Source organism: Nicotiana sylvestris, chromosome 2, assembly GCF_000393655.2.
Source record: "Nicotiana sylvestris chromosome 2, ASM39365v2, whole genome shotgun sequence".
Taxonomy (NCBI): domain Eukaryota; kingdom Viridiplantae; phylum Streptophyta; class Magnoliopsida; order Solanales; family Solanaceae; genus Nicotiana; species Nicotiana sylvestris.
Window position 1 is genome coordinate 122,948,190 of NC_091058.1, and position 72,089 is coordinate 123,020,278.

Genomic DNA, 72,089 nt, shown 5'->3' on the forward strand with positions numbered 1-72,089 from the left:
ACGACGTTGCAATTCTATAAAAATAAATGATAATAATAAAAGCGGTTTAAACTTAATAAAAGCACATAAGTCACAACATGTATTTAAATCAGATATTTAGCCATTATAACAATTTAAGCGACCGTGCTAGAACCACGGGATTCGAGGGTGCCTAACACCTTCCCTCGGGTCAACAGAATTCCTTACTTAGAATTTCTGGTTCGCAGACTTCATTTGGAAAAGTCGAAAATTTCCTCGATTTGGGATTCAAGATAAACCGGTGACTTGGGACACCAAAAGCCAAACCTTTCCCAAGTGGCGACTCTGAATTAAATAAATAATCCCATTTCGAATATTGTCACTTAAATTGGAAAAACTCCCCTCGCGCATTTAACCCTTCGGGGCGGGCGCGCAAAAAGGAGGTGTGACAAAGGCGCTATGCGTTAAAATGCAAACAACGGGTATAGCACGGTTATTTATCGCGCTATATTTTAACTGTCAAAACACCGTTAAGATATAGTGCGGTATAAAACCGCGTTATATATAAAACGGTCACTCTTTTTTTTTTATATACATATTTATGTCATATTTGTCCAAAAAGATCACAGTTGGATTCCGGACTCCCAGGTGTAATCTATGACTCGCATTAAAAAACATATATGTACTGATATGTGTCTCATCAAATCAAAATATCAGTACAAATTATTACTATAGAAAAACACCAAGTTTGTGTCACATCATGCCAAAACAGCAAAATTGTAGTAGCAAATCGTATAAAGCAAAAGAACATAACACTTTCCAATAGAAGTGGACTATTTTAGAGGGCGTGGAGAGAAAAATCTATAGAGAAGGGACAGCATATTTTATGTATAATATTAAGTGTAAATGCAGCATCATCATGCCTGAAGTTTTGAATTCATATTAGTATTAAGTTGTTTGTAATTTATTGCTAATTGTCATAAATATTGTTACTTGTTCAAGGAGGCAATGGGATTATTTTCTGATATGTCTTTCGAAAAATAGGAAATATAAGAAAAAATAGTTTTAGCAATTAGAAAATCTTTTAATCACTTTTCAAATGAAATAGGATACTAGTAGTTGTCACTTGGTATCTGTGCCGGTAGAAGGTAGCAAGTACCCAATAAAATTAGTCGAAATTCGTGCAGATTTGTTGGGATAATACTATTAAAAAAATAATTTATACTATATTAAACGCACGAAGGCTTTTAGCGAAATGTCGTTCGCCCTTTTTACTCTTAAAAAATAGATTTTACAATGGACAAAATAGTAATTTAAGTTAATTTCCTATATTTAGAATTTTATCATTAAATTTTGATTATTAAATCTTTCCTTATTCAATTAGGTGCTAATATTTAGGAGTTTGATTCAATTGAGATTTTACCTCATAGGAAAGGATCCCCTTTATTTTAAAATAATATACCTTTGCAATAAAAATAGCTTTCTTTTTCTTTTAGGCATGCAGTAGTATAGTCGTAATTATGATTTATCATTAATGCAATACAACTAAATTATCATCGGCACAGTACAAATACCTCTATATAATACAAATAAAATATATAAATATAATAGGGAAACGGTTTCGACTATATACACAAGAACATCATTTTTGTAGCTACCACCTATATATTGGGTAATAAAGCATAAAAATAGTATAATTTATCATATTACGACACATGTCTTTATATTTAATATTATTATTGAATTATAGTTAATTAATATATATTCTCACTTTATTATTTAATTATGATAAATTAGTATAGTTTAGCTTCGTATACTTACTAATGATTCTTTCTTTTTTAATATACTAGTCTTTGAGTACGCGTTTTGCGCGTGTAACCTGTCTCAATGAATTATATGCTTGTTATTGAGTTACAAAAATAAAATTTTACAAAAAAATAATTCTTGAGAATAATAATAATTTATCTAATTTAGCCAATTACTCAAGAAAAAAAAATTCTACCTCATAGAGATTCTCAATCATGCATCTCAATTACTATATTCAACTTAATATTTCTCCCAGTTTTATAATTTTATTAAAATAATATACCATAGTTTACCTAATACTGAAAATGATAATCTTATACCTCTTTATTGTTTGATTTTGAGCTGTTTTCCTTTCGACTTTGAATTTTTAGCACCCAAAAAGTATGTCTGTACAAACAATCTAGGCATGTATTCGGAGTTTCCATGGGGTTGGTAAGGCGAAATGAGGCTACCCTTTCGTCCATGGCTGTGCATTGGTCCTTTATGCCAGCTAGCATAATATATAAAAAATTCTATGTATTCTAATAATCGCTTATAGCTTCTTACACATTAAACAAAATAAGTATAAAAATATACAAAATCGGCTTATGGAAGTAGAAGATAATAAAACTTATTGTATATATTTATATCTGTATAAGGAATAACATAAGTAAAAGAATACAATAGAATAATACTATATTCTTTATTTTATTTTTAACTAAATAGTAAATAGAATAGAAACTATAGACCTTTTTTCTAGAATTTAAATATATTATGAAAATAATTTCATATTTAACGTTATACTTTTAAAAGGAGTTGATGAAAAATATATTATATGCAAGAATAATTTCGCCCAAAGTAAAAATAAGACGTAAGATATCAAAAATTTAAATTAAAAAAATTATATAAGGAAAAGATAGATTTAATGGTAGAATTTAAATGGAAATCAACCTTTATATAAATAAAACCTAAACTTTATATAGAACAAATATAGACGTAAGAAATCTAACGAAGACAAATTAATTATAAAGTAAATAAATTAATTATGAAGTAAATAAGGAAAGAATTTACTTAAGTAAAATCTTATTTGGTTTTAAATTCTTAAATGTTAGATCCTAAATATGAGGACTTTTTACCTAGTTCAATAAGAAAATATTTAATAATCAAAATTTTAGTTGATTTCAAAGTGCTAGATATTAGGAAAGTTAATTAAATTACAATTTTATCTAACGTGAAACCTATTTTTAAAGGGTAAAAAAGGCGAATGATATTTAACTAAGGGCTTTCGTACTTTTAATATAGTATAGATTCGCGCGATGCACGTGTACCTTGTACGATGCATATAAAATTATAAAAATATAAGCCCTTAAAAATATATATTTTTAATATAAGCTCTTGAAAATGACAACTATTGAGCCTATTTAGTAAAAAAAAAAACAAAATTAGAGGCTAAGCATGAAACAACGTAACCAAGATGATTTTGAAAGTTTAGTGTTCTTTTATATTAGTTTCGTATCAAAATAATCGTCTAGATACCATGTATTCTAGACAAGTCAACTATATAAAGAAATAAATTAGCGATAAAAAAATTATGTAGTTAAATAATAAAAAATTATCGCTAGTGATAGATCAATAAAAAAAGTGATCAGCTACAAGAAGAATTTCGTAACTAATTCCTATTTTTAAAGTTAAATTATGCAATAAAATTTCTTAATAATAATATTAGTTTCTTTTTTAACACGAATTTTTATTGAGGTACTTTAGGTATTTTCGTAAATTAGATTACGCTAATTAATATTTTATCACAAATTAGTTATTACTTTTTTCCAAAAATAATTACTCTTCCCTAAAACCTAATGTCGTAGAAAATTTGAGAAATAAACGAATTTAACAACCAAGCTTCTAAAAAAAATAATGAAAATTTAAAAATAATAAATAAATTATATGAAAGGGAAATAAAGAGGCAAAATTGGTCTTTATGATTAAACAAGGACAAAGAACAAAAATTTTACACAAAATCGTGAAGTTTCCTTGTTGGGAACTAACAAAAAAAAATTCCTCCTACCTTTTTGGATTCTTTTATTGTCTTAATATTTTGTATCCTTATTAGGAGAAGATATCAAATAGTAAATTATTTAGAAAAAACTTAGTCTATTTAGAACTCCTAAATATTTGGAAAGTTTTTTAATTTTACAATTTTACCGATGTAAAATATAGTTTTAAAGGGTAAAAAAGGCGAACGACATTTCGCTAAGGGCCTTCGTGCTTTTAATATAGTATAGATTAACCTTGATTGAGGACTTCTATGTGGCAGCTTTTCCTTAGCTATATAGAATCAATGTTCTTCATTTTTAGGACTAACACTTTTATTTTATAACTCAAATATAATTTTAAATAAAATTTATATAATCTTTTTAAAAACTTTTTACTCATGTAAATAAGGTACACGTGCAACGCACATACTATTTACTGGTGTGATAATAATGTGAGACTAAAATTAAAAACTACTAAATATATAGGAAAATAATGTTTCACCTTTTTTGTCTTCTTCGATCACTCTAGAATATTATAAAAGTACGAATTTTCAACGGAAAATTGATCGGCCTTTTTATTATTTAGAAATAAGTTTTACATTGGATAAAATTATCGTTTAATTTGTACTTTCTATATTTAGAAATTAACTAAAAATTTTACTATTAAATCTTTTCTATTTAAACTATATAGGAGATCCTAATATTTAGGAATGTAATCATAATAAGATTAATTATATAAGTCGAGTAAGTTAATTTTCACCAGAATTTATAACTTTAGAATTCTATATTTTACCCAGAATAAGAATAATCCTGGTGACACTAGAAGTCCTCCACTTCAAAATTCCAAGAGACGAAAACTGATATTTTCAGAAGTGTTGTCATAAAGTTCATAATTTCTTATAGTGTTGATAAATTTATCTAGCGGATAGATATTTCACATAATCGTGAACAAATATCAAATTAGAAATATGTGGCTAACTGATATTAACAATTACTATTGAGTTAAAGAAAGTAAGCATGTATTATCTCTTATCATGATAATGATCGAATTTACCTAAAAAGGATAGCGTGAAAACCTAAATCTATCCCTACCGAAAGTCCAAATAATTAGACATTATTAAAGAAGAGATCTTCTTTTATTAAGTAAGATAAATGTAATTAAAGTTCATGATTTTTTCCAGTAATTTATATTTTTTATTGATAATTATGTAATTCTTTAAAGTTTGTATTCACTGATATGAAATACACGCACAACGCGCGTACTCTAAGACTAGTTAAAAAGAAAAGATGCTAATACATCAACCGTTTTAAAAAGATTGGCATTATTTCTTTATTAGTTTGTTCCAAAAAGATTGACACATTTTAATATTTCTTTAATAGAAAACATTAATAGTCACACAAATGCTATGACAGGTTTCGGAGCACAAGTTTCAAAAGTTTACCGCCACACAAATGTTATGACTTATTTAAGACCACATATCTTAAAAGTCTTCCCTTCTTTGTTAAAATTTGTGCCAAATCAAATGAAAATAATCTATATCTATATATTATTGAAAGGAGAGGAAAAAGCCCTCTCCTTAAGCCAAGTGTCATAATCAGAATATGCCACATGGTACTTTAGGACAAGCCTCCAAAAAATTAGGAGCTATAAAATTATTTGAAAAAGAACTACTTCAAAATTAATAGAGTTAATTAATATACGTTTTCTCGATAGAATTTGTTAGTTTTGAATCTATATTTTTGAGTAATAATTTAGAAAGATGAATATTTTTTCTTTGAAACATGAAATGTTTACATCATTTTGTCTCCTGAATAGTTATTCCAACTTTTAAGTACGTATTAGGATATTTGGATTTTTTTATTTTTGATATATTTATATATTTTATATATTATTAAAAGGAAAAAATAGACATATAGTAGTTTTAAGGTAAAATCAGTTAGATAAATTAATAATTAGCTATATAATTATTTTTAAACTCAAATTCAAATTCAGTTGTTTGGTTATGAGTGCTCCGAAATGTTTGCACCATTTTTTCTCCTGTATAGTTATCCCAACTTTTGAAATGTTTAAAATCCAATAACATACGTTTTTACCTCCTTATTTTCAGGAAAAAGCAGGCTACATGAGTTGCACATTATTCAAACTTAACTGTTTTTAGAGAAATTGAAAAGTCATGCCTCCCCCTTACATATTCTCTTAATTAATAATAATAATAATAATAATAATAATAATAATAATAATAATTACATCTTATACTTTTTTTTAAAATTATTTAAAATAAATTCTTGCCCTTTTTTCCTGCTAACTTATATAGAGATTCTTTATAGATTAATATTAATTCAAGCGTATCAAGTGTCCTTATAAAAAGTTCTAAAATTGTTTTGAAATATGCAAAATTTGAACTTAAGATTAACTGTGCACCCGTAATCTAGGGCACATTTAGGTCTCTTTTTTTGAGAAGTTATCAATTTTTTATATTAATTTTTAAACTAATTTTTTTAATAAACTAACGTAGTTTGAAACTACCCCTTCTTTATAGAGAAAAAATTGCAGATTGTTTACATGAATTTTGTAAACTTAAAAATAACTTTTAATTATACTTTTGAATTTAAAGCGGTTACAATTTCTCAGATTTATCCTAAACACATCCGGTCATCCCTTACAATTTTTCTCTCTTCTTTTCAATCTATTTTCTTTTTTTCTCAGTAACCTTTTGATTTTTTTTCTCCTTCTCTTTTGCTTTCTTTATTCTCAGACTCTCAGTAATGATCGCAGCCTTGAGGAAATGACTTGATAAGATTCAAGATACATGTGAAGATGAAAGATAATATTGGTGATACCATTTTTTTATTTATTTATGAAGAAGCTGAAAGATTAATCGATTGCAAAAAGTTCAGTGGAGTGAATCATTATCAAGTAATGTTATTCTACAACTTACATTATTGTGCAGTCATGTAATATTTATTCCTGAACTATATGATCACAATAATATAATTTTTTTTAACTTTCTAAGAAACGTGGAACTATAATGGCTAATGATTGTAAGGAGGGGGACGGAATTGTTGTAGCAAAAGTGTATTTTCACATATATATATGTAATTTATATTTTTTACTTTTCAACAATTTAATTTTAAGGTTTTTTTTATTTGAATTTCACAGGAAAATGACACATCAATTAATACTAATGGGGATTTTATTTGAATCTATAGATAAGGATTTTAGATTGGACTGAAATATTAAAAAAATTATTTTGAATTAAATGACGTCTTTTTAAAAAACACTGACAAGAATGGTGAAATATATTATTTAAACGAAAAATTTTAATGAGTACATGCAGCATTTTCCATATGCTATAATGTTTTCGAATTTGGACTAAAATATAAAAATTTATTTTAAATGGAAAGATAAACAATTGTATGAAAAACATGTATAATAATGGTAAAGGATATTATTTAAACGAAAGATTTCAATTAATGAAGGTAATGTTCTTCTAAGACTATGAATATAGTACTACGATAACTTATAAGTAAAATGTTTAAGAATCTTATAAAGCAAGTAACTAAAATTTATTTGATTTCTCCAACAATAATATAATATCATTTTTTAACCAAAAAATTATAGTAGTATTATTTCGTCCACATCAAATTGAAAGCTATAAGATTTCATAAAATAACTAAATAAGTAAGACCTATAAATTGAGATACTGAATTAAGAATTTATCAGAAAATAAGTTGAATAAAAATCCCAATAATAATTATGACTCTATCTAAGTCAAAATACCTTCTAATCTAATCGAAGATAAATTTTCATATTATTTTTTTAATTATTAAAAGACATGAAATTATTTTTCTCATATGAGGCTATTCTAAATATACATTTCTTTACAAAAGAATAACTTTATGATCTTCATTAGAGTTACATGTAGGAAGAAATTGAAGATTTTAATGACGAAGATGACGATGACAATTATGATCAAATAACAAATGAAGTTAGAAAAATAGAAAATCAAGCATTTTTAGATTCATTTAATTATAATATATTCTTATCTGTGTTGAATCGTGTTATATCTTTAGATTGTGTGGAGCACAAACTACATAATTATTTCACCCATCTCAATTAATAAGGTACTTTTTTCCTTTTTAGTCAATCTAAAAAAGAATACAACCTTTCCTTATTTAAAATAATTTATCCGTAGAATTTATACTTTATCCCTTAATGAATCGATTTATAGGCACACAAATATTTATGATTTATTTTAGACCACAAATTTTAAAATTCTTTATTTAGTTTTTACTAACTCAAATAGTGGCAGATAAATTGAAAAGAAAGGAGTATGATATTTTAGTATCATCCAAGAGTTATTTGATGATTATATGATTTGTTTAATTTAGTTACATATATTTTTATTATAAGGGTACCTACATTGAGATAAGACGATAACTACGATTTTGTTAAAATGTATCCAAACAAATCAGATCATGAATAGTTGATATGATTAATACTCTTTAATAATGTCTGCGCATCTCGCAGGCAGTAATACTAATTTTATCGAAACGAATGGAGTAGGTTTTAGCTTTCAAAGAAGATTTCAATGTAAACACGAGTAGATAGATCAGAGTAATTTACCAAAAGGTCCATAGGAATCTCTGAACTTGTAGTGTCACCTTCAAGTAGAGTACATTTGTACCAAAGTCCTGCTATTGGCAGACATTTCTCAAGTTTCTGCTATTTTGCTTTCTAAGTTTTGGCTTTTATTTATACTATAAAACCAATGCCATATTTCCAATTTGTCCTGACATTTAATTTCATTTTTTTTGGTGATCAAGACATTTCATCATATAAACACAATCAATCAACAATCACACGAAGAAGACACTCGGTGAACGATTTACCTCTGCAATTTAATTATATACCGATCCATGTAGTACTTAAAATACTCCGTACATATTTTGAATAAATAATTATGGGACTATTACCCACTTGCAGAAAGTAATCTAAAGTTTGTCAATCAAAAAATTAACAATCACAAATTACAAAATAAAGATAAAACAGATTAATCATTGAGTAATATAAAATTATCTTGATGTCTGTGATAATTGAAACCCATCACAAAATCTTTATAGAGTCGAGTTTGATTTAGCTCTTTGGGCCAAACTCTTTATATTCAAGTCAACTTGGTCAAAACTCGAAAAATAGAAAGATGATCTAGACAGATGTTTGGTTGGCGAGAATCCTCATTTGCAATTAATTGAGATGGGACAAGAGGGGTTACTCTGATGGTAAGCAACCTCCACTTCCAACCAAGAGCTTGTGAGTTCGAGTCACCCCAAAAGCAAGGTGGAGAGTTCTTGAAGGGAAGGATGCCGATGGTCTATTTCGAAACAACCTCTTTATCCTAGGGTAGGGGTAAGGTTTGCGTAGACCTACTGTGTTGTCGTTGTTGTTGAGATGGGAAAAGAAATATTAATGGTCCGAATCAATGAGTTCGACAGGCCAAAGAATAAAGAACAAGTCACCGACGGAATGTCATCTTAAAGTATTATATTTGCTTCAGTGATAAATATCACCCAGACTCTGACCATATCTATATGATTGCTAAGAAATGTAGTAGTGAAATGATTAAGGCCTCCGCTAGCAATGTTGTCAAGATTTAGATGTTTGGTCTGTCTTTTGGATTGTGGCTAGAGTTGTCAATATGGGCCGGTCCACACGCGCCTTGCATTTGATGGTGAGCCTGGGCCCCGCCATTTTGACGGGCTTTAAAATGGCCATCTCAACCTTATGTGAGTTGTAGGCCCCGTAGGCTGGCCCACCAATTTATTAAATTAAGTTCTAATCTTATAAAAAAAAGAGAAACTTACACAAATATTCCAAATAAGTCTCAAATTACCAACCTCTAGCCATTAATCATAGACTTACCAAAACTAGTCATGCACATATAAAAATTGAAAAACCAAATATATAAGGTTCTTTCTCTCAAAGAATTACATGCAAAAATCTCCTTCCACATTTTTAAGCGTGATTAGCAACATTATATGCACGACGGAAAGGAATTTCATGGATTAGGTAGCAAATAAAGTGATGAAATACAAAAAAATGATACAATATTCAGAAAATCTAGGCAAAAAAGGAACTTTTTCAATGGGTATAGTTGAAATTCATTGAAAACATATAGATAAGCCAATATACAAAATTTGAGGAAGATTGGAGGTGATTTGGACTGGTTTTGTATCAAAATTCGTAACTAAATCGAGTTCAAAAAATTCTTCTGCGACACTTGTATCAAACATGTATCACGCATGTATCACACACACAGATATACATGAATATACATGTGATACACAATTGATACAACTATGATACATATGTGATACACTAATGATACACATATCATTTTTTTCATGTTCAGTTTTTACTTCGAATTTTCAATTCAAACCACCTCAAAACTTCACCAAATTATTCCAAAACTGAGATTCAAACTCCTTAAGATGTACCCAATCTATTCTAATAACACCCATTCAAAAGAAAGCAAAAACTTGATCTTTTTTTGTTACAAATAGCTAATTGGCTAATATTAGTAATATTTTATAAATTGACCAATTTTTATAATGAGTTACTTATAAATAGACATAGGTGATAGTTTTCCTAAAAAAAAGGTAACACGATGCATAAAGTATTTCGCATTCACGTAAGCTCAAGAGAACGACAAGTTTCTAATGTTGCAAGATTTGGTTTTTAGTTTCTCATATATGAAACTTTTATGTAGTTTTCACTCATACTACAGGACTAGATGTTTATCCATTTCTATGTATATATACTTTGCTAACTCAAACAATACACATTTACAACGACCAAATGTGCACAACCAGCGAAGAAATCATCTTAATCCGATATTTTAGGTGTAAAGTGTTAAATGTTGGTTAGTGATTTTTGAGATTCTGTCTTATCGTATTATCAAAACGCTGAAAGTGTTAAATGGCAGACACTTTATATATTTAGATTTTAGTTAGCAACATGTTCCTTCATGTAATTTGTGGCTTGAATTATTTTCTTGTATTTTTAGGAAATTTAGGGTTCCTATAGGTTTAGAAAACTCAATTGTCCTAATAGATTTGGGAAAGGAAAACCTATAATCCTTGTCAAATTGGGAAACCTTTCTCATATATGTTTGAGACCTTTTGGGATCTATATATAGGGGTTGTAGTTGGAGATTCTATAGATTGTATTGTGCTTTTCTTCTCATTCATAGTGGAAAACTCTCTCTTCTTTTGCCCCGAGGATTAGGCTTAGCCGAACCTCGTTAAATCCTTGTGTTGATTTTTCTTCTCTATTTGCTTTGTGTGTGATTGTGTGCTAGTTAACCCACGATATTCCGCAACAATTGGTATCAGGGCAAGGTTCGGGTTTCTACACATAATTTAGGGTTAAGATGTCTTCATCATCTTCAACAAAGTACGAAGTAGAGAAATTTGACGGAGGTTCTAGTTTCAGTCTATGGAAGATTAGGATGAAATCGTCTCTGGTGTTACAAGGATTATGGAAAGCAATTGATGAGGATTTTCCTGAAGATATGAAAGAGACAAAGAAGGAAGACCTGAAGGAGAGGGCTTTGAGTGCGATCTTCATGAGCGTTACAGATAGCGTTCTTCGGGAAATTGCTGAAGAAACTTCTGCAGCAACAGCATGGAAGAAGTTGGAAGATCTGTATTCTAAGAAATCGCTGACAAACTGCCTCTACCTGAAAAAGAGGTTATACAATCTCCGTATGAACGAAGGTACACCTGTTAAAACTCACCTTGATGAGTTTAATTCAATTATAATGGACCTGAAGAATGTGGATATCAAAATTGAGAGTGAGGATCAGGCCTTGATTGTGTTATGTTCTTTACCACAGTCTTATGATATTTTTGCCGATATACTGCTATATAGGAAAGATAGCATTTCACTAGAAGATGTTAGTGATGCACTAAAATCTAAAGAGTTGAAAAAGAGCTTTTCAGACAACATAATTGAGGGCAGGGGTCTTGTGGTTAGAGGAAGAACACAACAAAAGGACTTTAACAGGAAAAAGTCAACCCCAAGATCAAAGTCTAGAGTAAGTGAGCAAAACTGTTATGGGTGCGGGGAGCAAGGTCACTATAAGAGAGATTGTCCTAAGCTGAAGGAGAAAAGAGGGAAGCAGAAAATAGATAATTCGGCAAATATTGTTGACATTGGCAATAATTCTGATGATAGTGATTATGCAGGGGAAGTTTGTGTTGTGAGTTCTAGTCATGGGCAAAATTCTTGGATTCTTGATTCCGGTGCTACTTTCCACATATGTTCACACAAGAAACAAATAAATGAGACTGTCTATATGGGAGATGATAATCCATTACCAGTAGAGGGGGTTGGTAACATCAAATTGAGAATGTTCGATGGAACTATCAGAAACATTGAGTGTTGGCATGTTCCTCGGATAATCAAGGGTATAAATTTCACTCCGAGAATGGAATACTTAAAGTGTGTAAAGACTTCATGGTACTCATGAAGGGTAAACTATATTCTAAATTATATCATCTTCAGGCCAGTGTAGTTGAAGGGGAATCTGCTGTAGCTTCTGGGAAAAGTGATCTGAATCAGTCTCAGTTGTGGCACTTGCGACTTGGCCATATGAGTGATAATGGATTGTCTTTGTTGAGTAAGCAGAATTTGCTGAATAGGTACAAAAATCAAGTTTTGAATTTTTGTGAGCACTGTGTGTTTGGTAAAACAACAAGGGTAAAGTTCATCAAGAAGGCCGAGCACAAGACCAGAGACAAGTTAGATTATATACACTCTGACTTGTGGGGTCCAAACAGAGTTCCCTCCAAGAGTGGTGCCAAGTATTTTATGACTTTGATTGATGATTACTCAAGGATGGTGTGGGTGTATTTTCTGAAAACAAAAGATGAGGCATTTTCGACATTTGTTAAATGGAAGACGATGGTTGAGAGACAGACGGAAAGAAAAGTTAAGCGTCTTCGAACTGACAATGGGTTGGAATTTTGCAATTTTGAGTTCGATAATTTCTGCAGCAGGGAGGGCATAGTGAGACATCGTACTTGTGTAGGAACACCACAACAAAATGGTGTTGCAGAACATATGAATAGAACGTTTTGTGATAGGGCATGAATCATGCTTTCACACTCATGTGTTAGCAAAGATTTTTGGGCTGAAGCAATCAATATAACTTATTATTTGGTCAATAGATCTCCATCCACAACTATTGAGTTCAAAACTCCTTTTGAGGTATGGTTCGGTTCGCCTGCTGATTATTCAAATTTAAGGATATTTGGTTGTCCTGCTTATGCTCATGTGAGGGATGGAAAACTTGAGCCGAGGGAAAAGAAGTGCATATTTCTAGGGTATGCAACTGGAGTGAAATGTTATAGGTTGTGGTGCACAGATCAAAAGACTCCAAGGCTAATTATCAGTAGGGATGTAACATTCAATGAATCTGCCTCACTGGACAGTTAGAGGGAGAAGGCAATAGCAGAAACAGACCGTGGTGTCAGTGACCACATAGAGCTAGAAATTGAATCTCCACTAGCTCAGCCCAATAGTTCTAAAGTAGAGGAAGCAGAGGAGGTGCAAAATATTGATCAAGACGATAATGTTGATGCACCTGCGCAACAACAACCATATAGCATTGCAACATGCAGAGAGATGAGAGTGATCAACCGACCGCAAAGGTTTGCAAACGTAGTTGATGGAAATCTTCTTGGATATACGAATCCAGTGGGATTTGCTTTGGCAGTTGCAGAGACTGTTGATGCGTTTGAGTGTTATAGCTATCTAGAAGCTATTCTGAGTATAGAACCAAATCGACGGATTAGTGCTATGAGTAAAGAGATTGAGTCTCTTAACAAGTTTAGGTGTTTCCTAGACTTGGTTGATGCGTGCGAAAATGGATAGAGCCCTTGCAAGAGCTGAGGGCAAGGTAGAGAGATGTTGTTCCTGTTGATGAAGAGAATTCAAGCAAAGGGGAAGATTTGTTATTTGTGGCTTGAATTATTTCCTTGTATTTTGAGGAAACCCATAGTCCCTATAGGTTTAGGAAAACCCATTGTCCTAATAGATTTGGGAAAGGAAAACCTATAGTTCTTGTCAAATTGGGAAACCTTTCTCATATATGTTTGTGACCTTTTGGATCTATATATAGGGGTTGTAGTTGGGGATGTTATAGATTGTATTGTGCTTTTCTTCTCATTCATAGGGGAAAACTCTCTCTTCTTTTGCCTTGAGGATTAGGCTTAGCCGAACCTCGTTAAATCCTTGTGTTGATTTTTCTTCTTTATTTGTTTTGTGTGTGATTGTGTGCTAGTTAACCTACCATATTCCGCAACACTTCATTTTCAAGTTTGATATTTATTTTTCTTTAGGCTAATTAGTACAACATTGGAGTCATATATATTATTGTTGATAAGTGATGATTACTTGTATTGCATCCTTGAACTGCTTTTATATTAAGTGAAAATGAATAGTTAATGAATTTTAATCCTTTGTTATATGTGTATTAGTCAAAAAGCTACTACAAAGCAAAGAGAATAAGGGAAAGCTTGAAAATCAGTGGCAAGCATTGATTTCGGTAAAGATACGGCGGATGCCGTATAGAGGCAAAAGGAAAAGCGCAGCTATTTCCTCAAAAACAGAATGTACAACGGCTGCTTTCTTGATTTTTCGGTCGCTGACTATGTCACGTTCCATGTACTAGGCAAACCAAATCAAGATTACTGCCTTTTCCCTAAAATTATGTGCCCTAGTCCGAGGTAGTTTGGCTTGACTCACCATAAAAATTTATTCGTATTCGGTATTTATATCAATCCAATAAATACATGACGCATATCTTCATATACACTCTTATCCAGGAACGGATTTATAGGTGTAATTACGGGGCACGTGAACTCATGGTCTCTTCGTAAAATTAGATATTTATGTACATATTTTCTAAAATTGAAATAGTATTAACTATTGGCACTCATGCTCAAAGAAAATTAAATGGGTTGAAGGCTGAGTTAATTACTAAGAGGTATAGGATCAATTCCTACTAAATACATTTTTTCTGTGCATCCATGTACTAGAAACCCTAGATCCGCCTCTGCTCTTATCAGTAAATGGTGATTTTGTGCTTCAAGCTCGTTCTTGAATAGGATAAATCTTGAAGTCATCACACATCAAAGATACCCCTACATTTTACACATTTTTGGTATATTGCCGGGTATCTCTTGATATTAAGTTAGCTAGCCGATAAAGCTGACGACAGTTCCTTGCATCAGAGGAAAGTTAAAGATTCAAGCCAAGGTATTTCCACCTTAGTTAAATAAAGAAAGAGCTGAAAAGGGAATGGATCAGTTGCTTCTAATCAAGAACTATAGATTAAAAGGAGAATCTTGAAAAGGCACACACATTACATACTCTTGAAGCAACCCATATATCCTTATATACATAAAGAAACAAAAATATTCATAAACAAACAAGTGTGACTAAAGGCAGAGGGAGTTTCCAAGCCATGGAAGAAATGGTGGTGGAAGCTCTACTCTTTGGTGATAGACAAGCACAGCTCTTTGGTGCAAGACAAATTGGTCACTTTTCCGGCAAGCAAAGGCACAAGATCGTCGAAAAAGGCATAGTTCCTCCATTGATTTTGATGCTGAGTACTGATGATTATGAAGCCATTGAAGCTGCGCTGTTTGCTCTGCTTAGTATAGCCTTTCGCAGTGAAAGGTTAGCATGCGCATACTTCATTCAGGAACGTGTTTGGTACGTTGGAAGTCATTTTCGAGAAAAATGCATGAAAACATTTCTTATGGAAAATGACTTTTGTTGTATCAAACATAGCCAAAAAAAATTTGTTTTCGATCAATTTTTAAGGAACACGAGTGTATCTATACCTGTTTGATTTTAGTACTAAAATTGTGAATATTCTTATTGCTTGTTGCAGGAACAAGATAGTCATAGCAAAATCAGGGGCCATACAAGTGTTGTTAGATGTGCTTCAATGCGAAAATGAATTGTTAGTAGAGCTAGCAGTGGCATTTCTATTGACCCTCTCTTCTTGTGCTTCAAACAAGTTGGCAATTGCTTCATCTGGAACTATTCCACTTGTACTTGAATTATTAAATTCACAAGCCTACAACAGCATGAGCTTGCAGGCTAATTTGGACATCTTGTCAATACTTCACAATCTTTCAACTTGCCATCAGCTCATCCCTTCTATTGTTTCATCTGGTGGGGTAGCTACCCTGCTTGGATTAATTAGCCTGGCGTCGGAAACGAAAACAGCAGGAGAAGTGATTGTGGAGAAAGCCATGGTATTGCTAGAGAATATTGTTTCTTCATCAAGAATTGGACTAGAGGAAGCTGCAGGAACAGATGGAGCAATTCAGTGTTTGGTGGAGGCCATGGAGGAAGGTTAATTTCATGACAATCTCATATAAAAGTTTCACACTATTAATTACTCCGTTAATTGTATTATGTATCAGCACGCGTTGGCCTGATTCTTTTTCATGGGTCAAACACATTTGAATCTAGGACCCTTTGCATGCTTTGGTACCATGTTGAGTCGTGTGACTATATCATGTTGAATTATATATGACTATATCGTCTAAAAACTTAAGTTGTTAAAGAGAGTACACTTTTAATTACTTAATTGCATTACGTCTCAACAGGTTCAAGACAATGTAAAGAAGATGCAGTGGCAATTTTACTCCTAATATGTGAGAGCTGCAGAGAGAGATACAGAGGGATGATATTGAGGGAAGGAGCTACGGCAGCACTGCTTCAGTTGAGTGTGGATGGGACAAAGAGAGCCAGAGACAATGCTAAAAGACTGCTTTTGCTTTTGAGAGACCGTTCGCATTGCAGCCCGAAGAATAAACAGCCAAAGAATATTCTGCTATTGGAACATGTTATGAGACAAATTGAGCAAGGAGTTGGAGAGAGAGCAGGGATGTCTGTAGCATTCTTGGAGGAAATGATTTCAAAACTTAGGACATGACAGTTCATGTGCTAGATGTTCGAGTTGTGCTGATAGTTGCAGTAAATTTCATTTGCTTTCTGAGCTTTGGAAGGGGTACATGACCAATGTTGTATGATTATTTTATCATATATCTGTACATAAATTTGGATTTAGATTATTTTCTTAGCGGGGCATCATTTATCATACACTACAATTTGACAAAAGAAGTTCATTTCCTATCTTTTCAGCTCGGTATTTCTCATTTCTTTTTTCTTTTTAGCTCAAAAATGTTTGGTTGGGGTGAAAGGAGGAAAACAGGAGGAGAAAAAGTAAAAAGGAAAGAGGAATGAGTAATTTTCCATATTTGGTAAGTCGGAACACCAAATATAAGGGAGCCTTGGAGTAGCAAATATGGAAAGTCGGAACACCAAATATAGGGGAACCTTGGTATAGCAGTAAAGTTGTCTCCATGTGACCTATAGATCATGAGTTCGCGGTCCTTCTCCGAATTCTGCGTGAATGCGGGGATGCTTTGTACACCGCGCTACCCTTAAGGTAAGTCACAACACCCCCTCTATAATTATTTCCAATCTTCTTAAAGGACAGAAATGAAGAAAATGAACAACCAATAGTCAATTAGAAAAAGAAGTCACCTTATTCAGGCTAAATTAGTGATTTTCATCTAGAGACTCAAATGCTACGAATCTACTACTCTCGAGTGGTTTTGTATTTTTAATCAGAAGCCACCTGATTGGTTGGGGTGGGGGTGGGGGGGGGTATGCTACAAATGACTGGTGTGTCATACAGTGAAATTTATGTCCAAAAGCAAAAATCAACTTCCACAAAAAATTTCAACAAGTCATCCAATATCCCCAGACAACAAATGAAATACCAACACAACAATAAACAAGGTAATTCCGACAAGCCCAATAGCCTATCGAAAACCTTATTCACCTTTAACCAAAACAGCCAGGAAGCAAGACCTCCAGACCTGGAATTTTAATCATCTCTGTAGAGTGTAGACAAAACTTGCAGGTATCTGTAGTAACTAGTTAGAGCTGTGTAACTAAGAGGCCCTTAGGGTGCTCACTTGAAGAGAACAAGAGGACATCATCTCCATATAGTCGGACATATTCTGCATTTACTTCTTCTCCTTCAGAAAAATTCACACGTAACACGTAGCAAATGTCAGGGTTTAGAGTTACATCATTATTCTCTAAAAAAGACAATGTTTGGAATCTCTTCGTGACAGCATATCAGTGTGACCTCTTGTAAAATCCATAAGCAACAGCAACAAAAGCCACTGCTCCGACCACGCCAATGGCTGTGAACACTTCAGGCCGATCCCATTTTCCTGACCAGCATGAAAGTCTTCCCTGCCCCTTCTTTCCCTCTTTCACCTCAGTACTTGCATCTCTACAACAAGAAAAACCTACAGTTCCTTGGCAACAGCCCTGACTAGCATTTTCTACAGGGGCTTGTCCTTTTTCGTCCACATTGGTTCCATTGGGAACCCTCTGCTCATTCACCTTATCAGTTATCTCAGCAGGCAGTCCCATTTGGCCCCTATAGTTAACCAGGATAAAGTGTTTCAGACTGTATTCACAAAAAAATGAGAAAAAGAGCAAAACAATTTTAACTTTGCAACTGCTAAAGAGATTGCCTCCAACCGAAACTTAGAGAGTTCAAATTAGAAGTTTAGAATGTGAGAAATTCCCTGTTCTGTAATTGGAAAGGCATTACCTCTTGCACTTTATTCCGTAACTAGTCAGCAAAATTAATCTAACTTTTTCAAACCCTTCACATACACATACATGCCCATCTAAAATGAATGCTGAGAATAGCATCCAGCTCCCAGCAAAAAAGCAACAGAGAAAAGAAGATAGATCCAAATACCAAGAGCAAAAGATCCATCATCTGCCACCACTCTTTACTTAATTTTACTTAAGATTATTAGTTAACATGCAAACATTAAAGCTTCATAAGAGCAAAGCTCATGATCAAGCATGAAAAAACAAATGGACTAAATTTTATTATGATTACCTTTTATGCAAAAAAAATCAACATGAGAAAATGAGGCAATCATACAGCATTACCTTATAATCACTCACACAATATCTAATAATGATGCCAGTGATTGAGCTATTCTTGATTTTGGAGAAATAAAGGACAACGTGGTGCACAAAGCATCCCGCATTCATGCAGGGTCCGGGGAAGGCCCTCACCCCAAGAGTGTGATGTAGACAGACAGAAATATATTGGTGGAGGCATGGTGCAAATAAAGTAATCGAGCTTGGCTAAATTAACGTTTACATTATAGAAATATTGGTGGAGGCATGGTGCAAACAAGGCAGTTGAGCTTGGCTAAGTTAAAGTTTACGTTGGAATCATGGTGGAGGCATGGTGCAAATAAGGTAATCGAGCTTGGCTAAGGTAAAGTTTACTTAGAAGTTATGGTGACTGGGCTTGTTACGGAAACTGCAAAAAGATAATCCGGAACCAGCCCTCTACGGGATTTTCTCAAAGCTAAATGAAGAATTTGGACCATGTATTATGTATAAAGCAAACCCCAAATCATGCATATGAGAAACAAAGTATAGCACAACGAATACAAACCTCCAAAGTCTTTCAATGACTTTCCCCTCTCTGATCTGCTCGTCAAGCAAAATAGGTACATCACTTGGGGTAACATAGCCATACCTGCATTATGACAACAGATCACATATATATGTATAACGGACAGTCTAACAAGGATCTTCTCCACTTTGATCCATTTAAAAAGCCACATACTAAGGAATTGGTCAAGAAACTAATGGAAACTAAAAGAGCACCTCGATAAGTACAAAACTAGGTCTTACCAATTCCCAGCAATTTTCCCTTCTTTATCTGCACTGAAGATTATCACATTACCAGCATACTTGTGGCCACCAACATGGGAACAAGCTGTCACATGAACTTCGTTTTTCAAGTCCTTGGAATCAATCAATTTGCTAAATTCCTCAATCAGAATTGGTCCACAGACACCACACCTTCGATCTCGATTATTGTGGGAACAGACAAATACATAAGAACCACTTAGTGGCTCCTGCAGTCCAGAAGTCCAGGGCTTGCCATTCACAAGCACATCCTCAACAAAAGCTTCAACATCTGACTCCTTCAAATTCCTTGATTAAAAGAACCAGACACAAACTCAAGCTCAAGGTACGATAATGCTTGGAGATGCATACAATGGCTAGGTCAAATACTTTGCAACAAAATCAAGAGGAAAATTTAAAAATACACCCTTAGTCCTAATTTTTTTATCACTTTTAGCTAACTGAGAGTCAATTTGACTAACTTTTTCTAATTAAATCAAACTAGATCAATTCATTTATGTTTGAATTAAAATTTGGACATTCAGAAACTAGTCGAAAAATACTACTCCTAAAAATTCTGATATGAGAAAGTTCCATTTTTAAATGTTGGTCAATTTCATAAGGTTGTGAAGAAGAAAAAAAGAATAAAGTCAAATTCACCATGTTTATTTCTTTTGTCTTGTTTCCAGATAGCCTAGTTATGTATTTCATCACTACTACACACAGAATACTAAAGGAGGACGAATTTTTCGCAGCCTAATACAATGATATAAAAATAATAACAAAATAAAAGTAAAAAATCATAGAAGATTGTCGAAAACTACCTGTATTTGATCATTTCAGGAAAAATCAGAACATCTCCATCAGATAGTCCAATGTCTTCGCGTACTTCGCAAATCGTCAAAACAGTCTACCACAAATAATCACCGAGCCAAAAACGCATTAAACTCAATTTCACACTTGCTAAGCTAACATCATAAAACTATTAATGCATTCTAATTGACCGAACTAGAATTCTTATATTGTGTACTAAATTTATCCACCACACATTTGAGAGGCTAATAACTTAAACCCACTAATTGCATTCTAATAGACAAGCTACAATTCTTATTAACTTCGTATAAAATTTTGAACATTTCGATAAAGTTCTTGCAATTAGATGACGAGATTTTTCATTATTTTATATAGAGTTTAAATTTTGTGCACCCACAGTGTGAAAGTTATTTACACAATTAGGTCACTACAAGGTAGTGACAGGTAAATCTCTACAATAAATATTAATTAGTAACCTGATAAAAGGTAACTAAGGTGGTTAAACAACACATGATAGTGTGAAAAATCATTTATACCGTTAGTATATATAAATTTAATCCTTTTATATAAACATTCAAAAACTTATAAACTTCATTAATGTTATCCATAGTATATCAAAAATATTAAATATATTATCTATAGTAGATCCAAAAAGAACCGATTGCTAATTTCAAATCAGAAACTAAAATCAATAGAAATGAAGTTCAATGTAACGCCGTTGACTTAACTAATCAGTTGAAAATAACTAACCTTAAGCTTGATTTCATCCTTACGAGCTTTAAGAGTAGCAGCGAGAAGCTTCGGAAGTGGATCGGAGTCGGAGGATTCAACGTGAGAAGGCCAAGTTTCATGTGATTTGTAACAGAGGAAAACGTGACGATCGTAAACAGTAGCAGTGCCGGAGAGTTTAAGTTCGTACATCTCCGAACGTTTGAACCCGAAGTTAACGTCGTCACTGACGATGTCCTCCGAGTTCCCGGCCATTTTCGAAAGAAGCGAGAAAGAGAGAGATTGCTGGAGAGTAGAGAAAGTAAAATGGGAACGTGGAGAGAACGAGCCACGGATTAAATAGTAGGAATGGTTTGACAAGTAATGTCTTAGGTCGATTGCTGAACTCAAAAGGACAATTTTCCTTTTTGGACTAATTGGAGAAATTTTGGAATTTGGACATATGACGGAAGTGGGCCACGGGGGAGAAAATGAACAGTTTACCTGTATTTCAGTTTCTTGCGTGGAGGAATGATAATCGTTGACATTTTATAATTAAGTATAAATGTATGTGACATATGTTAGTGGTAAAATATGGATGATTAATATAGGGATACAGGTACTCTGTTATTTTTAGTGTTAACAGTTGACGACAAGGTTTAGGTATTGATTGAAATAAGTGATATTTCATAAAAGTTGAAATATTGCACACAAAAAAATGACTTCCGCCCATAAGTGATAACTCATGTTTTGTCGAAATACTTTCTTTAAGAAAAATATTTTAAACAATTCAAGAAATGAAACACTAGAAAAATAATCTTACCGACAATTAACTAATTATAAAGCATAGAGAAAATTATTAAACTTAAGATTCAAACTTGTGACATTGTGATTTTAATCTTGACCGCTTTACTTCTTCGCTCGTAAAAAATGGCTAGCCTAGTGCTATTGAGAGTAAAGGGTCAATCAGAAGGACTACAGACAAAAATTTAAGGTGCGTGTTGTGGGCATTAGGCCATATTCCAGCTACCAACTTTTCTAACTCTGAATGGTGGGTGTGGATAGAAATAGAAAGGAATACATTTGACTAAGAAAACCAGTTGATAAATTCTAGTTCAGGTTTACACAAAACTCTGCTTAATGGAGAGAATATTTTCACTTGTATACGTTGAGGACAATTTGAAATCCTGAAAATTGACTATACTATAGTTTAGTAGAAATGAGTTTAAAATACTTGTAGTACAAGAAAGTTGCGCGCTTTTCTTCCAGTTGTGTTAATTGTAACAAAATTGTGTAGCTTTGGTGGTAGTTGACTGGTTGGCAGTGGTGATAGTTGTAATGGTGGAGGTGGATTGATGTGGTAGTGACTAGAGGTGGTGATTGTGATGGTTGACGCAGTGGCAGTTGACACGGTGGTGGTGGTTGTGATCGCGGAGGTGGTGGTTGTGGATAGAGTGATGGTGAAAAGCGATCGTCAAAGATTAAGATTTATATAATCCAGAGAAGAGGACAACAAATAGCTGCAAGCATAAACATTGACAAATAAAGAAGATACTAGAAAAGTGACCTTCAAATATCCAATTCCTATGCATTTGTTTTTCAGGAGAGTATGCACTATTGCACTTTACATTTTCATATAAAAGGTAACAACAAATCGGTGTTCTTGCTATAAGCGGGCATGGACTTAACTGCTAAGGAAACAAGTTTACTCAGAAGAAATCAATCTCAAAATAATTATCAGCGCCTGGCACCTTTGTTGCTGGTGTGCTGGGGACATCATGTAGCACGAACGGCTTTGGTACATCAGGAGGACTAGCACATCGGATAAGTGCCCAATTCACGCTCTGAAAGAAAGGGTGTTGTTTTATTTCTGTAGCACCCCGCCTATATGCAAGGCGATGCTGTGGCTCTTTCACAAGTAAACCTCTTATCAAGTCCCTTGCAGCAAAGCTAACACTAGGTGATGAAGGGAATCTCAGGGGCTGGCCAACAACATTAAACAAGGTGGCTCTGTTGCCTGCTCCTTTAAAAGGTGTCTGCCCGAACAAGAGCTCATAGAGAAAGATCCCAAATGTCCACCAATCAACGGCACTACCATGTCCCTCGCCTTTAATGATTTCTGGAGCAAGGTACTCATGTGTCCCCACGAAAGACATGGATCGAGCATTTGTTGGTTCAGCAAGGAGCTCTGGCAGGGGGCTCACTTGATTGTGCATCTCGGTTTTCTGTTTCGTGTTCTTTCCTTTCTTGGGCCTGCTTAGGAAACGCGGTGAAAAACATGCAGGCTGGATGATACAAGATGGCTCAATACAAGCAGGCTGGACACAGTATGATGAAGTCTTCGACTCTAAACTTGAATTTGAGGATTTAACCAAAGTTGGACTTGTGGCACACCTCAAGGAGAGGTCAAAGTCAGATAGCATTATATGACCATCTTCTCGAACCAAAACGTTCTCTGGTTTAAGGTCTCTATAAATGATTCCAAGCATGTGCAGATACTCTAGAGCAAGGAGAACTTCTGCTACATAGAACCTATACTCCAAAACAGAAGATAACAAGTGCAAGTTAAAATCATTATCAAGATGGACAGGCGTCCTTGTGATTTTGTGCATGATATGGACAGAAAATAATATTTTAACCTAACTACTATTTATGCAGGATCTCCCTTATGCCATAGGTCTAGGAAAAGGAATTCCAATTTAACAACGTATCTTGGGACCCTTAAATCATGGTAATGATGCAGGTTCCGATAAAGAGAGATGTTAACATTTCCAAAACCAATCAAAAATGATAAAGGAAGTTAATGTATTGTAGTTTGATCACTACAATTGGAGCAAGAAACTAAACATATTGACCATGAAACCTGATCATCAGATCCGAAGTCCTGAATATACAGATACATGGACAAAAAAAGCGCTTCCAGCTGAATGGAGATTCAGAGTAAAATAGCTACAACATCAACAAAAATGCATCAATAAGAAACTAGCCTAACCTGGCAGCATGCTCAGGGAAAAACTTTCCTGGTTGTCTTTGCCGAAGTGCATGCAAATCTCCGCCAGGGCAGAATTCCATCACCAAGCAGGAAAATTTGTCGGTTTCAAAGTGTGAATAGAGTGTTGGTAGAAAAGGATGATCCAGAGACTGTAGTATCTCTCTTTCTGTCTGAGCTCTAACAATTTTCTTACGACTCTCTAGAGCTGCTTTGTCCATCACTTTCATGGCAAAGAAATCTCTTGTTCCAATCAACTGTGCTAGGAAAACATTTCCGATGTCTCCACCTCCCAATCTCTTCAGAAGTCTGAAGTGGTTGAACCCCAGTGTTCCATCAAGAGATCTAATGGCTTGAATTGCATCCCACTTTGTATCATTTGCCTGATGTGGTTTATATATTGCGCTGCTGAAACTAGTACAACTGCTCTCGTCACTGATATCACTACCTGTGCTGCCTCTATAGAAGCTTGTTTTTCTGCTCTCACTGATGTCGCACGAGTTGCTAACATCACCGCTTTCACCAGACTTGGCCATGCTGCTAGCGCATTCGCTGATGACTTCTGTAGTGGTGAAACTTTGTTTGGCTTCTATGTATTGTGTTGCAGTGTAAAAGCTGTTTTGAGGACTAGGACAATAGTTTATTCCAGATTGAGATGTTAAAAGGTCAGCATCTCCTCTGCCGACAGCATGTAACATAAAATCCTTGCGCTCCACAAAGCCACTTGAAGTAGTGTTCTTGTTATCATGAAGTGAATCCTTGAAAGCTGATTTGGCTTCAAAGATTAAAACCCGATCAAGTGAACATTTTTGTGATTGTTGATCAAGAGTATCTTCTATGTCCTCTTTTTCTTTAGTCAATTCAGAATAGCGTCTCATCGAGCCAGAGATATTATCCCTCTTTACACGATTACTGGATGTTTTATATGAACACTTAGAAGCAGTCCCCGACCCTGTTGGGGTATCAATTGTCTTCGACCCAAAGTCAATAGCTATCGGATCGAAAGACAACTCTTTACATCTAGATTGTCTCATTGATGTAGGATGGGGAGGACGACTAATCCGGGAAGCTGAAGACGCGTTACCCTTAATAGGAGTGAAGGAAGTATGACTGTTTGGCAAAGAACTGACTCCTTCAACAAGTGACTCCATTCTGCTCTTTGGCCTAGACACTGCCATTGTACAATCAAAAAATGAGATTATTACCTCATACTTACTCTATGATACAAAATAAGCCATTTTGAACAAAGTTTTTTTCTTTTATATAATAAATCTGAAATTGATTCTATGATCCCAAAATGCAGCACTAAATCCTTAAACAAATCGGAAGGAATCTTTGGCAGAGAAATAAGAGGTACAATATCATTCACAGTTTCCCATTAACAAGAAAAAGCTACTTAACTTATAATTAACAAATCAATCAACTAGGTCTCAATATAAAACTAGTTGGAATTGGCTGCATTTGTATGAACACACTTTAATTATTACACTCTATTCGGGTCCATTTCATTCCTATTAATAGAAATCTAAGAGCGGATCAATGCTTTAATTAAAATCAAAGAGAAGTTAAAATTTTAACTGCCCAATTGCATTACAGCAGAAATCAAACATCTTTCACAACAGAAATTAAAATACTAATTAAGTTACACGAAAATTCAATGTTACATCCAAAATCCAGGAAAGAACATTCACCAAAAACTTTAGGAAATCTTGCATGGTTCAGAACTTTCCTTTTTTGCTTTTTCCAAAAGAACTAAAAAAATACAAATAACAGAAAATAACGGGTTCTTGATAATTACCTGATTAAAGAACTGAGGACAGTGAATTAATCTTTCATAATTGTTGAGACTCAACAAAAGCTAGAGCGAAACAGAGACCCTTTCAAGAACTTGGCTCGAAAAGTGAAACAATCTTTGCTCTGTTACTGCTTTTTCCTGTATTGTTTTTCTGGCTTCTTTTTCAGATCCGATCGAAAAACAAGAAAGAATGTTAAGTAATAGTAATTCTACTGATTTTGTGAGTTTGAGTTTTTGTGGGGTAAATGGGGTGCAATAGTAATTACAATGGAGAAGAAAAGAAACAAGAAAAGGAGAGAAAGTTGTATGAATGATATGAAAGAAAACTCAGAAGCAAAGCAAAAAGACAGGAAAACAAAGCAAAGCTAAAGAAAAGCTGTCTTCACTTTTAAGAGAAAATCTAATTTCTCGCACTGTACGTCTTTCTGCTTTACCTTCACCTTTCTTTTCTTGTTTATGTAAACGCTTATACTGAACTACTATACAGAACTCTTCTTTATCGTCGAATACAAAAATGCATACTGTAACTTATCACAGTGAATCTGTTGAGAGACAAGGCTGGAAAATGCATTTTATTATTGGAACTCTCAACTTCTATTCTTTTCTATTTTTAATCGCACTCTCAACTTTTATTCGCAATTAAACCACAAATTAATTGAGACCTGTTATGAATATACTATATTATGGATGTTCATTTAGTACTCCATTGTAAATAAGCTTCCTGAAGAAACTTATTCATATGGGACTCCGCCGTAAATATGTTTATCTATTTAGTACTCTATTGGAAATAAGTCTCCCGAAGAAGTTTATCACTTCGGTAGAAGATTATCCATACCGGATATAATAAGCTTATCATTTCGATACTCCATTATGGATAAACATTACCCCCAGTAGAAGATTATCTATACCTGGTACAATGAGCTTATCCTTTCAGTACTCCGTTATGGATAAATATTACTCTCAGTAGAAGATTATCCATATCTGATATAGTAGCAGCTTACACAGCAGCTTGCAGTAGCAGCTTACACAACAGCTTGCAACAACAACTTACACATTAGCTTCCTTTCTTCTATAAATAGAGGAGATTTCAGTTCATTATGTACATCAGTTTGAATTCGAATAATATATCAGTTTCTCTTTATACTTGTCTTTACTTTACAGTCTTTATTTTATAACAAGTTATCAGCACGGGACTCTGCCATCTCGGGCAAATACTTTGAAAGTATCTGAGGTACGAACTTTCTTTTTCTATATAATGTCAAATCTTTCTAAACTTGAATTTGTAGCCCTGGATATATCGGGCAAAAGCTACATGTTTTGGGTGCTTGATGCTGAAATTCATCTTGATGCGATAGGTCTGACAGACACCATCAAGGATAAAAATCAGGCATCAAACCAAGACCGTGCCAAAGCAATGATATTCCTACTCCATCACCTTGATGAGGGCCTAAAAATGGAATATCTCACTATTAAAGATCCAGTCATATTATGGAATAATTTGGAAGATAGATACGACCACCTGAAGATGGTCGTTCTTCCACATGCACGTTATGATTGGACTCATCTAAGGCTACAGGATTTTAAATCTATAAGTGGATATAATTCTTCTATGTTCAGAATTATTTCCCAATTGAAATTATGTGGCGATAATATTACTGATCATGACATGTTGGAGAAAACTTTCACCACTTTTCATGCCTCGAATATGCTCACGCAACAGTAATATTGAGAGATGGGATTTAAAAAGTATTCTGAACTTATCTCACATCTTCTTATAGCCGAGCAACATAATGAGTTATTAATGAAAACCCATGAAAGCTGACCTACTGGTTCTTGTCCATTCCCTGAAGTGAATGAGACGAACTTCCACCAAGCTAGACGTGAAAGAGGTCGTGGCCCCAGTCGTGGTCATGGCCGTGGTCGGGGAAGAAATTTGAATTATGGTAATAATAATGCACCAAAGAACCCTCCTCACCACCAGCAGTGGAAAAGGAAGGAACAAAAGCATGAAGCGTTGCAAGCACCAAATGCAGAAAATGCATGCTATGGATGTGGAGGAAAAGGGCACTGGTCACGTACCTGCCGCACGCCAAAGCACCTGGTTGAGCTTTATCAAGCTTCCCTAAAGAACACAGAGAAAAATGCTAAAGCAAATTTTATTTCTGAAGATAATTTAGATTTCATGCATTTGGATGTAGCTGATTACCTTGCACTCCCAGAAGGAGAAACAACTCATGTAATCGGTGGTGAATATGTAGAAATGTAAATATTTTAATTTTTGTTGTTTGTAATAGATAGTATGATTATGTAATTGTTGTACATAAAAAAAAATTATAATTTGATAATGATGTTTACTATAATATATCTTATTTATGTCATTTTGAAGAATATGGATAACATTATTAGATCAACTTAAACTCTAGCAGAGTTTGCAAGAAATATACAACCACCAAAAGTGGTTATATTTCGTTCTCATTATAAATATATTTTGTTAACCACCAGAAGTGGTATATGCATATGATCACCAGAAGTGATAATTTAGGTTTTCTATGGTTACAATTGAAAATAAGCTACATAAATATTCTCTATATTAAATGCACGCCTCGATTTGCTCCTGAAGCAATAAATATTTTAAAAGAGATTAAGGTATCACAATTTGATATGATTAATGCGCATTCAGATAATTATGTTCGATTTCCTGAAGGATGAGAACTTTTGATAATATTAATCCATTCCCTGAAGTGAATGTGACAATATTAATAAGTCGGGTAAATATGAACGCGCTCTTGATGTGAATATATTACAATTCACCTCCAGAAGAGGTAATATAATCGAGAGAATATATAATCAATATTTCGTATTTTAAAATTGCTCCTGAAGAAGTAACACAATTGAAATTGCCTCCTGAAGTAGGAAAATATTATGAAGAAGAGTTTTCGTGTGCTTAAACAATTGTTTTACATTGTTTATTTGATTGTGATTTTCTTTCATGATACCAGAAGTGTCTGATCAATATTTAATAGTATAAAATATATTAACAACTCCTGAAGAGCTAATTGTTTGCCTAGAGGATACATGACACCAGTTGCGTCCGATAAATATTAGATTGTGGATAATAAATGAAAGCTCTCGAAGAGCTTATATACAAATATGTCATTCATATTATATGATTATGGTCAAAACATATGTTGTATTAAACCCGAAGTTTACTAATACAAATGACTATCATATTGAGACTACAAATGACTGGAAGATTGAAAATCTTTATGTTTTCACAATCATATGGGGTAAAATAATATGTATATGAGAAGTTACCCGCCTTATTCTTCAATTTGTACTACATCGTGTATCATAGTAAATAGAAGTTTACTAATGCAAAAGTTTATGCCATAGTAAACTAGAAGTTTACTAAGAGATAGCACATGCCATGATAAACTTGAAGTTCTCATTTGCCATTTTTAAATGAGTTATTTGAGAATTCTGATAAGCATATACTGAAGAACCAGGAGATTCTTCAAGAATTCTCTTGTGCTGCTTGTTCTCATAATATTATACCGGCTAAAGTTGGGACTAAGACCCCTGAATTCTGGAATATATAAAAGGTGAATATAGGCCCATTCACCTATCATGTGAACCACTTATAGATGCATATATAAGATGGTTACATGTATGTTTATTGTCAACTTGCAGTTTGGCATTTGAGATTGCTTTTCTCAATTAAGAGCATAACTTTCAGATTATGAAATCAAGACAGTTCATCTTGATAATGCTAGTTTATATCCAAGCTGATTTAGCATTGAATACCTCTTACTAATGGCTAAACTATTGCTTATGAGAACAAAACTTCATGTGTTGGTCTAATATATTCTAATTTGCATACAACAACACTTGTATGCATCCGACGAACAATATATGATAAAGTCCTCCCCTCACAATTGGTTTAGGATCAGAAATCAAATATTTTTACTATCTTTTGATGTGTGGTATATGATTAATTTCTCTACCACAATACACAAAGATATGTTTCCCAAAGAAGATTGGGGATATATGTTAATTTTTCTAACATTTGGGGGATGAAATAAACAACTGAAAAATATGCTATATGAATCGAATTATCATTAATATGATCCTCACTTAGAAGATAATTCAAGTCAAATGCCAGAAGCATTTTCTTATCTAAAATTTAACATTATATTTCAGCTGCAAATGCTCCTATTAAAATTAAAGTCCCTGAAGGATATAATTTACTGTACGCATGAAGCGTGGTAGACAAATCGATTCCAAAGGTAACAATCCTTGAAAAATAATAGGAGCTAATGATCATAATGATGAGGAAATAAGCTCTAGAAGAGCCCACAACATAACATTTCATGAAACTCCCGAAGAAGTTCAGGTACCTGAAAATAAAGAAAGTGATAAGATCTCAACAAGTTATGTCACTTAGGAACTAATACAAAATGATCGTCGACGATATATTTGATACGATATAATGCACAATATTGTAAAAGATTGTGAGAATCGGACCAGCAGTCCAGACACTTGAAGATGTCATACTATTTAGATACAAGTCAAAACCTATATGACTTATTTGATTAAATTTATATGAAGATCCTTGAAGGATTTAAAATGTCTGAAGCATATAATTCAAAGTTTTGAAAAAAGGTACTCGACCAAATTATAAAGATCTTTGTATGGTTTAAAGCAACCTGGGCGCGTGTGGTATAATCGCCTCAGTAAATATTTGCTGAAAAAAGATTACATAAATGATGTTATTTGTCCATATATTTTTTATAAAGAAAATGTCATCAGAATTTGTTATACTTATTATTTATGATGATGATATAAATCTTATTGGAACTCCAGAAGAGCTCCAAAAGGGTCTTAAAATATTTTTACATGGACAAAGTGTACCCATTAAGTACACCAATGGATATTCAATCACTTGAAGTGAATAAGGATCCGTTCCAACCTCTAGAAAAGGATGAGAAACTCCTTGGTCCTGAAATACTCTATCTCGGTGTAGATGGTGCACTTATTTATCTTGCTAATGCTAACAAAAGTGGTGTAGATCGTATTGGTTATGCAGATGCAGGTAATTTGTCCGATCCCCATAAAACTCGATCTCAAACCGGCAAGCAGGGAGTGCATATGATTGAGATCAGTGATTCATTCGAGAAACATATGGGTTGAAATGTGATAAAAGACCCAAAATATTATACGGAGACAATGTTGCATGCATAGGCCAATTAAAAAGGGGATTTATCAAAGGAGATAGAACGAAGATGTGATGACCCAAAAGGGCATCACTTGATTTTAATTGAATTCGGTGTCTCCGAGGCTTTGAAAACCTCATTTAGAGTCATCTCGATTTGCGTGCACAGTCCGGGCGCATAGCTGGAAAGCTTAAATATGAAATTTTGTGAAAAATGATAAGTTTTGACTATGAAATGAATAAATTTGACTTCGGTCAAAATTTTCTGTAAACGAATCCGCATCCGTGATTTGATGGTCCCAAAGGGTCCGTAGAAAAATATGGGACTTGGGCGTATGCCCGGAATCAAATTCCGAGGTCCCGAACCCGAGAAATGAATTTTTGAAGGAAATTGTTTTCTGAAAAATTTAAGGAAATTTGAAATGAAGTTTGATTAGAAAGAGATGGTATCGGGCCTGTATTTTGGTTCCTGCACTTGGTACGAGTCTTATAGATGGTTTAAGTTATTTTTGTAAAGTTTGGTTGAAAACGCACGTTGTTTGACGTGATTCGGACCTAAATTGCTAAATTTGATACTTGATGAAGTTTGAGAAAAAGTTCTTGATTTTGAGGTTTGATTAATTGTTATTGAGGTTATTTTGGCGATTTAATCGCACAGATAAGTTTGTATGATGTTGTTGAGTTAGTACGTGTGTTTGGTTAGGAGCCCCGAGGGCTCAAGTGTGTTTCAGATGTGTTTCAGCAAGTTTTGAACTTAAGAAAAAGTTGCAGATTCAGAGAAGTTGCAGGTCTGTGAAGCCAGGTCTCGCGGTCCGCGGTGGAAACTTCGCGGCCACGGTGGGGACTCCGTGAACGCGGTGGGATTTGTGCGGTCTGCGGTTAGCAAGACCAAGCTTCCGCAGCCGCGCTCGATTTCTTGCGGTCCGCGGTGGAGCTCTGCGGCCGCAGTCCGTTTTATGTGGTCCGCGGTGGAGCTCCGCGGCCGCAGTCCTTTTTATGCGGCCCGCGGAGAGGGTCTGAGAGGAGTATATTTAAACGGACTTTTCAGTTATTTTTCACTTTTCAAAACCCCAAAAACATAAGAGGCGATTTTTCAAATAACTTTTCTCCTCCAAATCAATTGTAAGTCATTTTTAACTAGTTTTCTTCAATCTTTAACATCTTTTAACATGATTTCAACTTCAAATCAATTATTTTCATGGGGGAAATTGGGTGTTTTAGGTAGAACTTAGGTTTTCACAAAAAATGGGGATTTGGACCTCGATTTGAGGTCCGATTTCAAAACAAATTACATATTTGAGCTCGTGGGGGAATGGGTAATCGGGTTTTGGTTCGAATTTCGGGTTTGGACCAAGCGGGCCCAGGGTCGATTTTTGACTTTTTGGGGAAATCTTTATAAAACCTATTTTCATGCATTAGAATTGATTCATTTAGTATTTAATTATATCGTTAAGTAAATTATGGTTAGATACAAGCGAGTTGGCGGTGGAATCATGGGGTAAAGCTATAATTGAACCTTGAGTTGTGTTCGTTGCATCGAGGTAAGTGTTTGGTCTAACCTTAGCTTGAGGGATTAGGAGTTGTGTCCTATTTGCTATTTGCTTCTTGTCGGGTACGACGTATAGGCATGGTGACGAGTATCTATACGTTGGTGTCAAGCATGACAGTGGGTCTTATATTATAATTTTCATGATTTCGTTGTATTATTCATGCCTTGGTGAAGATTTCTAATTGTTGTATAAAGTTTGTGGAAGGAATTGTGACCTATGAACATTGAGGAGCGTTGGCTCAGGTTGTATAGCGAAATTGTGAAAGTATAAGTGATAATCGAACCTCTAGAGCATTGGCTCGAGTTGTGAAGTGAATTGTGAAGTAAAATTGAGAAAGAGAAGAGATCATTATGTTGTCACCCTTGCCGGTCTATTGTTGATTTATTTGGTGTTCCCTTGCCGGGATTTAATTGTTTAATTGTTCTTTTGTCGGGATTTAATTAGTGACTTGTTGGTCCCTTGCCGGGATTCTTATTGCAAAATTTCCTTTATTTCCTTACCCTATTGTTTGTGATTATTGTTTGGGTGAGGAAGAGAGTTAAAGCACGAAGAGTGATGCCGTGCATTGTTTGTTATTGTGAGGAAAGAGTATAAAGCATGAAGGGTGATGCCGTGCCGCACGATGTACCATTCCATGCCGATTTTATTGATTATACGGTGAGGAAAGAGAGTAAAAGCATGAAGGGTGATGCCGTGCAAATTTTTATTATATGATTGCTTTGGTGAGGACGAGAGTAAAAGCATGAAGGGTGATGCCGTGCATTTGTTGATTTCTGATTCTTTGATGATATCCGAGTTATGTTGTTTCTTTCATTACTTGTTGTTATTTGATTTACTTCGAAGTTATAGATTCCTTTACCCTATTTGCCTTGTGATTGTTGTTTGGGTGAGGAAGAGCGTAAAGCACGAAGGGTGACGCCGTGTATTGTTTTGGTGAGAACGAGAGTAAAAGCACGAAGGGTGATGCCGTGCAAATTGTTGATTTCTGCTTCCTTGTTGATATTCTAGTTATGTTGTTTCTTTCCTTACTTGATGCCTTTCCATTAGGAACTATTATCTCCCCCACAGCATGTTTCCCTCTCCCACATTGACTGGTTATTTTTGTATTTCTTTTCCGCTATATATATATATATATGAACTGCACATGTTTATTTGGTAGTCTGGTCCTAGCCTCGTCACTACTTCGCCGAGGTTAGGCTAGACACTTACCAGCACATGGGGTCGGTTGTGCTGATGCTACACTCTGCACTGTGTGCAGATCCAGGAGCAGCTTTCGGACAGTAGTTGGAAGGCTTCCTTCAGTCCACTCGGAGACCCAAGGTAGACCTGTATGTGTCTGCAGGCCCTGGCATCTCCCTCTATCTCCATTTCCTGTTTCATTTCCTTTGTTTAGAAATAGTGTATTGTATTTCTTCAGACCTTGTATGTAGAAATTCTTAGACAGTCTGTGACACTATGACACCAGGTTTTGTGGTATTTGAGATTTTAAAAGTTGTAATAGACGTAGCCTTTAGATATTTCATTGTTATCTTCCGCTTAATTATTTAAAGTTTTGCTGTTTTTTTGTTATTGCTTGTAATTGTTAAAAAGAAGTAATTTGGTAAGGAATTAGATAGTTAAGGGTTGGCTTGCCTAGATCTCATTAGTAGGCGCCATCACTACTCCCGAGGGTGGGAAATTCGGGTCGTGACAAGTTGGTATTCGAGCTCTAGGTTACATAGGTCTCACAGTTCATAAACAAGCTTAGTAGAGTCTGAGGGATCTGTACGGAGACGTCTGTATTTATCCCCTAGAGGCTACAGAGTTAGGAAAAACTTCACATCTGTTCTTTCTTGTCGTGCGGTTCTGTTTCCCAATGCTAATTAAACTTTTACTCTGTTCTTTCACAGATTGTGAGAACACGTGCTTCCTCATCCACCGCTCAGCAACCCGAGCCCCCAGCAGCAGCTTCCACAAGGAGCAGAGGGCGAGGTCGTGCTAGAGGCCGAGGTAGGGGCAGAGCTCAGCCCCGAGCAATAGCACCAGTGGCATAGCCTCAGGTTGATTTTGACGAGGAGGTTTCGGCTCTAGCAGCTCCGGTGGGCTAGGGGTTTATTGCTACCCCAGTCCTTAAGGATGCTCTTGTCCGATTAGTGGGCCTCACGGAGAGTGTCACCCGAGCGGGCTTGCTTCCTGTAGCACCAACCGTCTCTCAGGTTAGAGAAGGGGCCCAGACTCCTGCTACTCGCACTCCGAAATAGGCAGCTCCTCAGATTCGGACTCCAGCGGTTCAGCCAGTTGGAGCAGTTCAGTCGGGTGTGGTAGCTTAGACTGGTGATAGAGCGGCTATGTTCGTCGATGCTTTGTGGAGACTGGATAGGTTCACCAAGCTCTTCACTTCTACTTTCAGTGGTGCATCTACTGTGGATCCCCAGGATTATCTAGACAGCTACCACAAGGTTCTTAAGAACATGGGCATTGTTGAGACCAACAGGGTTGATTTTTCTACATTTCTCTTGTCTAGATCCGCCAAGACTTGGTGGATAGATTATTGCTTAGCTAGACCAGCCAGGTCGCCAGCCTTGACTTGGGAGCAGTTTACAGTGTTGTTTCTGGAGAAATTTATCCCCGTTACTTAGAGAGAGGCCTATCGGAGGCAGTTTGAGCGCCTCCAGCAGGGTTCCATGACTGTTACCCAGTATGAGACCAGGTTCATTGATTTGGTTTGCCATGCTCTCATCATACTTCCCACCGATAGAGAGAGGGTGATGAGGTTTATTGACGGTCTTATTCAGCCGATTCGTCTTCAGATGGCTAGGGAGGCTGGGAGTGAGATCACTTTTTAGGAGGCGGCCAATGTGGCCCGCAGAGTTGAGATGGTTCTATCGTAGGGAGGTGGTCATGGGTCAGACAAGAGGCCCCATCATTCAGGCAGATTCAGTGGTACCTAGTCTAGAGATAGAGATTCATATGGTAGAGGCCATCCTCCTAGGCCCTTTTAGTCAGCGCTCTAGGTTTCTCACGGTACTTCAGGTGGTCGTGGTTCCCAGATGCAATATTCCGATTAGCAGCCCTACAGTGCACTACCTGCTCCTATTAGTGCACCACCGCTTCAAAGTTTTCGGGGTGGTCATTTCAGGTCGTCAGGGCCAGCAGTCTCAGCAGCTAAGGGCTTGTTACACTTGTGGTGAGTGCCAGGTTTTGCCCTCGAGCACCGAGTAGCTCTTAGCATTAGGGTTCTCGTGCTATGGTACAGGCACCAGGTGTTCCACAACCTGCCCAGCCAGCTAGAGGTAGGGGTAGAGGTGCTAGAGGTGGAGGTAGAGGTACTAGAGGTGGAGCTCAGGCCGTCAGAGGTAGAGGCCAGCCAGCTGCAGGCCGTCCTAGAGATATAGTTCAGGGTGGTGGGGCCCAGCGCCGATATTACGCCCTTCCAGCCAGGCCCGAGGCTGAGGCTTCAGATGCAGTCATTACATGTACTATTCTGGTTTGTGATAGAGATGCTTCAGTGTTATTTGATCCAGGGTCTACCTACTCGTATGTGTCCTCTTATTTTGTACTGTATCTGGTCATGCCTAGTGATTCATTAAGTGTTCCTATTTATGTGTCTACATCGGTGGGTGATTCTATTGTGGTGATTGGGGGTCTTGAGACTCGTGTGGATTTATTACTTCTAGACATGATCGATTTCGATGTTATATTGGGTATGGACTGGTTATCACCTTACCACGCTATCTTGGACTGTCATGCCAAGACTGTGACCTTAGCCTTACTGGATTTGCCCCATTTAGAGTGGAGAGGCACTCCTGGTCATTCTACCCGCAATGTTATCTCGTATGTGAAGGCCCGACGTATGGTCGAGAAGGGGTGTTTGGCCTATTTGGCATATATTCGTGATTCTAGTGCTGAGGGTCCCTCTATTGATTCTGTGCCCATTGTTCGTGAGTTTCCTGAGGTATTCCCTTCAGACTTGCCGGGTATGCCACTCGACAGGGATATTGATTTTTGCATTGATTTGGCTCCGGGCACTCAGCCCATTTCTATCCCGCTGTATCGTATGGCCCCGCCTGAGTTGAAAGAGTTGAAGGAACAATTGCAAGACTTTCTTGAGAAGGGTTTCATTAAACCCAGTGTTTCGCCTTGGGGTGCACTGGTGTTGTTTGTTAAGAAGAAGGACAGATCAATGAGAACATGTATTGATTACCGGCAGTTGAACAAGGTTACAATCAAGAATAAGTATCCATTACCGAGGATTGATGATTTGTTTGATCATCTTCAGGGTGCCAAGGTATTTTCAAAGATTGATTTGAGATCTGGCTACCATCAGTTGAGGATTAGGGCATCCGATGTCCCTAAGACAGCTTTCCGCACTCGGTACGGGCATTATGAGTTCCTAGTCATGTCATTTGGGTTGACCAATGCCCCAGCAACTTTTATGGATTTGATGAACCGAGTGTCCGGGGCTTATTTAGACTCGTTCGTGATAGTCTTTATTGATGATATTTTGATATATTCCCGCAGCCGGGGGGAGCACAAGCAACATCTTAGAATAGTTCTTCAGACCTTGAGGGATAGTCAGTTATATGTTAAATTCTCGAAGTGTGAGTTCTGCTTGAGTTCAGTTGCATTTCTGGGTCATATTGTGTCAGTAGAGGGCATTCAGGTTGATCTGAAGAAGATTGAGGCAGTCAAGAACTGTCCTAGACCAACATTAGCTACAGAGATTCGGAGTTTCTTAGGACTGGCAGGCTACTACCGTCGGTTTGTAGAGGGATTCTTATCTATCGCAGCCCCGATGACCAGATTGACCTAGAAGGGTGCCCAGTTCAGATGGTCAGATGAGTGTGAGGCGAGCTTTCAGAAGCTCAAGACATCTCTGACTATGGCATTGGTGTTGGTTTTGCCCACAGGTTCAGGGCCTTATACAGTTTATTGTGACGCCTCTCGTATTGGGCTTGGTGCAGTGTTGATGCAGGATGGCAAGGTCATTGCCTATGCTTCGCGGTAGTTGAAGATTCATGAGAAGAACTATCCAGTTCATGATTTAGAGTTGGCAGCCATAGTTCATGCATTGAAGATTTGGAGGCATTATCTGTATGGCGTGGCATGTGAGGTGTTCACGGATCACAAGAGTCTTCAGTATTTGTTCAAGCAAAAGGAGCTGAATTTGAGGCAGAGGAGGTGGTTGGAGTTGTTGAAGGATTATGATATCACTATCTTATATCACCCGTGAAAGGACAATGTGGTGGCCGATGCCTTGAGTAGGAAGTCAGCCAGTATGGGCAGTCTTGCTTATATTCCGGTGGGTGAGAGACTGCTTGCTTTGGACGTTCAAGCCTTGGCCAATCAGTTTGTGAGGTTGGATATTTCTGAGCCTAGTCATGTATTGGCCTGCACGGTCACTCGTTCTTCCTTATTGGAGTGTATCCGCGATCGGCAGTATGATGATCCCCATTTGTGTGTCTTTAGAGACACGGTGCAGCGCGGAGGTGCCAAGCAGGTTACCTTAGATGACGATGGAGTTTTGAGATTGCAGGTTCGAGTTTGTGTGCCTAATATGGATGGGCTCCGAGAGTTGATTTTAGAGGAGGCCCATAGCTCCTGGTATTCTATTCATCCGGGCGCCGCGAAGATGTATCAAGATTTGCGGTAGTATTATTGGTGGCGGAGAATAAAGAAGGATATCATTGCATATGTAGCTCGGTGTTTAAATTGTCAGCAGGTTAAGTACGAGCATCAGAGGCCTGGTGGTTTATTTTAGAGGATTGAACTTCCCGAGTGGAAGTGGGAGCGGATCACTATGGATTTCGTTGTTGAACTCCCGCAGACCCGGAGGAAGTTCGACGCAGTTTGGGTCATTGTTGATAGGCTGACCAAGTCAGCGCATTTCATTCTTGTGGCAGTCTCCTATTCATCCGAGAGGTTAGCTGAGATCTATATCCGGGAGATTGTTCGTCTTTATGGTGTGCCTGTATCTATCATTTTGGACTGAGGTACGCAGTTTACCTCGCATTTCTGGAGAGCAGTTCAGCGAGAGTTGGGCACCCAAGTTGAGTTGAGTACAACATTTCATCCTCAGATGGACGGGCAGTCCGATCGGACTATTCAGATTTTGGAGGATATGCTCCGAGCTTGTGTTATTGACTTTGGAGGCTCGTGAGATCAGTTTTTGCCTTTAGCATAATTTGCCTACAACAACAGTTACCAATCGAGTATCCAGATGGCTCCTTATGAGGCTTTATATGGTAGGCGGTGTCGATATCCGGTTGGATGGTTTGAGCCGGGAGAGGCTCGATTGTTGGGTACGGATCTGGTTCAAGAGGCTTTGGATAAGGTCAGGATTATTCAGGATAGGCTTTGTACAGCTCAGTCCAGGCAAAAGAGTTATGCAGACCACAAGATTCGAGATGTGGCTTTTATGGTTGGAGAGCGGGTATTGCTCCGAGTGTCGCCTATGAAGGGCGTGATGAGATTTGGGAAGAAGGGCAAACTTAGCCCTAGGTTTATTGGTCCGTTTGAGATTCTTGATCGAGTGAGAGAGGTGGCTTATAGACTTGCATTACCGCCGAGCTTATCAGTCGTGCATCCAGTATTTCATATATCCATGCTCCGGAAATATCACGGCGATCTATCCCACGTGTTAGATTTCAGCACTGTCCAGTTGGACAAGGACTTGTCTTATGAGGAGGAGCCGGTAACTATTCTAGACTAGCAGGTTCGTCAGTTGAGGTTGAAGAGTTTTCCTTCTATTCATGTTCAGTGGAGAGGTCAGCCCCTTGAGGCATCGACCTGGGAGTCCGAGTCTGATATGCGGAGCCGTTATCCCCATCCTTTCCCCGACTCAGGTACTTCCTTCTTCTGTACGTTCGAGGACGAACAATTGTTTTAGAGGTGGAGAATGTGATGACCCAAAGGGCATCACTTTCTTTTAATTGAATTTGGTGTCTCCGAGGCTTTGAATACCTCATTTAGAGTCACCTCGATTTGCATGCGCAATCCGGGCGCGTAGCCGGAAAGCTTAAATATGAAATTTTGTGAAAAATGATAAGTTTTGACTGTGAAATGAATAAATTTGACTTCGGTCAAAATTTTATGTAAACGGATCCGGATCCGTGATTTGACGATCCCGGAGGGTCTAGGAAAATATGAGACTTGGGCGTATGCCCGGAATCAAATTCCGAGGTCCCGAGCCTGAGAAATGAATTTTTAAAGGAAATTGTTTTCTGAAATTTTTTAAGAAAATTTGAAATGAAGTTTGATTAGAAAGAGATGGTATCGGGCTCGTATTTTGGTTCCAGCTCTCGTTACGGGTCTTATATATGGTTTAAGTCATTTATGTAAAGTTTGGTTGAAAACGGACGTCGTTTGACGTGATTCGTACCTAAATTGCTAAATTTGATACTTGATGACGTTTGAGAAAAAGTTCTTGATTTTGAGGTTTGATTCATTGTTATTGAGGTTATTTTGGAAATTTGATCGCACGGATAAGTTCGTATGATGTTGCTGAGTTAGTACGGGTGTTTGGTTAGGAGCCCCGAGGGCTCAAGTGTGTTTCGGCAAGTTTTGAACTTAGGAAAAAGTTTCAGATTTAGAGAAGTTCCAGGTCTCTGAAGCCATGTCTCGCGGTCCGCGGTGGAAACTTCGCGGCGGAGGTGGGGACTCCGCAACCCCGGTGGGATTTGTACGGTCTGCGATGGAGCTCCGCGGCCACAGTCCATTTTATGCGGTCCGCGGTGGAGCTCCGCGGCCGCAGTCCTTTTTATGCGGCCCGTAGAGAGGGTCTGAGAGGAGTATATTTAAACGGACTTTTCAGTTATTTTTCACTTTTCAAAACCGCAAAAACATAAGAGGCGATTTTTCAAATAACCTTTCTCCTCCAAATCAATTGTAAGTCATTTTTAACTAGTTTTCTTCAATCTTTAGCATCTTTTAACATGATTTCAACTTCAAATCAATTATTTTCATGGGGGAAATTGGGTGTTTTGGGTTGAACCTAGGTTTTCACAAAAAATGGGGATTTGAACCTCGATTTGAGGTTTGATTTCAAAATAAATTACATATTTGAGCTCGTGGGGGAATGGGTAATCGGGTTTTGGTTCGAATTTCGGGTTTGGACCAAGCGGGCCCAGGGTCGATTTTTGACTTTTTGGGGAAATCTTTATAAAACCTATTTTCATGCATTAGAATTGATTCATCTAGTATTTAATTATATCATTAAGTAAATTGTCGCTAGATACAAGCGAGTTGGCGGTGGAATCATGGGGTAAAGCTATAATTGAACCTTGAGTTGTGTTCGTTGCATCGAGGTAAGTGTTTGGTCTAACCTTAGCTTGAGGGATTAGGAGTTGTGTCCTATTTGCTATTTGCTTCTTGTCGGGTACGACGTATAGGCATGGTGACGAGTATCTATACGTTGGTGTCAAGCATGATCGCGGGTCTTATATTATAATTTTCATGATTTCGTTGTATTATTCATGCCTTGGTGAAGATTTCTAATTGTTGTATAAAGTTTGTGGAAGGAATTGTGACCTATGAACATTGAGGAGCGTTGGCTCAGGTTGTATAGCGAAATTGTGAAAGTATAAGTGATAATCGAACCTCTAGAGCATTGGCTCGAGTTGTGAAGTGAATTGTGAAGTAAAATTGAGAAAGAGAAGAGATCATTATGTTGTCACCCTTGCCGGTCTATTGTTGATTTATTTGGTGTTCCCTTGCCGGGATTTAATTGTTTAATTGTTCTCTTGCCGGGATTTAATTAGTGACTTGTTGGTCCCTTGCCGGGATTCTTATTGCAAAATTTCCTTTATTTCCTTACCCTATTGTTTGTGATTATTGTTTGGGTGAGGAAGAGAGTTAAAGCACGAAGGGTGATGTCGTGCATTGTTTGTTATTGTGAGGAAAGAGTATAAAGCATGAAGGGTGATGCTGTGCCGCATGATGTACCATTCCGTGCCGATTTTATTGATTATATGGTGAGGAAAGAGAGTAAAAGCATGAAGGGTGATGTCGTGCAAATTTTTATTATATGATTGCTTTGGTGAGGACGAGAGTAAAAGCATGAAGGGTGATGCCGTGCATTTGTTGATTTTTGATTCTTTGATGATATCCAAGTTATGTTGTTTCTTTCATTACTTGTTGTTATTTGATTTACTTAAAAGTTATAGATTCCCTTATCCTATTTGCCTTGTGATTGTTGTTTGGGTGAGGAAGAGCGTAAAGCACGAAGGGTGATGTCGTGTATTGTTTTGGTAAGAACGAGAGTAAAAGTACGAAGGGTGATGTCGTGCCAATTGTTGATTTTTGCTTCCTTGTTGATATTCTAGTTATGTTGTTTCTTTCCTTACTTGATGCCTTTCCATTCGGAACTATTATCTCCCCCACAGCATATTTCCCTCTCCCACATTGACTGATTATTTTTGTATTTCTTTTCCGCTGTATATAGATACATGAACTGCACAGGTTTATTTGGTAGTCTGGTCCTAGCCTCGTCACTACTTCGCCGAGGTTAGGCTAGACACTTACCAGCACATGGGGTCGGTTGTACTGATACTACACTCTGCACTGTGTGCAGATCCAGGAGCAGCTTTCGGACAGTAGTTGGAAGGCTTCCTTCAGTCCACTCGGAGACCCAAGGTAGACCTGTAGGTGTCCGCAGGCCCTGGCGTCTCCCTCTATCTCCATTTCCTGTTTCATTTCCTTTGTTCAGAAATAGTGTATTGTATTTCTTCAGACCTTGTATGTAGAAATTCTTAGACAGTCTGTGACACTGTGACACCAGGTTTTGTGGTATTTGAGGTTTTAAAAGTTGTAATAGATGTAGCCTTCAGATATTTCATTTTTATCTTCCGCTTAATTATTTAAAGTTCTGTTATTTTTATGTTATTGCTCGTAATTGTTAACGAGAAGTAATTTGGTAAGGAATTAGATAGTAAAGGGTTGGATTGCCTAGCTCTCATTAGTAGGCGCCATCATGAATCCCGAGGGTGGGAAATCGGGGTCGTGACAGAAGAACATTTCACCAAAATTATTCTACACACATGATGTTCAGAAAAATTGGGATATTAATGTGCATCAAATTAGTTCAAGTGACAATCCAGCAGATTGTCTTTACCAACTTCAACTTTTGAGAATATGGTATACAAGATTGGAATGCAGAGACTCAAATATTTCAAATAAGGTTTTCTTCAGGGGGAGTAAAATGCATGTTGTACTCTTTTTCCCTTACTAAGGTTTTTCTCACAGGGTTTTCCTTATAATTTTTTTAATGAGGCAGCCAGCAATGCGTATTACTAAATGTAACGACCCGACCGATCATTTCGGACTTTGGCACTTTGATCGCCAGTTCTCGGGCATGACTTGCCCCGTATGATGTATTATGACTAATGTAAATCGTTGATTTTGGTTTTCACAGAAATCGGTATGAATTTGAAAGAACAGTCTCAATTGAAAGCTTTGAATTTGAAAGGTTTGATCAAGAGTTGACTTATTTGTATATGAGCTCGGAATAGAATTTTTATGATTTCGTTAGCTTCTTTGGGTGATTTATGACTTAGGAGCGTGATCGGAATTGGTTTTGGAGGTCCGGTGTAGAATTTGGCTTGAATTGGCGAAGTTAGTATTTTGGCGATCTCCAGTTGGTAGGTGAGATTTTGATCTGAGGGCCGGAACAAAATTTTGAGAGTTGTAATAGCTTTGTTATGTCATTTGGGATGTGTGTGCAAAATTTCAGGTCATTCGGACGTGGTTTGATTGGGTTTTTGATCGAAAGCGTATTTCGGAAGGTTTTTCAAAAATTAGGCTTGAATCCGATGTGTTTTGAGTAATTTGATGTTGTTTGAGGTGTTTTGATGATTGGAACAAGTTTGAATAAGGTATTGGGTTATGTTTGTGCTTTTGGTTGAGGTCCCGGGGGCCTCGGGGTGATTCCGGATGGCTAACGGAGAGGTTGGAGCCTTGTTGCAGCAGCTAATATTGCTGCTTCTAGTATCTCCGCACCTGCGTATTGGGGACTGCAGCTGCGGTGCCGCACATGCAGAAGGGGAGCCGCAAATGCGAGAGTGGGCGTGGTGAGCAGTTTTCGCAGAAGCGGTCAAGGTGGCCGCATCTGCGGCTTCGCAGATGCGGAATTTTCCATCGCAGATGCGGTTTAGGCTAGTAAGTGAGTGACCGCAGAAGCGGTTGTTTAGGCCGAATATGCGGTTCTGCAGAAGCGGGCTTTTGTTCGCAGATGCGAAAACCTCTGGGCAGAATGTTTTAATTCGTTTCATCCGCGATTTGAAGCTCATTTACTCCATAGTTGGCCTTTTTGAGAGCTTTTTTGAAGGAAATCGAAGAGGGGTTCAAGGAGAAACGTTTAGAGGTAAGATTTTCGAACCTAAAACTCGATTATATTGTGAAATCCACCTAGAAATTCATGAAAAAACTAAGCCTAAAACTTAAGAACTAGGGCTTGAGAAATTAGACTTTTGAATTGGGATTTGAAGGACCATTTGAGGTCGGAATTGGGAACTTTTGGTATGTATGAACTCGTGGGGTGATAAGTGTAAGCACGTGATTTTTGCCCTATATGAGAAATACTCCCAAAAAATGCAAAATAAAATGATTTTTCTTGGTGTGAAATTTTGTGAGATTTTGTGATATTTTTGGATAATTATTTGTATTTGTCTGTGTTTGCTTATTTGTTAAATTAATAAAAAATACAAAAAATATATCGCATTTTGCATGTAGGATTTAATTCTATAATTGTTAGTAATTAAGTTTGTTTACAAAAAATGAAAATTACAAAAATAGGCATCTTTTGCATTTTTAGCATTTAATGTCCAAATATACAATTTTAGGCTTAATTATTACTTAATTGTGCATTAATTGTTATTGGGAATTAATTTGCGCTTTTATAACTTAATTTAGTTCTAAATAATAATTTAAGTATTTTCATAATTTAGTTTTAGAAAATAAAAGAAGAAAAGAGAACAAAAATACAAAAAAATCGGATTGAGCCACTTCTTCAATTTTCAAACCATAGGCCCAAATAATTGCCCAATCTTCTCCATGACCCAGTCCACTACAGACCGGGTCGACTCGGTCCGCCCCATTAACCCATTGACCCAAGACCCACTCTTCATTTTGTCAAAACACAAAACAAAAGACAAACCAAAAAAAACCCTAAGAAAACCTAAAAACTACCCGCCCCCCTCCATCCTCATCTTCCCCAAACTCTCAAACAAACCCAACGTCCATGGCTGCTGCCATTCACCAGCTTCACCACCAAACGGACCCTTCCACCTCCAGCTGCCTCCCCGTCATTGTCACGGCCCAAGCAGTCCAGCAAACACCACTTCCATCGTCACCTCCTCCTTCGTTCTTCATCCAAACACCACCAAACTACGCAGCCCATTCGCACGGCCAAAACGACCATTATCATGGTCGCTACAGCTGCATCTTCGTCGTCCTCGTCAACCCCTTTTTCAGTTGCTTCGACTGCATTTGCTGCCTCAACGATGTCCTTGAGTCTAAACCAAACCCGCTCCTGTTCTGCCGCGTCACCTGCTGCTAGGCTTCGGCATGGCTTCAGTTGCTAACTAGAGTCGAGTTCGTCGTCGTTTGGTCGAGCTTCATCTTCTCCGAGCTGCTGCCTCACTTCGTCTTCTTCAGCTTGAGCGTCACCATGGAAGTCGTCTCTGAGCTGCTGCTTCTGCTTCACTCCATCTCCTTCACATAACCAAACGAACCCCAACTGCCTTGTTCCTGCACTTCTGCCGCGACAACTGCTGCTGCTGCTTCGGTGCAGCTTCAGTTGGCTTCGTAGGTTCGTGTTCGTCGCCGTTTGGTCAAGCTTTGACCGAGGTTCGTCGAGTCAGTCCATACACATTTCATGTCGATCCGGTTAGTAGATTTTTGAGTTTTATTCTGTCCGCATTTTGTTTTGATATTTTCGAATCTAAAATCGGCGAATGTTTGTTTTGTTCATGTTTATGTTTAGATATTTGATTTTGGTTTTGTTCATGTTCATGTGTTGTTTGTTAAATTAATTTTTCAGATTTTAAATGAAAGATTAATTAGTTATTTTTTATGTTTATTTCATGTTTGTATTATTGTTTAAGTGAATATTTGTTAGTTTAATGTTTGTTAGATCCAAATTGAAATTTAATTGGTTATTTCTTCAATTTGTTTCATGTTGTTATGTATTTTCCAGAAATTAGTAATGTTGTTTGAATCATGTGAATCCGTCATGTTTTGTTGCTTAAAAATAGATTTAATTCATGTTCATCTTTGTTTGAAGTTCATGTTTAAATCCAGTGATTTAATGTGAGTTTGTGTTTGTTTTGTGATTTGTTGATTTAATTTGAATCATGCATATTGTTGTTTGTATTGTTGTGTTCTTGCTCATACATTCATGGTCTAAATTAACCAGGATTGGTTCCCGATATGGTTAATTCATTCCATTAATTTGGAGTTTGTGTTGTTCATCATGTTCATGTAAATTGTTGTTGAAGATTGTTGAGAAATTGGTCATCTTGACTATATTTTGGTTGAGTTATGATTAATTGATTGTTTAGAGCAGAGGGGTAATTTGGTAAATTGCATTGCATTCGGGGGTAGATTTGTAATTGCAATAAGGTCGGAGGGGTAGTTTGGTAATTGAACATTATTTTGATTCTTTATGTTAAGCATGGGGGACAAATATAATGGGGTGGGGTTTTTGATGTACTTGTTTAATATAATGGGGGACAAGACAAAACATAATGGGGAGGAATCTTGTACTTGTTTAATGTAGGCATGGGGGACATATTGTAATGGGTTGGTAATGTGGCATTTATTTAATGTAGGCATGGGGGACAAAGTTTTAAAATAAAGTTGGGAATGTGTTAGTTATTTAATGTAGGCATTGGGGACAAAATTTAAAATAAAGAAGACATTTAATAGTGGGCCAAAGCATGCCATTGGGGAATAATTTTGGGATTGAGAATGGAAGACTTGTCTTGCTATATATAGAGTCATTCTTGACATTAAAAAGGGGACTAGAACTTGAACCTTGGGAGGATTTTTGGGAGAGTTTTTAGAAATTGAATATTATTAAGAGAGACTTGGAGAGTTGACATACTTGGATACTTGAGAGAGTTTGTGATTGTAAAAGAAAAAGACAATTTGAACTTTCACTCGAACAATTCTGTTTGTTTTTTCTTCGAGTGTTATTCAAAAATCCGAAGCTACTGCATCTCGTATCTTTTCTCTTCTCTGCTTTGATTGTGATTGCATTTTGGCACTGCTGATTTTTCAATCCGTTGCTGGGTTATTCTACTGGTTGTTACTGGTTTTGCGGTGTTGCTGAACCTGCTGTTGCCGCGTTATTACTGTTGCTGACTCCTACTTCTTTTGTTCTTGTACTGCTGTTTCCAGGTACACATTTGTACACTCTTGGCTTGAAGCGAAAAATGAAATATTAATCAGGCTCCTGTTCCTGTTGAATTCTTTTGTTTGGATCTGTGTTTGAATATTAATTTTCCTCTCTTTGTATAAAAATGTAGTCGATTAATTAATGAGTAATGAGGCTGCATATGTATGATTTCTTCATCTAATAATGCTAGTTTAATTTAACCGAAGAATAGTTAATCTGTTTTGATATTATTGTGTATCTAATCTCATGTTCTAGCAAATAATAGAATGTAGAATGAAAGCAGTTTTTCCTTGTACAAACGCGATCGCAATTTTCCGTTCACATTAGCCGTAACTTAATAACTAATAAGTTGCGTTTTTCAGCATGTAAATAATTAGGAGATTTTCTTTTATTTTAGAGACGAACTTAATAGAAAAATGTAGTCACTATAGGTTTATCCTTTAAAAAATAAAAATGAGACGAGCCTCGCCAAATAAATCACAAAATCGTCGGGGCCCTCAATAAAATACATAACCATTGACTAGACTTTGGATTTGGCCGTTTAATGAACCTTCACGGCCTCTTCCTAAAATAACAATACGTTAGACTCTTTAGGACGCGCCTTAATAAATCTTACCTTCTTAAACTCGGGTGCACATTTATGTGACCCAAATCCAATTCTCAACGGAGTCGAAATGTGTTTCTAATCACGGGTACATTGATTGTGACGTGGTTCGAGATGCGTGTCCATGACGTTGCAAATTCATTTTAAAAAATAAGAATGAGATGAGCCTCGCCAAATAAAATACAAATTGCGGGGCCCTCAGTAAATATTTGCTTTAAAAATTGTTTAGACTTCGGGATGGACCGTTTAGTAAAATTCCACGGTCCTACCCAAAATAAATACGCTAGTCGCTTTAGGCGCGCCTTTAATAATTTAATTTCCTTAAACTCGGGTGCACATTGATGTGACCCAAATCCAAATCTCAACGGAGTCAAAGTGTGTCGACGACCACGGGTACATTGATTGTAACGTGGTTCGAGATACATTTTATAACGTTGCAATTCTTGATAAAAATAACAGTAAATGATAAAAGCGGTTGAAAGATAAAATTTGCACATAAGTTCATATTGTATTTAAAATCAGATAAATAAGCCAAATATAACAGTTGAGCGACCGTGCTAGAACCACGGAACTCGGGAATGCCTAACACCTTCTCCCGGGTTAACAGAATTCCTTATCCGGATTTCTGGTACGCAGACTATAATATGGAGTCATTCATTTCCTCGATTCGGGATTAAAATTGGTGACTTGGGACACCCTAAATCTCCCAAGTGGCGACTCTGAAATAAATAAACAAATCCCGTTTTGATTGTCCTTTAATTGGAAAAAACTCCCCTGCCCCCTCTCGGGTACGGAAAAAGGAGGTGTGACAGCTCTGGCGACTCTGCTGGGGATCTATGACCCAGAACCACCGGTTCAGGGTTAAGAATTCGAGCTTAGAATAATTGTTATTATTTGGCTTTATTTATTATCTGATTTTATTACATGTTTTGAGCCTAATGTGCTAAATGCTGCTTTTACCGCTTTGATATTATTTGAACTGTACATATAAACTGTGCCGAAACCATTCACTTCTTACCTCCGGGGAGAAGCTCGCTGGTCGAGACTCCCTATTCTGTTAGTGTCAATACCTGAAATAAGAAAGAGGTCGGACAAGTTACAAAGCCGGACGATCTCGCGGGTCCCCGGTACGTAGCCCCCTCCTCGACTCGAGTTGTCCGCTCGGGTACACAGTCTAGAACAAATACCCAGGTTACGAACCTAGAATAACTTGACTTCATGCCGGATCCCTAGTAGGAACGTTTATTTGCATCACGTGCATTTGACTTTGGAGGCTCAACACAGGGGTTGGGTCTGTCTAGGACAGGTGTACCAAAAATGGAAATGACCATCCTGATGCATCTTACTTGCTACTACTTGCGCATTTATTTGATTCAGACTTGTATGTTGACTATCTTGTGAATATCAGGAATAACATTTTGAAATGCGAAAAAAAAAAGGAAATAGCGGTTAGAGAATTGATTGCTTATTTTTGAATAAAATCAAATGCCCGAATACTGTCAAAATTCTGCCGAAATTTTAAGAAAAATGAGGAAAAAAAATGTTTAGTTTGTTTTATTAAAAGGAAAGATAAAAAAAAATCATCATTGTTCTGTTTTGTTTTTTAAAAAAAAAAATAGAAAAGAAAATAGTTTGTTTTGCCATGAAAAGAGTCCTATTTTTTTTTTAAAAAAATATTTTTTTATTTGTTTATGAAAATGCAAAAATAAAAAAAAATAATAAAAGAGTCTTTCTTTATTTTTCACAAATATATATGTATATATATATATAAATCCAAAAAGTTTTTTTATTTCCAAAAATATATATATGTCTTTATTTGTTGCAAAAATATTTGTCTTGCCAAAAAGTCTAGAAAAGTTTTTAGACCCCCAATTTTCTAAACAATAAAAATCCAAAAATATTTTCCATTATGGACTTCTTTAGAAAGTCTTTCTAATTGTTTTTCTTAAAAAAATAATAATAATAAAAAAAATACGAAAATATTTTGATTCTTCTTTCAAAATTGAAAAGAAAATTCAAAATTCAAAAAAAAACATTTTGAGAAGCATTTCTTTTATTAAAGGTAAAATTCCGAAAAATATTTTCTTCTTTTCTTTAGAATAAAAAAAACGAAAATTCAAAAAAATATATCTTAGAAGTCTTTCTTTTAAAAAAAAGGGAAAATCAAAAAAAAAAAAAATACTTCCTTTCTTCTTTTAAAGTAGTTCTTTCGCAAGTTAAAAAAAAAAGAAGTTAGTTCATCTACTCTTGATTACCCGAACTACGCGGGTTTGATTCTCACCGGATGTGAGATACGTAGGCAACCCTCATCGGGTCCAACCCCACCTTTTGCTAAAAAGCCAAACAAATAAATAATAATAAAAGAATAATATGTCAAATTTTAATTTTGTCATAAAGAAGTCGGGTGATGCTGTTTTGTCAGAAATAGCCGAATGTTCCCGAAAGGGACGCCGGAAGGCTGACTTTGCATAAACAGCCACTTTTGGGTCATATTTAAGATTTGGTCCAGTTGACCCACACAGCCTTAAAATCTTCGTCCCCGAGACGTTGAAAGGCCGTGTTTGCAGTATAGAGTTTTCTAATTTGAAAATCGATAAAAAGAGTCATAAATAAGTCAGGTGATGCTGTTTTGTCATAAATAGCCGAATGTTCCCGAAAGGGACGCCGGAAGACTGACTTTGCATAAACAGCCACCTTTTGGGTCATGTTTAGGAGTTTGGTCCAGTTGACCCGCACAACCTTAATAATCTTCGTCCCCGAGGCGCTGAAGGGCCGTGTTTGCAGCTCCACGTTTTCATTGTAATTTGAAAAAAAAAACAAAGAGTCAGCAGTTAGGTGAATACCGTTCGGATTTTTGGTCAAAATAAGCCGACCCAGCTTCGGCCGCGTCTTAAACCGTTCTTGCCGAAATAGCCTTAGAGTATCTTTCAGTTGTCGAAAGGTTATTTTCGTAAAAGAACGGACAAGTTTGTAAAAGTGTCATAAAATAATCCTCCTCGGCCTCGAATTCATGTGGAATTTGGAAGGGGCCACGTTTGCAAAAATAACCGTTCGGTTGCATTTGTCAAACAGAGAAAGGGGGCAGCCTTTTATTTTTGAGTTTGTAAATCTTTTGATTAGAATATGTGGGTTGTTTGATTTTCAAGTTTGCAGGTCATCTTCAAACCTTTGAAACCTAGTTTGTTTTAAAATTGAAAAAATGTGTATTATTGTTTAGCTTTTATTGGTCCGAACTACGCAAAGTCTGATTCATGCGGGGCCATGATACGGAGGCAATCTCCATAAGATTCGACCGCTAGTAATAAAGAAAAAGAAAATACAAAATAGAATAAATACAGGGGTTCCCAAAGTACTTCAAAGGGGCAAATAAGCAAGCCGGGGTGACGCATGTTGTTTGAAGCAAAGCCTGTTAGAAACGGTTAACTGCATAGGGGCATTGCATCCTCAATGTGTTGTTACCAAATCTGTTAAACTCTAAACGCTAACAAGTTTGTTGTTTTCCGAATCTCAAACAGTTAGTTGTTAAAGAATTCTGGCAACACACCCTTACCAAACTAGATCCAAAGGACCGATAACAACAAGCATGACTACTTCAGAGAATAGTACCGAGGAAGAAAGGCCGATGAGCCAGTTGTTAAAGGAAGCAATGGAAAAGATAGAAAGGATGGGACTAGAGATGAATGCAATGCAGCTAGCTCTAGCCAAAGCACAAAAGAGCCCTGAGCCGTTGGGGCACATGCCGGAATACCCTCACTCCGGCCCTTCAACAAGCCTCCCGAATCACCGTTATCATCAGGAGAGAAGCCCCCATGATTCCCAAACTCCACCGCCCCATCAACCTCTCCCAATACCAAATGTTCCCATTTTTATGGGACCCACATCAGCCACCCTGCAAAGATCAAACAGCGAGCCATTGCTTCAGGCTCCCGATACGCAATACTATCCCCCTGAGCCTACATTCCATGCCCCCGAACCACATGCCTACAATCCACATTTGGAGGCACCGGCCGAAATTGAAAAGCCGGTTAAAGCCCCAGAACAAGATGAGGTATTGAGGAAATTCAAAAGCCTGGAGCAGTCCTTCAGGAACCTGCATGGATTGGGCAACCAGGTCAGCATGGCCTACAAAGATCTATGCCCTTTCCCGGATGTCCAACTCCCGGCTGGGTTCAAGATGCCTAAGTTTGATTTATATAAAGGGCACGGTGATCCCATGGCATATTTGCGGGGATTCTGTAGTAAAATGAGAGGGGCAGGCGGTAAAGATGAACTGCTGATAGCCTATTTTGGCCAAAGTCTGAGCGGATCGGCACTCGAATGGTATACCAAACAGGATTCCAGCAGATGGTACACTTGGGATGATCTGGCGCAGGCTTTTGCAGGTCATTTCCAATACAATCTCGAGATAGTCCCTGACCGTCTCACGTTGTTGAGGACCGGGAAGAAGCCCGGGGAAAGTTTTCGCGAGTTCGGGTTCCGCTGGAGAGAGCAAGCAGCCAGAGTCGATCCTCCTATGAGAGAGGGAGAGATGGTGGACTACTTCTTACAAACCTTGGAGCCAACTTACTTTGGTCATCTAGTGACGACAGTTGGTAAATCTTTCAATGAAGTAGTTAAAATGGGCGGTATGATCGAAGAGGGACTCAGGTCCAACAAAATCCTGAGCTATTCGGCAATCAAAGCAACCACTCAGGCCATCCAGAGTGGCACTGAGGGTGTACCGGGGAAGGAGAAGAAAGAAGATGTCACGACCGTTGAGTCTGGAGCCTAGTTCGGATCTAGAGGCCCGTCACCCTACTATGGCCACCCACGACCCTACCACCAAAATTACCCCCGCACTCCATATAGCCCTCCACGACATTATTACTCACTGCCAGATCCCCATTTTTCCGTTCATCATGCACAAACCTATACCCACTCTCCAGCACACGCACAATGGCGTGCACCGGCTCCCTAAAATACATACCCACCTCCACCAAACATATATCCACTTCCGAGGGCCTATAGAAATCCTCCAGGGTCAGGTTTCCGGGGGAATCAAGCTTTTAAGAATGAGAGGAAGCAGAAATATACTCCGCTGGGAGAATCCTATACTACCGTGTTCCACAAATTGAGGCAGTTAGGCCTATTGAATCCTATTGAGCCCAAATTACCAAATCCCCTTCCTGAAAATCTTGACCCTTTAGCAAGTTGTGAATATTGTTCGGGGGCTCCCGGACACGATACCGAGAGATGTTGGAAGTTGAAGAATGCCGTGCAAGAGCTCATCAACACAAATAGGATCGAGGTTCAGGTTACAGAGCCGCCAAACATTAATGACGATCCGTGCCGGTGAAAATAAATGAAAAATTGGACGGTCAACAATTGGACGGCTACTCCTCGTCCTATCCGAAGGGAGTCTTGGTAGTGGGCTCTGATTTTTCTTTCTTGTTTTGGATTATTGCAGAGTTGTAATCCAGTTTTGTTTTAGTGTGAAACTCTGTTATCCCGTATTTCTATAAAGCGAAAGCTTTTCTCTTCTTATTTTGTTTTAAGTCTGTTTTCTTCCTTTTCTCTTTCTAAACAAAGCTCTTTATACTGATTCCAATGACGTGGCATGCATAACGGATCTTCAACTTAGTTTAAAAATCAATCTGATTCCGAACTGATTATACAAAAGGTCAATCACGATGACGAATCGGGATACGATGATAATAAAGCCTTCAAAGAGACAAACAGAGAGTTAAGCTAGTTGGAAGAGAAATCCAAGCCCAACTTAAATGACGCATAAGACATCAATTTAGGGGATGCAGACGATATCAGGAAATTTAAAGAGGGACATCAAGTGTTGAAACGGATCCTCCCACATCAGGCCAAAACAAAATGGCAAATTTGTCCCGAATTGGCAGTGGCCGTCTATTGTGACCAAGATGTTATCCAGTTGCACTTCATGTCAGACAGATGTCGAGGGAAGATGCATCGACATGGCTATTAATTGTTGTTTGTTTGTTTATACTTGGCATTTATCGGAGAATGAAATGACGGAGGCAATTTTTTCTTCTATCCAAACATTTTAACCTTTGTTTCCCCTTTTGAGCCTTATTTATTCTTTCATACACCTCTTTTGGAATCAGTAATGAAAATAAGAAAAAAGAGAAGGAAAATATAATGATAATAAAAAAAAAGTAAAAAAAAAAAAAAAGAAGAAAAAAAAAAGGAGATGTGAACTACGTTTGACCTGATTCCTCAAAGAAGGATACGTAGGCGCCTCACGGCTCGGTCATAGTGAAACCAAAAAATAAGAATCCCCAAGCAAGAAACTGGGGCAGAAGTTATGTTTGTAATGTTGGGAAAGAAGTTCGATTCCAAGAGTTGTAATGGTTTTTACCCATCAGAATTATTTTGAACCCTTTTGATGCCCTCTTTTTCTTTTAGCCATAAAAAAAAACCCATGTTGATGTCCAAAAAAGACCTCCCGATCAGAATCCGAGGAAAGCCAAGTTAAGCAAATAAAAGCAGAGAAAGTCGGCAACGAATTGATAACCTAAAGAATCCCCAGCAAAGAGTCATATCGGCACCATAAGGCGACGAGAATTGAGAGAAATGAGAGAGTCTCATCAGTGAAAACCCCTCGAAGGGCACTATGAGGCGACAAGGATATAAAGGGGGCTAGCAAGATAAGATTGGCAAAAAAATGGGCCGCATCCGGCGAAAGTTTGGCTTCTGCACATCCCCAGCAAAGAGTCATGTCGGTAACACTCCAATCTCCAGCTTAGAAAATAAAATGAGAAGAGTCTTATCGGTGAAAACCTTCATAGGCACCATAAGGCGACGAGAATTGAGAGAAATGAGAGAGCCTCATCAGTGAAAACCCCTCGAAGGGCACTATGAGGCGACAAGGATATAAAGGGGGCTAGCAAGATAAGATCCGCATCCGGCGAAAGTTGGGCTTCTGCACATCCCCAGCAAAGTAAGGCCGTCAGAAAAATTGATCGATATGAATAGACTGAGTTGGTTAATCCAGAAATGCATGACATGATCATTGGGATTGATTGTACCATTCGGATAAGTTCTTTATTTTTTCTTTCTCCAACATTTGTTCAGAAAGACTTTTTCTTTCATCTTTTTAAAGTAATCACTTTTTATTTTGGGTTTATAGTGTTTTTCTCCAGTAGTTTGTTTTTAGAAGGATTTTGTTTTTCAGAGCTTACTACTAATTGCCAAAATGATGCGAAGCAAAAGGCGAATAGGACATGCCAAAGATAATACAATGAAACGGAAAAGACATTTGTTGCAAGACCGAATGATGAGTTGGCCTAAATGTCAAGGGGGTATAGTGAAAAAGGGGTCGAGATGCAAGAGCATCCTTGGCCGATCATCGACCAAATTCCAAAAAGGTCGGACAATGTGGAGCAAGGAAAGAAGAGGAAAACCACCCCCAACGGGAATGTGTTCACCAGCAGGGACATGATCCCCAACAGTAATATCATCCCCAATAAATAGTATCATCCCCAGCAAGTTCTGATAGTGTAATAGAACACCGAAAAAAAAGAAAAAAAAAAGGGAAAGCAACCATGTTTTTTTCTTTTAAAACTAACAAAATCTTTCTTTGATTTGAAGAAGGGAAAAGAAATGTTACAGATGGCGAAAGAACATGCCATAAAGAAGATCATCAAACCGGGGCAGAAAATTTTCTCATCGCGAAAATTTTCTCAAAAAACAGGCGCCCACCTGAATAACGAGAGGAATACTTTTTTGTCTGTTCATTTCAGGCACCCACCTGTATAACAAGGGAATACATCTCATGTCTTTACCATCAGGCGCCCACCTATATAACAAGGGAATACATTCCATGCCTTTGCCAATAGGAGATACACTTCCTAGGTCTAGTTTTGCCAATAGGAGACGCACTTCCTAAGTTTTACCCATAGGAGACGCATTTCCTCCTAAGTTTAATTTTACATATAGGAGACGCATTTCCTCCTAAGTTTATATTTTAACCATAGGAGAGGCATTTCCTCCTAAGTTTAGTTTTACCTATAGGAGACGCATTTCCTCCTAAGTTTACATAGGAGACGCATTTCCTCCTAAGTATAGTTTTACCCATAGGAGATGCATTTCCTCCTAAGTTTAGTTTTACCCAATCCTAAGTTGTTGTTGAAATTGGGAGCCCGCCCATAATAACAGAGGCATACATTTCAGTCTTTATATTTCCAGAGTTGAAGTTGGGAGCCCGCCCATAATAACAGAGGAATACATTCAGTCTTTTCATTTCAGGTGTTGAAATTGGGAGCCCGCCCATAATAACAGAGGAATACGTTCCAGTCTTTACTTTTCAAGTGTTGAAGTTGGGAGCCCGCCCAGATAACAGAGGCATACATTTCAGTCTTTATATTTCCAGAGTTGAAGTTGGGAGCCCGCCCATAATAACAGAGGAATACATTCAGTCTTTTCATTTCAGGTGTTGAAATTGGGAGCCCGCCCATAATAACAGAGGAATACGTTCCAGTCTTTACTTTTCAAGTGTTGAAGTTGGGAGCCCGCCCAGATAACAGAGGCGTACATTTCAGTCTTTATATTTCCAGAGTTGAAGTTGGGAGCCCGCCCATAATAACAGAGGAATACATTCAGTCTTTACTTTCAAGTGTTGAAATTGGGAGCCCGCCCATAATAACAGAGGAATACATTTCAGTCTTTACATTTCAAGCGTTGAAGTTGGGAGCCCGCCCATAATAACAGAGGAATACATTCAGTCTTTACTTTCAAGTGTTGAAATTGGGAGCCCGCCCATAATAACAGAGGAATACATTTCAGTCTTTACATTTCAAGCGTTGAAGTTGGGAGCCCGCCCATAATAACAGAGGAATACATTCAGTCTTTATATTTCCAGAGTTGAAGTTGGGAGCCCGCCCATAATAACAGAGGAATACATTCAGTCTTTACTTTCAAGTGTTGAAGTTGGGAGCCCGCCCATAATAACAGAGGAATACATTCAGTCTTTATATTTCCAGTGTTGAAGTTGGGAGCCCGCCCAGATAACAGAGGCATACATTTCAGTCTTTATATTTCCAGAGTTGAAGTTGGGAGCCCGCCCATAATAACAGAGGAATACATTCAGTCTTTACTTTCAAGTGTTGAAATTGGGAGCCCGCCCATAATAACAGAGGAATACATTTCAGTCTTTACATTTCAACGAGTTGAAGTTGGGAGCCCGCCCATAATAACAGAGGAATACATTCAGTCTTTACTTTCAAGTGTTGAAATTGGGAGCCCGCCCATAATAACAGAGGAATACATTTCAGTCTTTACATTTCAACCATTGAAGTTGGGAGCCCACCCATAATAACAGAGGAATACATTCAGTCTTTATATTTCCAGAGTTGAAGTTGGGAGCCCGCCCATAATAACAGAGGAATACATTCAGTCTTTACTTTCAAGTGTTGAAGTTGGGAGCCCGCCCATAATAACAGAGGAATACATTCAGTCTTTATATTTCCAGTGTTGAAGTTGGGAGCCCGCCCAGATAACAGAGGCATACATTCAGTCTTTTCATTTCAAGTGTTGAAGTTGGGAGCCCGCCCATAATAACAGAGGAATACATTCAGTCTTTACTTTCACGTGTTGAAGTTGGGAGCCCGCCCAGATAACAGAGGCATACATTCAGTCTTTACATTTCAAGCGTTGAAGTTGGGAGCCCGCCCAGATAACAGAGGAATACATTCAGCATTAATTTTCAAGTATTGAAGTTGGGAACCCACCCATACAACAGAGGCATACGTTTCAAGATCAAGTCAGAGGACAATAAAACAGAGGGTACAACAGGAATCCCCTACAGGAAACAATAAAAATCCCCAGCACCGGGAAGCAGAAGGTTGCAACAAGAGATCCCAGCACAAATTCAGGCGCATGAGTCAAAAGGAAGAAAAGAGGCGTCTTGAAAGAAGCAGCTGGTGAACATTAAATCATGCCCAGCATAACAAGTCTGTTGAAGAGAGTCGTACCCACCAGAGGAACCGCCAAAAAGCTTAATGAAGAAAGTCATGTCCCCAGCGGACCGAGCAAAATGATATTCAGAAAAGCAAATGGCCAGTATCATTCCAAGATTCAAGGAAGAAAAGCACCGGAAGAAGCACAAGCCGACAAGAAAGCAAGGCAACAAGAACAAATTTCAATCTAGCCTAGCTTCTTGTTTTATTTTAAGCACGGTGTAATAAGGAGATCAGTAAGCAGTGATAACAGCAGGCAACAACAGTAACATTGCAGTCCTACGGTAGTCCCAGCTACCAAAACTTCCCGAACTACATTAACCTGATTCCCCTTTAGCCAGGGATATGTAGGAAACCTTTGAAGCAAAGGTTCAGTTAAATCTTTTTCAAAAAATGCTTCACACGGAGTACTCAGACGGGCAAAAATCGATCGCTTTTTCTTTGCACGAAAACCCTTCGTGTCTCCGGGCAAAGAGGGGCAGCTGTAAGCACGTGATTTTTGCCCTATATGAGAAATACTCCCAAAAAATGCAAAATAAAATGATTTTTCTTGGTGTGCAATTTTGTGAGATTTTGTGATATTTTTGGATAATTATTTGTATTTGTCTGTGTTTGCTTATTTGTTAAATTAATAAAAAATACAAAAAATATATCGCATTTTGCATGTAGGATTTAATTCTATAATTTTTAGTAATTAAGTTTGTTTACAAAAAATGAAAATTACAAAAATAGGCATCTTTTGCATTTTTAGCATTTAATGTCCAAATATACAATTTTAGGCTTAATTATTACTTAATTGTGCATTAATTGTTATTGGGAGTTAATTTGCGCTTTTATAACTTAATTTAGTTCTAAATAATAATTTAAGTATTTTCATAATTTAGTTTTAGAAAATAAAAGAAGAAAAGAGAACAAAAATACAAAAAAATCGGATTGGGCCACTTCTTCAATTTTCAAACCATAGGCCCAAATAATTGCCCAATCTTCTCCATGACCCAGTCCACTACAGACCGGGTCGACCCGGTCCGCCCCATTAACCCATTGACCCAAGACCCACTCTTCATTTTGTCAAAACACAAAACAAAAGACAAACCAAAAAAACCCCTAAGAAAACCTAAAAACTACCCGCCCCCCTCCATCCTCATCTTCCCCAAACTCTCAAACAAACCCAACGTCCATGGCTGCTGCCATTCACCAGCTTCACCACCAAACGGACCCTTCCACCTCCAGCTGCCTCCCCGTCATCGTCACGGCCCAAGCAGTCCAGCAAACACCACCTCCATCGTCACCTCCTCCTTCGTTCTTCATCCAAACACCACCAAACTATGCAGCCCCTTCGCACGGCCAAAACGACCATTATCATGGTCTACAGCTGCATCTTCGTCGTCCTCGTCAACCCCTTTTTCAGTTGCTTCGACTGCATTTGCTGCCTCAACGATGTCCTTGAGTCTAAATCAAACCCACTCCTGTTCTGCCGCGTCACCTGCTGCTAGGCTTCGGCATGGCTTCAGTTGCTAACTAGAGTCGAGTTCGTCGTCGTTTGGTCGAGCTTCATCTTCTCCGAGCTGCTGCCTCACTTCGTCTTCTTCAGCTTGAGCGTCACCATGGAAGTCGTCTCTGAGCTGCTGCTTCTGCTTCACTCCATCTCCTTCACATAACCAAACGAACCCCAACTGCCTTGTTCCTGCACTTCTGCCGCGACAACTGCTGCTGTTGCTTCGGTGCAGCTTCAGTTGGCTTCGTAGGTTCGTGTTCGTCGCCGTTTGGTCAAGCTTTGACCGAGGTTCGTCGAGTCAGTCCATACACATTTCATGTCGATCCGGTTAGTAGATTTTTGAGTTTTATTCTATCCGCATTTTGTTTTGATATTTTCGAATCTAAAATCGGCGAATGTTTGTTTTGTTCATGTTTATGTTTAGATATTTGATTTTGGTTTTGTTCATGTTCATGTGTTGTTTGTTAAATTAATTTTTCAGATTTTAAATGAAAGATTAATTAGTTATTTTTTATGTTTATTTCATGTTTGTATTATTGTTTAAGTGAATATTTGTTAGTTTAATGTTTGTTAGATCCAAATTGAAATTTAATTGGTTATTTCTTCAATTTGTTTCATGTTGTTATGTATTTTCCAGAAATTAGTAATGTTGTTTGAATCATGTGAATCCGTCATGTTTTGTTGCTTAAAAATAGATTTAATTCATGTTCATCTTTGTTTGAAGTTCATGTTTAAATCCAGTGATTTAATGTGAGTTTGTGTTTGTTTTGTGATTTGTTGATTTAATTTGAATCATGCATATTGTTGTTTGTATTGTTGTGTTCTTGCTCATACATTCATGGTCTAAATTAACCAGGATTGGTTCCCGATATGGTTAATTCATTCCATTAATTTGGAGTTTGTGTTGTTCATCATGTTCATGTAAATTGTTGTTGAAGATTGTTGAGAAATTGGTCATCTTGACTATATTTTGGTTGAGTTATGATTAATTGATTGTTTAGAGCAGAGGGGTAATTTGGTAAATTGCATTGCATTCGGGGGTAGATTTGTAATTGCAATAAGGTCGGAGGGGTAGTTTGGTAATTGAACATTATTTTGATTCTTTATGTTAAGCATGGGGGACAAATATAATGGGGTGGGGTTTTTGAGGTATTTGTTTAATATAATGGGGGACAAGACAAAACATAATGGTGAGGAATCTTGTACTTTTTTAATATAGGCATGGGGGACAAATTATAATGGGGAGGAATCTTGTACTTTTTTAATATAGGCATGGGGGACAATTTGTAATGGGTTGGGAATGTGTTAGTTATTTAATGTAGGCATGGGGGACAAAATTTAAAATAAAGAAGACATTTAATCGTGGGCCAAAGCATGCCATTGGGGGAATAATTTTGGGATTGAGAATGGAAGACTTGTCTTGCTATATATAGAGTCATTCTTGACATTAAAAAGGGGACTAGAACTTGAACCTTGGGAGGATTTTTGGGAGAGTTTTTAGAAATTGAATATTATTAAGAGAGACTTGGAGAGTTGACATACTTGGATACTTGAGAGAGTTTGTGATAGTAAAAGAAAAAGACAATTTGAACTTTCACTCGAACAATTCTGTTTGTTTTTTCTTCGAGTGTTATTCAAAAATCCGAAGCTACTGCATCTCGTATCTTTTCTCTTCTCTGCTTTGATTGTGATTGCATTTTGGCACTGCTGATTTTTCAATCCGTTGCTGGGTTATTCTACTGGTTGTTACTGGTTTTGCGGTGTTGCTGAACCTGCTGTTGCCGCGTTATTACTGTTGCTGACTCCTACTTCTTTTGTTCTTGTACTGCTGTTTCCAGGTACACATTTGTACACTCTTGGCTTGAAGCGAAAAATGAAATATTAATCAGGCTCCTGTTCCTGTTGAATTCTTTTGTTTGGATCTGTGTTTGAATATTAATTTTCCTCTCTTTGTATAAAAATGTAGTCGATTAATTAATGAGTAATGAGGCTGCATATGTATGATTTCTTCATCTAATAATGCTAGTTTAATTTAACCGAAGAATAGTTAATCTGTTTTGATATTATTGTGTATCTAATCTCATGTTCTAGCAAATAATAGAATGTAGAATGAAAGCAGTTTTTCCTTGTACAAACGCGATCGCAATTTTCCGTTCACATTAGCCGTAACTTAATAACTAATAAGTTGCGTTTTTCAGCATGTAAATAATTAGGAGATTTTCTTTTATTTTAGAGACGAACTTAATAGAAAAATGTAGTCACTATAGGTTTATCCTTTAAAAAATAAAAATGAGACGAGCCTCGCCAAATAAATCACAAAATCGTCGGGGCCCTCAATAAAATACATAACCATTGACTAGACTTTGGATTTGGCCGTTTAATGAACCTTCACGACCTCTTCCTAAAATAACAATACGTTAGACTCTTTAGGACGCGCCTTAATAAATCTTACCTTCTTAAACTCGGGTGCACATTTATGTGACCCAAATCCGATTCTCAACGGAGTCGAAATGTGTTTCTAATCACGGGTACATTGATTGTGACGTGGTTCAAGATGCGTGTCCATGACGTTGCAAATTCATTTTAAAAAATAAGAATGAGATGGGTCTCGCCAAATAAAATACAAATTGCGGGGCCCTCAGTAAATATTTACTTTAAAAATTGTTTAGACTTCGGGATGGACCGTTTAGTAAAATTCCACGGTCCTACCCAAAATAAATACGCTAGTCGCTTTAGACGCGCCTTTAATAATTTAATTTCCTTAAACTCGGGTGCACATTGATGTGACCCAAATCCAAATCTCAACGGAGTCAAAGTGTGTCGACGACCACGGGTACATTGATTGTAACGTGGTTCGAGATACCATTTTATAACGTTGCAATTCTTGATAAAAATAACAGTAAATGATAAAAGCGGTTGAAAGATAAAATTTGCACATAAGTTCATATTGTATTTAAAATCAGATAAATAAGCCAAATATAACAGTTGAGCGACCGTGCTAGAACCACGGAACTCGGGAATGCCTAACACCTTCTCCCGGGTTAACAGAATTCCTTATCCGGATTTCTGGTACGCAGACTATAATATGGAGTCATTCATTTCCTCGATTCGGGATTAAAATTGGTAACTTGGGACACCCTAAATCTCCTAAGTGGCGACTCTGAAATAAATAAACAAATCCCGTTTCGATTGTCCTTTAATTGGAAAAAACTCCCCTGCCCCCTCTCGGGTACGGAAAAAGGAGGTGTGACAATAAGGAATCTAATGATGTGAAAATTTTAGAGTTTCGAGAAGTGGTCCCGTGGCTCGGGTTTTGGTAATTTCGGGATTTGTACCCGTTATTGAGTGTTTTCGTTTAGGCTTTGTTCCCTTAGCATATTGTGATGTATTCGTTCTGATTTTGGATAGATTCGACGTGCGTGGAGGCCGATTTGAGGGGCAAGGGCGTTGCGAGCTAGAGATTTTGCCGGTTCGAGATGCAGGTATTTGTTCACCCGGTAACGGGTTCTGAGCTGGTCGGAGGCTAAGTTATCGGAGTTTAGTGAGGTGACTGCCATCGTTCGCAACACCGCATCTCTTCCTTTTGTTTATTAGTCCTATTTTATATGTTTCAGGCCTTGCGGTTGTATTTATACTCTAATAGATGCTCGTGACTTGTGACACCCCGGTTTGGGCTATGTCGGGTTGTACTTCCGCTAATTATTATCATTTAATCACATTTAAACTGCTTATGAACTGTTTAACCGCTTTATATAGGATGTATTGGGTTTAGTTGGCTGGCCTTGTCTTCACGAGAGGTGCCATCACGACCGGATCGGGGATTGGGTCATGACTAGTTGGTATCAAAGCCTAGTTACATAGGTCTCATGAGTCATGAGTAGGTTTAGTAGAGTCTCGCGGATCGGTACGGAGACGTCTGTATTTATCCTCGAGAGGCTGCAGAACCTTTAGGAAAAACTTCACATTTTTTAATTCTTATAGTGTGTCCTTGATCCAGCTTGAAAGTAACTTTTGAAATTTCTTCCACGCGCTCGCATGCGTGCATGAGTGCTCAGTATCAGACGTGCCTTGATGGCTTGTGATTCCCTGATCGAGGGGCAAGATGTGATCTCTGTGAGTTTGATGTTGGGCCAGTCTGGAGAACTTGAGTCCGGATCTTTGCCTGTGGCTTTAGCACCGAGGTGCTGATTGCGTGAGCAAGTGTGTTGCACTTATATATATTCAGTATTGCCCCTATTAGTGGAAGTGATGGCTGGATAACTGTGTGGTGAGTATGTCAGTACTACGAGATGTATCTATGCGACTTGGAAGTAACGAGGAAGGCCGATTGGAGGATAGAAGAACTATTAGGTGCTTGAATTCCATCTTGATTCAAAGTATAGCCCTGAGTAATGGGCGCGTGAAGGATCTTTTCATGTTTTCCAGTTGAGAGTGAAGTAAATTTTATGTTGCGGTATGAGTTCAGACTCAGGAAGACTAAGCGACTGTGTAATGTGTATGACGGTAGAAGGTATATAGAAATGTTAGATTTAGGCGAAGCAGGTGGGTTATCTCCTGCGGAGTGTTCTAAAGTGGTGTGATCCTTATGTGAATGTTAGAAGATCTCATGTGTAAGTGAAAAGTACGTGTTGAAATTTGAAATTTTGGGTCGCTTAAGAGAGTGGGCTTAACTGTTGCGGGGATGAATGCGAGATTTGCAGAAGATTTAAAGTACTAAATGATCTGTGTTTTCACAAGCTTACAAAAGGATTTGAGCTTAATCTCACTATGGTATTGTGGCATCAATTGAGTATAAGTGTTATGAGTTATCGAGTGTATTTTGATCTATGGCACCGAGCCAAGTGGGGGAGTCTACTGTGAGTAGTTGGTTGCACGATTAGGCGCTATGTTGGTTCCAGTTTGAAGCGTACGGGCAAATCAGTTATGGCTTGCGGAAATTGAGACCGACGATGACTCGAGTAGAGGAAATTTTTTGACAAAGGTTATATTATGCTTCATAGAGTAAGAAAAATCGCAGGATGTCTTAAGTTGTTGTTGGTAAGGAATGATCGGTGCATAGAGCAGGAAGTTGCCTGGATGTGTTGGGATGAGGATTTCATTCTGCGGTGTCATAGTGCTAATGAGGCACGAGCGGTTTTGTTCATTTGATCAGGCTAATTGCAGTTTGAATAGGGTGAATGACTCTCAAGAATGGTTCTAATGTGTTCAAGATTTTACATATAACAGTTAGGTAAGTTAAAGTTGTATATGTGGTTAGAGACTGAGTTCTCATTGGAAGATGTCGAGACTTGTGGTATTTTCTTTACAAATTATGAGATTCTATGTATCAGTACCAGGAAGGTAAAGGTAACAGATTTAGATTTGCAGGAAGTCTCTTCAGAGAAAAGTACCTTGATCGTGGTGCTTGTGGGAATATCTGAGAAAGTATTCAACGGCTTATGAGCCTTAGACAGTGTGGCATTATGCTTGGGTCCCATGTGGTAAGTCTGGGTTGAGGAATTGTGATGTTATAACAAGAATGAGTATTAAGTTGAAGGTAAATCAGAAGGAAATTTAGATAGATGGAATAGTTTGATAGTAGACCGAATCGGTATGGTAATGATATGATTAATTCCTTGTCTGTGTTCAAGGTAATGAGTTCTTTCAGGTATTTTGCGGTGATGCTCTTTGGTTTTGATGGCTTGCTTAGCTTGATCGAATTAGAAGGATTCAGTCCTGACATGTCTGATTTGTGCAAAGGGAACTTAGAGAGTTCTTGATGGTTTTTACCACGGTTTGGAGATGTATATTTTCTATGGGCATGCAGAGCATGGGATGTATAATGATTTTTCTTCTAGATTGAGACCAATGGAAAGTTCTTGACCAATTTAGTACGTAGATGTTTGTGGCTCGGAAAGAAGATGAGTTCTCATGTTATCCTAAGATGGTATGGTATATGTGGTAGGTTGTGGAGGATTAACAATTGTGTGTGGAAGGTTACAGTTTAGTTCTGAACGAAAAGTCATGAATTCTTGGGCAGCACGGGCAGTTTCAGATGATTAAGGAAGAGGTAGTGCTAATTGGGGTGATTTGACGAGGGTATGTGTTTCAGAAAAGACAATGTGATTAAGTTGATGGTACTTCGGTAGTATTGCGGCACTTTCTTGTTAGATCGACTGGTGATATTCGAGTTTGCTTGGGGGCACAGGAAATTTTTTGAGTATCTATCGTGGAATGATTGGGTATTTGAGGCGTAGCATGTATTCGGACGGAAAAATTGGGATCGGATGTGGTGATTCATGGGCCGTATGGATTTGGAGACGGAAGTTCTCATATTCAGGCTATGTTGTGGTTGTGGATCGTGTGTATCGGCATTGTTTAGCGACTATCGGGATTTGGAGGCTCGAGTGGATCTTTCTTTGTTGGTATGTTAGATGTTGGATGTGATGTTGGAGTTCAGATTGGTCGTCTCAGTGTTGGGTTATTCTGGACTATTACGCTATGGGCTATGCCGGAAATGCCACGGGTTGAGTGGCGAGGGGCAGTAGATTATGTTCTAGTAGGGTGGTTTATATTTTAAGGACCCAGCGAACGGATGGGAAGGATTGCCTTTCTTAATTGAGCCTTCATGATGGATGTCAGTGCAGAGGATCCTACCACTGATTCAGTTCCAGTGTTGAGGAACTCTCCGGATGTGTTCTTTGTCTCCGGGCATGTCGCTGGGCAGGGTTATTGATTTCGATATTGATTTGGCGCCGGGCACCGTATCGTATAGCTCCGGCAGGAGTTATAGTAGTAGAAGGAGCAGCTTCGGGCTCCCTTGATAAGGAGTTCGTTGGCAGGCCAATGTGGATGCGTGTTCTAGCTGAGTCGGCTTGGTTGGCCCCGAATTATATTGTTGAGGGATAGGTTGATTCGACCGTTATTGAGCTTACTAGTGATTTGGGAGATCTATGAGTTGCCTTTCTGTGTTGTGAGACGTTATGGTTTATTGGTTATGGGCACGCATGGTGCAGTTCTATTGGGGTTCATAGTGGAAGTCGAGCGGGAAGAGTAATTGAGTATTGCTCGGTGAATAGCACATTGGTTATGTCCTATCGGGTTTGCGTGGTATATGTTACTTGTTTCACCGTGGGTGTAATGATCTGCTTTGGTTCCATACATCAAATTGTGCGTGGTTGTCAATTTCGAGCATAATGACTTGAGGTGTGTCATGTGGAGCAATGTTTGGATAGGATCGCACATTGCAGCGAAGCTATATGGGATATGACCTTGCGGGTTAGATTCGTGTGTTCTATTCTATGATGTGAGACGGGTTCTCAGCCTTGTGTTGTGATGGTATTGGTGAGCTTGAGGGGCAGCTCTTTCATTAGAGTCATTTTCATGATTTGAGTATGTTCGGACCGTTGCTTATTGGTGCGTGTATTATGCAAGTTATGGCTTAAGCCTGTATTGATGTGTCATGCCAGAGTAGTGTGTTGGATTAGAGGAGATCGTTGGGATCATTAATGAATACGAACGGATTCGATTTCAATATGTTCGAAGGATAAGATCGAGGTTCGGCTCGGAAATTTGCTATGGTATTTGTCAGGGGAGAAGTAACTTCATGAGTGGTTGACCTGAGAAATGGTCGTGGATTAATGCGTATTTCATTTATCGTTGGCAGTATATGAAAGTGTTGGAATGAGACTTTAGTTGATAAGAGGTTTTCTACCAGTATTCGAGTGTTGTAGGCAGTTGCTGTGAATTGAAGTTATCGCTACGAGTGTTTGAGTTATGTGATATATCATGGGATTGCTCCCAAGGTTGAAAGCATGGGTTATTACAGCTGGTCCGGGTCTATTCAGAGTATAGGTGTGAGGTTGTGATCGTATTGATGGTTTCGGAAGTGGAAATGTGGTTCTATGGCTTATGGGCCAGACTGGATTGTGTAATTTCAGTTACAATGTGCTATCGGACCTACATGAGATAGGGTGACGTGGGATCACCCCCGGGTATATGCATGGTAAAATTATTCAGCTACGAGCTGACTTTTAGAACAATTCTGGGTATGTTCGAGGACGAACGTGTGTTTAAGTGGGGGAGGATGTAACGACCCGACCGGTCGTTTCGAGCTTTTGCACTTTGATCGCCAGTTCTCGGGCATGACTTGCCCCGTATGATGTATTATGACTGATGTAAATCGTTGATTTTGGTTTTCACGGAAATCGGTATGAATTTGAAAGAACAGTCTCAGTTGAAAGCTTTGAATTTGAAAGGTTTGACCAAGAGTTGACTTATTTGTATATGAGATCGAAATGGAATTTTTATGATTTGGTTAGCTTCGTTGGGTGATTTATGACTTAGGAGCGTGATCGGAATTGGTTTTGGAGGTCCGGTGTAGAATTTGGCTTGAATTGGCGAAGTTAGTATTTTGGCGATCTCCGGTTGGTAGGTGAGATTTCGATCCGAGGGTCGGAACGGGATTCCAAGAGTTGCAATAGCTTTGTTATGTCATTTGGGATGTGTGTGCAAAATTTCAGGTCATTCGGACGTGGTTTGGTTGTTTTTTGATCGAAAGCGTATTTCGGAAGGTTTTTCAAAAATTAGGCTTGAATCCGATGTGTTTTGAGTAATTTGATATTGTTTGAGGTGTTTTGATAATTGGAACAAGTTTGAATAAGGTATTGGGTTATGTTTGTGCTTTTGGTTGAGGTCTCGGGGGCCTCGGGGTGATTCCGGATGGCTAACGGAGAGGTTGGAACCTTGTTGCAGCAGCTAATATTGCTGCTTCTAGTATCTCCGCACCTGCGTATTGGGGACTGCAGCTGCGGTGCCGCACATGCAGAAGGGGAGCCGCAAATGCGAGAGTGGGCGTGGTGAGCAGTTTTCGCAGAAGCGGTCAAGGTGGCCGCATCTGCGAAGTCGCAGATGCGGAATTTTCCATCGCAGATGTGGTTTAGGCTAGTAAGTGAGTGACCGCAGAAGCGATTGTTTGGGACGCATATGTGGTTCCGCAGAAGCAGGCTTTTGTTCGCAAATGCGAAAAACCCCTAGGCAGAATGTTTTAATTCGTTTCATCCGCGATTTGAAGCTCATTTACTCCATAATTGCCCTTTTTGAGAGCTTTTTGAAGGAAATCGAAGAGGGGTTCAAGGAGAAACGTTTAGAGGTAAGATTTTCAAACCTAAAACTCGATTATATTGTGAAATCCACCTAGAAATTCATGGAAAAACTGAAATCCACCTAGAAATTCATGGAAAAACTAAGCCTAAAACTTAACAACTAGGGCTTGAGAAATTAGACTTTTGAATTGGGATTTGAAGGACCATTTGAGGTCAGAATTGAGAACTTTTGGTATGTATGAACTCGTGGGGTGATAAGGAATCTAATGATGTGAAAATTTCAGAGTTTCGAGAAGTGGGCCCGGGGCTCGGGTTTTGGTAATTTCGGAATTTGTGCCCGTTATTGAGTGTTTTCGCTTGGGCTTTGTTCCCTTAGCATATTGTGATGTATTCATTCTATTTTGATAGATTCGATGCGCGTGGAGGCCAATTTTAGGGGCAAGGGCATCGCGAGCTAGAGATTTCGCCGGCTCGAGATGCAGGTATTTGTTCACCCGGTAGCGGGTTTTGAGCTAGTCGGAGGCTAAGTTAACGGAGTTTAGCAAGGTGACTGCCAGCGTTCATAGCACCGCATCTCTTTCTTTTGTTTATCAGTCCTATTTTATATGTTTCAGGCCTTGTGGTTGTATTTATACTCTAATAGATGCTCGTGACTTGTGACACCCCGGTTTGGGGTACGTCGGGTTGTACTTCCGCTAATTATTATCATTTAATCACATTTAACCTGCTTATGAACTGTTTAACCGCTTTATATAGGATATATTAGGTTTAGTTGGCTGGCCTTGTCTTCACGAGAGACGCCATCACGACCGGATCGGGGATTGGGTCGTGAAACTAAATATGTGTACTCTTTTTTCTTCACTGGATATTTTTTCCACGGGGTTTTTTCTAGTAAGGTTTTAATGAGGCACATTATCTTTTAATAAATATCCAAGGGGGAGTGTTATGAATATATTATAATATTTTTTTAGTACTCCGTTGTAAATAAGCTTCCTGAAGAAGCTTATCCATATGGGACTTCGTCGTAAATATGTTTATCTATTTAGTACTCTATTAGAAATAAGCTTCCTGAAGAAGCTTATCACTTCAGTACCCAGTTATGGATAAACATTACTCCCGGTAGAAGATTATCCATACCGGATATAATAAGCTTATCCTTTCGATACTCCGTTATGGATAAACATTACCCCGAGTAGAAGATTATCTATACCTGGTACAATGAGCTTATCATTTCAGTACTCCGTTATGGATAAACATTACTCTCAGTAGTAGATTATCCATATCTGGTATAGTAGCAGCTTACACAGAAGCTTGCAGTAGCAGCTTACACAGTAGCTTGCAACAACAGCTTACACATCAGCTTCCTTTCTTCTATAAATAGAGGAGATTTCAGTTCATTATGTACATTAGTTTGAATTTGAATAATATATCAGTTTCTCTCTATACTTGTCTTTACTTTACAGTCTTTATTTTATAACAAGACCATCTATATAAATATGAGAAATTTTCATAAAGCACTATCTTTTAGTGGTAATTAGCTATCTATAGGTATCATTTGCTATATTACGGATTGTAAATACGTTTTATGTTGTTATAAGATGTATTTGATGTATTTAAGCTACTGTATTCATGAATACAATAGCAAAAATAGGCGTGAATCAGGGAAGTCCAGCTAATCAGTTGTTGTATTCGAGTGTATTCGACTGTATTCATAGCATGAAACATGGGTTTATAGCTGGACAGATTATTGTATTCGACTGTATTCGACTATATTAATGGCGTGAAATAGGGGATTACACTGTTTTTAAACGGAAAGTGAATCAATTAGCATAATAGACTCCTAATATAACTCAACAAACTCAATTATAACACATAAATTTTGTATTTCCAGTTATAAAAAAGGTTCTCAACCAAAAAATACCCCAAAAATATAGCAATCTTCAGAGAAATTATATAATACATCTGAATACATAAATTATATTAATTAAAAAAAATATATGAATACATTCATGACATATAGCGAGACACTGAATACAATAAAATACATAGAATATAGCGGGATACATTGAAATACAATGAAAAAGACAGTGTATATAATGAAATACATGGAATACAGCGAGATAGATTGAATTACAATGAAAAAAAGACAATGAATACAATGAAATACATAAAAATACAGTGTGATACGTTGAAAATACATTGAAATACATAAAAATGCCGAAGGGGAGATTTTTCTGTGAACTGATAAAATTGTGTCGGCGGAAGGGGCGTGAAGGACTAGGGTTTTGTTGACGTCGGAAAATAAACAGACGAAGAATTGAATGTGAGTTGACGGAGGAGAGGAGGAAGGGAGACTTTCGTCTTTCCGCATCCTGACGGCGGGAGGTACATCGTCGGCGGCAGCGGCATAATCATCAAACTGGCATTTGAACTGAATGTGATAGGTCATTGATAGTTCTACGGTATCATAAGCAAGAAGAGAGTGTTTGCCTCATCGCTGAAAATGGGAGATATTTATTTTGGGAAAGTTAATGCTTCCCCTTGTAGATTAACCGTTGATCGATTCCTGGTACTCCGAAGGACTTCGTAATTGTTCGGATTTCGGTGATCGACTCGATTTTTCTGTGAGGGAAGAGAATGACATGTATCAAAGTAGAGAGAGAAAGAAAATAGTGTAACTGAATAGCATATGTGGTGGCTTAGGGGTAGGAGGTAACCAAAATTAGATATTTTGCAATAAACATTAAAAGGTATCTATAGAATATAATTTTAAATGGTATTTATTTAAAATAAATAAGGTGTTAGCCTTTGCTATATGAGGTAAAAATTTGTATAAATACCTTTATCAATATTCCATTTTTCAAACTCATTTTATTTTGCATATAGAAGACTCTTTTTATGTTATTGTGAATTTAGCAGAACTTCCCTCTTTTATTTCAGTTCAAATAGATTATATTACCACGACCAGGGACGTCATAGAAATTTTTTTAAGAGGTGTCGAAATTTATAGATGAATAAGAATAATAACTTTAGCTATCATACTATGAGACAAGAAATAACCTTAGTCTATTGGTTTTGTTGAGTGTTAAGTAAGAAAATGTCATGAGTTCAATTCTAATTGCTCACAATTTTTAACTATAGAGGCTCTCTAGTTGAGGTTCGAACCTCTGAACTCTTAGAGCAAAATCAAGCACATGACCAACATCCCAAGAGACAATTTATGTCAATGGTGTTATTTTTTCCTACTTATCAATTTTCTCGCAGTATTAATACATTTATTTCGTAAAAATTTCCGACAAAGCGGTGTCGCATGACACCGCTTTCTTAGGCGTGCATCCGCCCCCGTGTACTTCAAAATATTTGTTGTTTTTAAATGTATTCTTATTATTCTATTTTTTAATCAAGTGAGATATTTAAGAAATAATTTAGACGAATAATCACATAATTAAGATTATTAAATATTTTTAGAAAGAATGTACAAGAATATTAAAAGACAGATAATTATGAACCAAAAAGTATTGTACTAAATTCACATAGACGAGGTATTGGTGCGAAAGAGTTCGAACTTTGACGTGGCGCCTAAGCCTAACTGAATTTCATGCAAACCTGGGAAGCAAATTTCCGGTTGTAATTAAGGAATAATGAGTTTTTGGTTTTGACAATTTTGAAATTTCAATTGGAACTTGGAAATAAGAAATTCCGATGCCTTATTTCATTTATTTGAAAGTAAAACTCTTTATTCTTGGCTAATGTCATAAATAGAATTCTATTTAAGGTGAATGTCTATATTCTAGAGAGATTCTAGGGTTTATTACTTGGTGGCTTAGTCACTCTCTCCCTATAAATAGAGGGTTCTATTCCATTGTAAATCATCCCAAAATCAATAAGAG

The 72,089-nt window shown here is 37.5% G+C and overlaps 3 protein-coding genes across 4 annotated transcripts; 1 reads left to right on the forward strand and 2 right to left on the reverse strand.

The window, feature by feature from the left end:
- The first annotated feature begins 15,275 nt into the window (after positions 1 to 15,275).
- On the forward strand, positions 15,276 to 16,980 carry LOC104213442 (U-box domain-containing protein 7). 2 transcript variants are annotated; one of them, XM_009762944.2, is made up of 3 exons: positions 15,276 to 15,522; positions 15,740 to 16,209; positions 16,467 to 16,980. In XM_009762944.2, the coding sequence occupies exons 1-3, from the start codon at positions 15,308 to 15,310 to the stop codon at positions 16,793 to 16,795; spliced, it is 1,014 nt and encodes a 337-aa protein (XP_009761246.1). In that variant the 5' UTR covers positions 15,276 to 15,307; the 3' UTR covers positions 16,796 to 16,980. The 2 variants fall into 2 exon arrangements, with proteins under 2 accessions (XP_009761246.1, XP_009761245.1); XM_009762943.2 differs by having other exon boundaries at positions 15,288 to 15,558.
- A 588-nt stretch (positions 16,981 to 17,568) lies between these two features.
- LOC104213443 (altered inheritance of mitochondria protein 32-like) lies at positions 17,569 to 21,556 on the reverse strand. Its single transcript, XM_009762945.2, has 5 exons — positions 21,175 to 21,556; positions 20,436 to 20,521; positions 19,615 to 19,920; positions 19,373 to 19,456; positions 17,569 to 18,322 (listed from the first exon to the last, which is right to left on the reverse strand). Exons 1-5 carry the CDS (start codon positions 21,406 to 21,408, stop codon positions 18,013 to 18,015), a joined length of 1,020 nt encoding a protein of 339 aa, XP_009761247.1. The 5' UTR covers positions 21,409 to 21,556; the 3' UTR covers positions 17,569 to 18,012.
- Positions 21,557 to 22,684: 1,128 nt separating this feature from the next.
- Positions 22,685 to 26,053, reverse strand: LOC104213444 (serine/threonine-protein kinase D6PKL1-like). The gene is made up of 3 exons (XM_009762947.2): positions 25,920 to 26,053; positions 24,125 to 25,292; positions 22,685 to 23,664 (listed from the first exon to the last, which is right to left on the reverse strand). The coding sequence occupies exons 2-3, from the start codon at positions 25,270 to 25,272 to the stop codon at positions 22,842 to 22,844; spliced, it is 1,971 nt and encodes a 656-aa protein (XP_009761249.1). The 5' UTR covers positions 25,273 to 25,292; positions 25,920 to 26,053; the 3' UTR covers positions 22,685 to 22,841.
- Positions 26,054 to 72,089: the final 46,036 nt, after the last annotated feature.

Excerpts from the sequence above, each read along its gene's own strand:
- LOC104213442 (XM_009762943.2), top strand. The coding sequence starts at position 15,308 with ATGGAAGAAATGGTGGTGGAAGCTCTACTCTTTGGTGATAGACAAGCA. Across the intron at positions 15,559-15,739 it reads TTCATTCAGGAACGTGTTTG|GAACAAGATAGTCATAGCAA; the intron begins GTACGTTGGAAG and ends TGCTTGTTGCAG. Across the intron at positions 16,210-16,466 it reads GGTGGAGGCCATGGAGGAAG|GTTCAAGACAATGTAAAGAA; the intron begins GTTAATTTCATG and ends ACGTCTCAACAG.
- LOC104213443 (XM_009762945.2), bottom strand. The coding sequence starts at position 21,408 with ATGGCCGGGAACTCGGAGGACATCGTCAGTGACGACGTTAACTTCGGG. Across the intron at positions 19,921-20,435 it reads CCTGAAATGATCAAATACAG|GAATTTGAAGGAGTCAGATG; the intron begins GTAGTTTTCGAC and ends CTTTTAATCAAG. Across the intron at positions 19,457-19,614 it reads GGGAAAATTGCTGGGAATTG|GTATGGCTATGTTACCCCAA; the intron begins GTAAGACCTAGT and ends GTCATAATGCAG.
- LOC104213444 (XM_009762947.2), bottom strand. The coding sequence starts at position 25,272 with ATGGAGTCACTTGTTGAAGGAGTCAGTTCTTTGCCAAACAGTCATACT. Across the intron at positions 23,665-24,124 it reads TTCCCTGAGCATGCTGCCAG|GTTCTATGTAGCAGAAGTTC; the intron begins GTTAGGCTAGTT and ends TTTGGAGTATAG.